Source organism: Physcomitrium patens, chromosome 2 (assembly GCF_059467195.1).
Source record: "Physcomitrium patens ecotype Gransden chromosome 2, ASM5946719v1, whole genome shotgun sequence".
Taxonomy (NCBI): domain Eukaryota; kingdom Viridiplantae; phylum Streptophyta; class Bryopsida; order Funariales; family Funariaceae; genus Physcomitrium; species Physcomitrium patens.
Genome location: NC_143411.1, coordinates 7,073,597 through 7,144,779, shown reverse-complemented (window position 1 = coordinate 7,144,779; position 71,183 = coordinate 7,073,597). Strand labels below are relative to the sequence as shown.

The window sequence follows — 71,183 nt, the reverse complement described above, 5'->3', positions numbered from 1 at the left end:
TTTTCTTTTTTTTTTTTCTTTTTCCTACAATTGAATGTATTTGAAGGTGAATATGTGATTGAATGCAAGGTGCGAGTTGTGAGAGAAGAAGGATAATAGGTGTGTTGCAATATAAGAATAAAATTTTATTCTAATTTATTCTAACATAATTATTTTTTAAATTCAAGCATATTATGTATTATAGATTCAATCAATTTATAGCAAGGATGGAGAATCAATATTTGTTGCTACATCATCTCCATTGTTGCAAACTTTGCAATTGGTAATGATATAACCTCATTATCAAATTACATTGACTTAGTTCTATAACAATGACACATGTTCATTTGGCAATGGAGTTATCAATGACATTATATTATTATAGCAATCAATAATACAAGTAATTTATAAAGCTCATTTTTTTTTGTAATTGAATGTAATTGAAGGTGAATGCATGATTGAATGTAAGTCATAAGTTGTGAGAGAGGAGGGACGATAGTGTTAAGGACATGAACTGAAAGATGATGCATAAACCAATGAAATTCATTTCAAAGAAAAAGTGACAAAATAGAAATAAGGAAGTATGTCTATTAAAAAGAAACTAGAATGGCTTATTGCCAAAAGACAAGAAAGCTTGAGACTCTTGAAATTGGACTAAAAGTAAGAAAAGAGTTGACAAGAATGAAGAGGGCTTCACTCTTGCCTCTATATATACTATTTAACTAGGAGCTACATGACGATGTTCTATAAGACCTCCAATATGTGTTGACTTTGCAAGATACATGCTTTAGCTTATAAGACAAGTTTTCTACGTGTAGGCCACATAATTAGCTTGTTCTTCAAGCTATCAACATGTGTGGCACATAGCCAACTTGTTGACTACGTTTCTAACCTAAAAAGTTAATTAAAGACACCTATAAAGTTAAAGCAATGTCTATGAAGCTTCTACAAAGCTTCTATAGAAGATATTATGGAATTGACCTACTTTTACGTATTATTATCTAAATCATAAAAATAATTATTGGTTTACATGTGTATGTCTGTGACATTACCTCCTCCTCCCCTTCTAAGAACGAGTTCTACAAAGAGCTGTCTTCATATGTTGAAGAAATCCAAGATGCAACAAATTATATTTATCACATATTCCAATCTTTGTTTTCTTCAAAGATAGTTGATAAGTCTTTTCAATCATTGATAGTATCCCATACCAAGGCGGAAAGACCACCCTATTATTTAATTATTGTTGAGGCCTTCATAACTTCCTTCAAATTAAATAATTGAAATACCATCATGAGTTATTTCTACCTTTAATAAAATTATCAAATATCGGGAGTCTCTTCCAAGGTTATGATACCAAACACATTGTATCTTGCCATTTATTTGAGGGAGAGCATGTCATTCTTGAGGATCTTCATCTTGATTGCGTCATCTTGAAGGTTGTAACAATAGCAATGTTTTGTTCGGCAGGTCTGCAAATGAAGGCTCTTTAGTCAAATCCATTAGTTGTTGATTTTCCATCTCTTTAACGTCACAACTACAAAGAAGCTACAAACAAGAATCGAAAGTAGAATGTTATCTTGCATAGATCTTGTTTTTTTTATAGAGAAGGTCTTTATCTTGATTTTGATGGATGTCGTCAATGAAAAGCCTCCACCTTCTTTGGTGCATTTACAAGATTCTTTATTGGCCTCCCATGTATGTTCACTAATATTATATCCATGCCAATGAACAAAATATTCCAACTTAATTTGGCACGGCCTTAAGTCTAAGACTTCTTCTACTTCAAATTCTTCATTATTGTCTACTTTTATAGGAGGAGGTGGTACTTATCTTCTTCTTAATATATCTACTGTCTTGTATGATTCAAGAAGAGACACGTTGTCATGATGTAATATGGATAACAAGTGAAAGGATGAAGAAAATATCATGTTTTGAGGATCTCACTTCAAAAATATTGTAGCAAATTATCTTGGAAAAATAGATATTAGTCAAAGGGTAGAAAAAATAAAGGTGCTAATGCTGCCTATTTGCAAATTATGCTTCTATTTACTTTGTAAGCCCATAAATAAGGCAAAACAAGGTAGATTAGAAAAATAAAGGATATAGGCATATGTAGGTAAGAGTTAGGAGTGCAAATTAGTAAAAATTACCTCAAGAAGATGAAAGTTGGTACCCGAAGAGGACCGGTTATGAACTTGGGTCAAAATCAGACCTCGAAGCACAAAACCACGCTCTGACAGCAATTCAAGGATTCTTTAGCAGATCGGAGAGTGGGGTTTGATAGAAGATTGGATAGGGTTTCTATAGGCATTAATTTTGGATGATTTGAAGTTGATATGACTTTGTAAGAGCTTTGCAAAGCCAAGGTTTGTTTCGGATGACTTGGGTTTTATGAAATAAAATAGGGTTTATGTTTTGGAAGATTTCAAGAGTTTTGTAGTAGATCTATGGGTGAAATTTTGTGGATTTATGGTTATAGTTGTGTTTAATATGATTCGTGAATTTGAGCTCGATCTAATAGTTAAATTGAGGGATATTGAGGTTTAAGTGGATTAAGGTCTCAGAAAGTAGAATTTTAGGTCTAGGGGGGTTTTTGAGATTTCTTGTAATATATTAGTTGGATTGGAGTGAAAATTACGTGAGAGGATATTAGACTTATTTTTCTATGCGTATGAGAATTTTGAAATCAATCGAAAGGTGAAAAAGAGAGATTTTGGCTCTAGAAGATTGGCATCAAGATTGGAGAAGGAGGCCGACCAATACCCGAGCACATTTTTGAAGATATCGTCAATTTGGTAACTTCGATTCTTATCAAATTTTTTGTGCTTGTTTTTAATTTATTTTTTTAGAAGTGTGAAAATTTTTGGTTAAGATCGACGGTTTATTCATTAGTTATTGAGATTTAAATCTATTATAGGAATTATTAGGATTTGGTTTAGGGTTTGGTTAGGATTTGGTTTGAGATTTAGGATTTGGATTAGGGTTTGATTTAGGGTTTAGGATTTGATTTAGGGTTTAGGATTTGGATTAGGATTTGGTTTAGAATTTAGGATTTAGATTAGGATTTGATTTAGGGTTTAGGATTTGGATAGCATTTGATTTAGGGTTTAGGGTTTGATTAGGGTTTGGTTTAGGGTTTAGGATTCGAATTAGAGTTTGTATTAGGATTTGATTAGGGTTTAATTTAGGATTTAGGATTTGGATTAAGATTTGGTTTAGAATTCGGTTAGGATTTGATTTAGAATTTAGGATTTGATTAGGGTTTGATTTAGGATTTAGGGTTTGGATTAGGATTTGGTTTAGGGTTTGGTTAGGGTTTGATTTAGGATTTAGGATTTTATTAGAATTTAAGATTCAATTAGTTTGGCTTAAAGTTTGAATGAAGTTCAATAGGATTTTAACTAGAATTAAATTAAGATTGAATTAAGGTGTATTTGAATGACATTTGTGTTCGTTCTAATGTTTCTTTAACAATTCCTATTGTTTGTTTGAAATTTCTTTGAGGTTTTTTTGAATCTGATTAAGCTTGATTAGCATTATTATAGTCTAATTAGATCATTGTTAGTATTCTATTAGAATTAGGATTTTGTTATTGCAATTTTTATTCTTCCTTCTACAGCCAAGTGCTCGGAGCATTCGTAAGCCAGACTGCACGTATTACAACAACGTGGAATATTGGATGGATTTTAATTGACTTTAGTAGGTATAAATGATATATAATTGGATTGATTTGTGCAGAAATAGGAAATGGTCCAAGCCTACAATAGTGCAATTTGTCACAAGAACGAGTAGTCTTGATATTGCGATGAAGTAACCAGACCTTGTCACTCATATGGAATGGTGGTTGTTCCTTTCAATAGACATTTCTATTGATTTTTTTTTGTTTTTAAGCTTCTTTTAACTATGCCTTTATTGTTGTATGTAGCTCTAATAAATAATTTGTCAAATCTTCCACTGTAGGATTATCAGCTTCTGAAAAGGCAAAAATATTAAGTTGTACATAATAACCATAATTGGCAAAGAAAGGTGTTTGTTTTTTAGAAGAATGTATTGTGTTATTATAAACAAACTTTGCTAATGGCAAAAAAGTTGTTTAATCATCTTGTTGGTAGTTGATGGTACATCTTAAATACTGCTCTAAAACTTCATTAACACGCTCTATTTGTCCATCAATTTGAGGATGGAATACCAAAGATAGTTTTACATCCACTTTTAGAATCTTAAAAAGAATCTACCAAAATCTTGATACAAATTGAGTTCTCCTATTTGATATAATATCTTTAGGTAATCCATGATAGTCATAAATGTTGTCAAGAAATAGTTTAGCTATTTCTTCACCTATGATATATTTTGTATATAGTAAAATATGTGCCATTTTGGAAAAATGATATACTATTTCTAATATAGAGTTATAAAAACGTGAGATTGGAAGATCAATGATCAAATCCATAGAAACAAAAGACCATGGTTGTTCTACAATGGATAAATTTTTAAGAAGTCTGTAAGATTGATGATGAAGAGTTTTTGATCTTGAACAAATGTTGCATGATTGAAAAAAGTCTTTCACACCCTTCTTCATTTGTGGCTACCAAAAATCTCTAGATATAAGCTCCAAAGTCTTGTTGTATTCAAAATGTCCTCTTGTTGGAAAGTCGTGACGTGCTTAAAGAAGACATAATTGTGCTTTTCCTTTTGAAACATATAATCGATCTTTGAAATAGAATAGGTTGTTTTTGAACTCAAAGTTAGAAGTATCTAGGGACTTAGAAGAAGGATTCTTGACATTGTGAACAAGAGAATGAAAAGACATACTTGATTGGATTTGTTTCAAAAGGGTGGAATCAACAATCAATGTTGATTTCATTACTCAAAAATGAAAATGCTTTGGTTTCAAGAAAATCAATCTTTGTTGATTAAAAGATGTATCTCCTTCTTTTGATGTAAGATAAGAATGTCTAGAAAGGACGTTTAACAAACCTTATTGTTTTTTGTGTCGATAATAGATCTTGAAATCAAATCTTGATAAAGACATGTTTTAATGGATTTGGCGACAATTCAAAATATGTGCTGATATAAAGTACTTGAGATTCTTATGGTCTGTATATATGGTGATTGGATTAGAAGCTCCTTCTAGATGATAATGCCATTCTTAAAATGAATCCATCATTGCAAGAAGCTCTTTGTTGTGGATTTCATAGTTAATCTCGGCTATTGAAATTTTTTTGGAATGAAAAGCTATTGGGTGAAGTTTATTATTTGTTCTCATTTGTGATAATATGGCATTGAAAGCAAAGTCTGATGTATTTGTTTCCATAAAAAAATGCCTTAGAAAAGTCGACGTGATAGAAGATTGGTGCAAAAATAAAAGTTGACTTCAAAGCTTCAAAAGATGCTTTAGCTTCTTTACTTCATTCAAGTTTTTCTTTGCAAATCAAACATATAAGTAGGGTTGCAACTCAAGAAAAGTCTTTGATGAAGATCCGATAATACTTGGCAAAGTCTAAAAAATATTGGATATCTCTTATCGTTTTTGAAATCTTCCAATTCATGATTGTTTGAACTTTTTTAGGATCCATCACAAGTCCATCATTTCAAATGATGTATACTAAGAAGTTGACTTGAGTAGTATAGAATACATACTTTTCTATCTTGGCATAGAGTCTCGCATCTCTTAATTTTTGTAAGACATGTTGAACATGAAGTTCATGTTGATTTATATTCTTAGAATAGATCAAGATGTTGTTCAAGTAATAGACAAAAAAATCATCCAAAAACTCTCAAAAAACATCATTAATTAATTGTTGAAAAGTTGCAAGTGCATTTGTAAGTCCAAAAGGCTTGATGTTGTATTCAAAATGTCCATATCTAGTTTGAAATGTAGTCTTCCACTCTTCTCCTTCTTTGATACGTACTAGATTGTATACTCCCTATAGATCTATTTTTATATAGATCTTAGCTTGATTTAGTTGATCAAGAAGTTTGGATATTAAAGGTAGAGGATACCTATTCTTGATAGTGATCTTGTTGAGTCCTTGATAATCAACACACATTCGCAATGATCCATCTTTCTTCTTCATAAATAAGATTAGAGCTCCTACTAGCAATTTGGAATGGCATATAAAATTCTTGGCCAGATTCTTTTTAATATATTTCTTAAGTTCAACCAATTTATTTTTTGATAAACTATAGATTGATCCAAATGGCAGTTATGTTTTTTCTTGAAGGACAATTGATCAATCATAGGGATGATGTTCTGGAAGAGTATTTACATTCTTCTTCTCAAATACATCTTGAAACTCTTGAAATTGGCTTGGAATGCCACTTGAAGTCTTTGCATCATTAAAAATATTTGTGGCATAAATGATACAAGGTGATCTTTTTTTTGCAACATGTAAGAAAGCTCTTACACTTACAAATATAGATTTTATTATTCTAGACTTATGACTTTCTATTACATTAATTTCATTCTTAGTTATAATTTTAGAAAAGTTAAGAGTATGAGAAATCAAATCTATGTAAGGATTATACTTTTCTAACTATGATAAACCTAAAATGACTGGACTAAAAAGAGATCTAATTATATTAAAGATTACGCAACTACTATGACCATTTATTGCTACATCTATAGGAAGTATTTCAAGGTTACATCTCCAAAAGTCAATGGACGACCATCTATGATTTCTACATGAATAGGTTTAGTTTTTTGTGCTAACAATATTTTATGACTTCTGACAAATTCTACATCTAAGAAACAAACTAAGGCTCTTGAATCTATCAAAGCACAGACTTTATAATTATTAGGTCTTAAACTCACATCTATTATAAAACAAGGAAAGGTGTCTGAAGAGAGGATAGGACCTTCATTGGAAATTGTATAAGATTCTAACCACATAGTCCCTATTAAAGCTAGACAAATTCATGTTTTGACACATTATCTTTTTTCACAACTGAGCTCTTCATTTTGTGGTTTCATCACTTCTTTGGATAATAATGAATAGTGTTTTTAGGTTCTCCAAAATATAAGTACAATCCTTTCTGATGGCAACGAGTCTTTTCTTGCTTGGTAAGAGATTTAAAATGTACTGCATTAATTTACATATTCTCTATTTCTGAATGTATGTGTTGATGAGATGTTGTTGTTACCATTGAATTATAATAACGTTGAGGCCCACTTGTGCAATTCTCATATTGAAATTCAAAAATTTAATTGTCGCACTTCAAAATAAAGTTAATTGCTTGACTCAATGTTTGAGGAACATGTAGGTTGAACATCAATTTCATTACTTCATATTATAATCTATAGAAAAACTAGCTACTAAGTACAGCATCATCCTACATGATATTAATTGAAGTTATCAAAATTGTGAAGCATATAATGTATAGATTGATTGCCTTATTGTAAAATACAGATCTTGTTGATTGCAATACGAGTTGCATCTTGTTTTCTATACATGGACCAAAATTTTGCCAAAAATACCTCCAGATTATCTAATATTGGATCTCGTTATTTAAGAAAAGATGAAAACCATGATAGAGCTAAACCTAAAAGAAATGTACCAATGAATCTAACTTGTTATCCTGGAGTTGGATAACTTTGTGCTTGAAGTTCAATCACAAGTTGTATTTGATTGATAAATCCTCAAAATTTGGATCTTATACCATCAAACTTCTCAAGCAGAGTAAATCTTGGTTCTTTAATACTTGAAAGATATTCCATTGTGGATGGAGGGATATAATTTAGTGCAAATGTTCAAGCAACTCTAATCATCTCTATATCCTCACATCTTGCCATTCTTATTGATTCTTGTAGTAGTAAGGTAAGTTGATGTATTATAAGCATGAACTCCCTGAATTTCTCTTGTATTTGTACCATTGCACTCTTCATTTCAACAAGCTCTGCCATAATAACACTCAATAAAATATCTAATAGTACTCAAGATAAGTAGAAGAAAGAATTTGAGGATAAAAAAAATACTAAGAATAATATTAGTTTAAAAGAGGGTAATCTGTAATTTTTAATAGGCTTATGTCTTATGATGAGAAAGAGATAATCTATTCTTAATTAAGATAAGACAAAGCTTTGATACTATAAATGTACTCTTGTCAATCTATCAAAGACATGAATTGAAAGATGATGTATAAATCAATGAAATTCGTATCAAAGAAAAAGTGACAAAATAGAAATAAAGAAGTATGTATATTAAAAAGAAACTAGAATAGCTTATTGCCAAAAGACAAGAAAGCTTGAGACTCTTGAAACTAGACTAGAAGTAAGAAAAGAGTTGACGAGAGTAAAGAAGACTTCATTTAGGCCTCTATATATACTATCTAACTATGAACTACGTGGCGATGTTCTATAGGACCTCCAATATGTGTTGACTTTGCAGGACATATGCTTTAGCTTATAAGGCAAGTTTTCTATGTGTAGGCCACATAGTTAGCTTTTCTTCAAGCTATCAATATGTGTAGCACATGGCCAACTTGTTGACCACGTGTCTAATCTAAAAAGTCAATTAAAGACACCTATAAAATCAAAGCAGTGTCTATAAAGCTTCTAGAGAGCTTCTATAGAAGATATTATGGAATTGACCTACTTTTACATATTATTATTTAAATCGTATAAATAATTATTGGTTTACATGTGTATGTTCATGACAGATTGGTATATTACATTATAAGAACAAATGGGCAATCAAATACTAGTGAAGTAAGGCACGAGCTGTGAAAGATGATGGCATTATGTATAGTGTATATTTGATCCTGATCAATATTGCGACATACAATATATAACACGCAACATGAGTAATGTAATTTAATATTTTTTTTTATAATTTCATAAGTAATTCTTTGAATAATTTTTTTTATTATTTTACATATTATTTATAATAATAGAATGGATTTATCTATCCTATTTTGTAGCTAAAAGCTTTATTTTATATTTTATTTCTTTTTATTTATATTATATTATATTTATATTTTTAAAAAATCTTTGGTTCAAAAAATGCTTCATTTAAGTCACACTTTTTGTGACAATGATACAAGTTCATCTAGTCTATATATTAAGATTGCTTAAGGAGACAAGTTGTGGCTCTCTTTTACCATATGCATCCTTCTTTGTTTTTATCAAAATGGTTCATATTTTGTAGAGTTCACAATATGTTTTACAGTTCACCATTGCGTTTCATGGTGTTTTATACTAATTTTTTCTTCTTTGGATTTATTCACTTCATATTGTAATCATATTGTAATCATATTGTAATCATATAGGCACTAGGAAGGCAAATACATTGAGGGAGGCTTAGTATGTATTTAAGTTTTGTGTTTTGGATAAGAACAATGTGTTTTGTATGTATCTTGATAATTTCTAATTTGCATCAAGCTTCTGCAAATACAATACATTGAGGAAGGCTCAATAAGTTGTTTGAATTTATATTATATACAAATTATTACAATCTTGTGGATAATACAAAAGTTTGTCATTTTTTTTTTTCTTTAAATACTAGTGTTTTATTGGATCTATGAGTTACAAATTATCATTGTGCTTTACATTCAAAATTTCAAAAAAAAATCATTGTAGATTATCTTGAAATGCTTTTGAAAGATTGTGATTGTGTACTAAAGTTTTTTTGTTATCTCACCAAGAGCTTACAATAAAGAAGTAGCAACAACGTGGGCTTATAATCTTGCTACTCAAAAATATTGGGGATCAAGAACTATAATCAACTTAAAGTTGCATGCATATTTTTCCTAGGAGGTTAGAATTCTAATTCTATCTAACAAACCAACAAATATTTTATGATACTAATGCTTGGATTTGTGATGGACTCAAAGAGCATTATATTAAGCATGAGATTTTATAATATCCTTGGAATCCATCCTAAAAATATTATCATATGATGTGGTGAGAATGTTGCTGAAATATTGCAATGAAATATTGTATTACAATATATTGCTAAGATATTGCTGAAATGCTGCAGTGATTAGGAAAAAATCTGGACCTGGTTTTTATAAGCACATTGTATATAATAACAAGTAAAATTGATATGTAGTCTAGTGATTGTAGTCCATTTTTTGAGCTTTATTGAAGCAAACAATTGAATCCAATTGAGAAAGCATGGTGCTCAAGCCACATTTGGAAAAAAATCCATATTTCTATAATATATTCTATATTAACATAATCTATCTATATATTATTGAATTTTATATGTGTGTGTGAAACTAGATTGTTTGTAGGATTTTGTTTTAAATGAACATGTATCATTGTCACAAAAGTTAATCACAACTTATTACTTTACTTAAATTTTATTTGATGATAAGGCTAATAGTTTAAAATTTAATCATTAATTAATTAGATAGTCAAGGATGTCAATCAAGACAATAAATCTCTTTAGCTTGCAATCAATTCTATAAGAATAATACAAAATTTAAAGTAAAATAATAATAATAATAATAATAATAATAATAATAAAATCAAGCTCTTGTCTTTAATTCTCAAGTTCTTTCTTCTTCAAGTATCAACCATTTTATAAGTTTTCAATAGTAAAATTTATTGTTATCACTTCTATACATGATGCCTTGAAATATCTCTAACCTTATACTTCTTGTATAAGTCAATTAATACAAAAAGATACACAACTTGAAGCTATTTTGAACACCTCAAATAAAAGATCTTAAATTAAAAATCAAATAATTTCCAAACTCATTACAATGCCAAAGTAATATATAATGTCAATGTAACTTTGAGTAATTAGCTTTCACTTGATTACTTATATGTTGTTTTTAAATTTAAAAAATTAACTACTAAAATAACAGGGCATACAATACTCAAATCATTTCACGTTAATACACTCACTTTGAAATTTCTAGAAATGCACTTACTCTACAATGCAAAGTACAATGAAATTTTTGTGTATTTCAAAAATTACATAGAAATACTTTTTGTATAATTTTTTTTATATTACTCTATAATATAAAAAATAATAAAAATTCTAAAATACAATGCAATGCAAATATATATAAATTTATGAATCTTTTGAAATATCTAGAAATACATTCATTCTGCAATACAAAGCTTAGTAACATGATTTAAAAAGAATGGAGACTATGGTTTTTGAAATCTTTGAAGTTTTGTCAAATTTTTCTCTCAGTTAAAATTATAAATTTATCCTTGTTTTGTACTTTCATTCATAAATTCTTCAACAATTTCTTCAACAATTTCTTCAACAAAAGCTCAAATACAATCATATTGCATGCATGCAATAAACAACACATTACAATACATGTCCATGTTCAATTAAATTCCAACATTTCATATTCAATTAAACTTCAACAATGATAGATCCATGTAATAAATGAAATTAATTATTTATTTCGGCTACTTATCTTGAATTTGCATCATATAGTGTTACTTGTATTATAAGCCTAAAGTCTGATACAATTGAGTGTTTGATAGATCTATTCTTTTTTAAACACCTTTTATTTGGATAGTATTTGAAAAGACAAAAATAATAGTTTTTATATTCAACTTCATGTGTATAAATATATACATATCTATTTGTATATATAAATAAAATAATAAATAATGATATATTTTTAATAAATAATTAAATATTTATTATTATATTTATTCATTTTGATTTATAAAATATAATATTTTAGAAAAATTGAGCCTTTTGTTATAAGAAGTTTTTGTAAAAATATACATAATTATAATGAATAGAGATGCATAGATATAGAATATTTTTGTTAAAACATTAAAGCATTACAATTTGACTAATTAAGTTACATGTGCTAATTTTTATTTTATAAGTACTATGTAATTATACTTGAGTAAGAAGGTTTTAACGGAATTTTATAGAGGTACAATTTAGACACGTACAAGCTCATGTCACGGCCATAATCATGTAAGCTAATAATTACATATAGAAATAGGTAGAAGTAAGTAAAAGTAGATAAAAGTAAGTTAATTCTATAATATTTAATATAGAAGCTTCCTAAAAACTTCCTAGACACTGCTTTGACTTCATAGGTGTCTTTAATTGACTTTTTGGATTAGAAACGTGGTCAACAAGTTGGCCATGTGCCACACATGTTGTTAGCTTGAAGATCAAGCTAACTATGTGGCCCATATGTAGAAAAACTTGCCTTGTAAGTCAAGGCATGTGTCCTACAAAGTCAACACATATTAGAGGTCCTATAGAACGTCGCCACGTAGCCCCTAGTTAGATAGTATATATAGAGACAAGAGTGAAGCCCTCTTCACTCTTGTCAACTCCTTTCTTGCTTCTAGTCCAGGTTCAAGAGTCTTAAGTTTCTTGTCTTGTGGCAATAGCCATTCCAGTTTCATTTTAATATACCTACTTGTTTATATTTTGACTTATTATATCAAGATAGCCTTTTTGTGTATATTTTCCCTCATCGAGTCTTTGTCCTTGACAGATTGACAAGAGTACATTTACAATATCAGAGCTTTGTTTTTTCTTGAGTAAGAGTGGATTACCCCTTTCTCTTGACAAGACATAAGCGTATTAGAAGTTTGCGGATTACCCACTTCTAAACTGATATTATTCTTAGTATCTTCTTTGTTATCAAGTCTTTCTTTTCTTTTGTCTTGAGCAATATCAAATAAATTTTTCTTCTTAGTGTCATTATGGCAGAGCTTGTTGAAATGAAGGGTGCAATGGCACAAATGCAAGAGCAAATGAGGGAGTTAATACTTGCGATGCATCAACTCAATTCACCAACACATGAAAGAACAAGAATAGCAGAAAGTGGAGATATAGAGATGATCGGAGCTGCTTCAACATCTACAACAAATCACGTTCCTTCTCCAATTATACAACATCCTATAAGCACTAGAGAACCAAGAATTGCCTTACCTGAGAAATTTGATGGTACGAGATCAAAGTTTCGAGGGTTCATCAATTAAGTACAATTGGCAATTGAACTTCAACCGCAAAGCTATCCAACTCCAGGATCACAAGTCAGGTTTATTGACACTCTACTTTCTGGTTCTGCATTATCATGGTTTTCGTCTTTTCTTGAACAACGAAATCCAATATTGGACAATTTGGAAGCTTTTTTGGCAGAGTTTCGATCTATGTATGGTGAACACGATGCAACTCGTGTTGTAACAAATAAGATCCGAATTTTGCGACAAGGAAATCGCTCAGTAACAGTATATGCTTCACAATTTTGACAACTTGCAATTGACATCAAGTGGGATGATGCTGCACTGATCAGTCAATTTCTTTATGGATTGCAATACGAAGTAAAGAAATTGATGCTCAACTTACCTGATCCTCAAACTTTGATTCAAGCAATTGATTTTGCGATAAAATGTGATAATCAACTTTTCAAATTTCGATCCAATAATCATTCACGGGAACCTCAACGTTATTACTCAATGGCAACATCAACATCTTTGTCAAACGTACATTCGGAAGTAGAAGACATGCAAATTGACGCGGTACATTTTAAACCCCTAACTGAGCAATAAAAGATTCGTCGTCGTCAAGAAGGATTATGTTTATATTACGGAGAACCTAAGCACACTGCTCAACATTGCCCAAAGAAACGACGCAACTATAAAATGAGGGGTACGACGGTCAAAGAAGACAACATGTCGAAAAACGGATTCGTCCAGCTACAATAGGGACCGTGCAGCTGGAACCTTGAACAATTCCTAATGAAGGTCCTATCCTCTCCTCAGAACCCTCTCTTTGTTTTATAATAGACTTATATTTAGGACCTAAGAATTACAAAGCCTCTGCTTTATTAGATTCGGAAGCCTCAGCATGTTTTTTAGATGAACAATTTGTTAAAAGTCGTAAAATACCCTTTGTACAGAAACCTAAACCAGTACATGTAGAAGTCATAGATGGTCGTCCCTTATCTTCTGGAGATGTCACTCATGCAACTCATCCTATAAAAGTAACAATAGACGGTCATGATAGCTACATAGCTTTTAACATAATTAAATCCCCGTCCAATCCAGTTATTTTAGGTTTATCCTGGCTAGAAAAATATAACCCTCGAATAGATTGGAATTTGCGTAAACTTGACTTTTCCCAGAGCGTTATTAATAGTTCTACCAACCAAGTAAAAAATTATAAGTCTAGTATAATAAAACCCGTACTGATAGGTACAAAAGCATTTATACACGCAGCAAAAAAAGGATCAACTTTTGCTATTTATGCTGCACCTATTTCTGAAAACGTAAAGACTTCGATTGGCATTCCAAGTCAATATCTGGAGTATCAAGACGTTTTTGAGAAAAAGAATGCAGATATTCTTCCTGAGCATCGCCTATATGATTGTTCAATCGACCTCAAGGAAGGAACTCAGCCACCATTTGGACCAATCTACAGTTTATCGCAAGATGAGATGGCTGAACTCAAGACATATATTGACGAGAATTTAGCGAAGAATTTCATACGCCATTCAAAATCTCCAGCAGGAGCTCCAATTCTATTCGTAAAGAAAAAAGATGGATCTTTACGAATGTGTGTTGATTATCGAGGACTCAACAAGATCACAATCAAGAACAGGTATCCATTACCTTTGATATCAGGACTCTTTGACCAGTTGAATCAAGCTAAGATCTATACAAAAATAGATCTAAGAAGAGCATATAATCTAGTACGGATCAAAGAAGGAGATGAATGGAAGACTGCGTTTCAAACCAGGTATGGACATTTCGAATATAATGTCATGCCCTTTGGACTCACGAATGCACCAGCTGCTTTTCAACATCTCATGAATGATGTATTTCGTGAATTCTTAGACAATTTTGTCGTCTGCTATCTAGACGATAACCTGATCTATTCGAAGAACGTCGAAGAACATGAAATACATGTTCGTCAAGTATTACAAAAACTTAGAGATGCAGGATTGTACGCCAAGATGGAAAAGTGTGTATTTCACACTACTCAAGTTGACTTTTTAGGATACATCATTTCAAATGATGGTCTCATGATGGATTCTAAGAAAGTCCAAACAATCATAGATTGGAAGATTCCAAGGACAGTAAGAGATGTCCAATGTTTCTTGGGATTTGCCAATTACTATCGGATCTTCATCAAAGATTTCTCACGAGTTGCAGCTCCACTTACACGCTTGACTAGTAAAGATAAATTCCAATGGAATCAAGAAGCGAAAGCAACATTTGAAGCCTTGAAGACATCGTTTGTCTCTGTACCAGTCTTATATCGTGTTGATTTTTCCAAGGCATTTTTTATGGAAACAGATGCATCAGATTTTGCCTTGGGTGCAGTTTTATCACAAATGGAAACAGATGACAAACTTCATCCGATAGCTTTTCATTCAAGAAAATTCTCAGCATTCGAGATCAATTATGAGATCCACGATAAAGAACTTCTTACGATCGTGGATTCCTTTCAAGAATGGCGTCATTATCTAGAAGGCGCTTCTAGTCCAGTCACTGTGTATACAGATCACAAGAACCTCGAGTATTTCATATCAGCACGCATGTTGAATCATCGTCAAGCTCGTTGGAGTATGTCTTTATCAAGATTCGAGTTCATTATCACTTATCGGCCAGGAAAACAACAAGGTTTATCCGATGCCCTATCTAGACGTTCTTATTTTGCACCAAAAGAAGGAGATGCAGCTTTTGAGCAACAAAGAACGGTCCTCTTGAAACCGGAGCAATTTCATCTCCGAGCAATGAAATCAACATTGACTGTTGATTCAACTTTTCTCAAGCAAATCCAATCCAGTATGTCCTCAGACCCTCTTGTTTATGATATCAAGAATAATTCTTCCAAGTCTCATGATCCTTCTAAGTTCGAGTTCAAGAATAATCTATTATATTTTGAAGGACGCCTATATGTTCCAGAAGGAGAAGCACGTTTACGTGTTCTTCAAGCACGTCATGACTTTCCAGCAGTAGGGCACTTTGGATATAATAAGACTTTAGAACTCATATCAAGAGATTTTTGGTGGCCACAAATGTGGAAGTCAGTCAAAGACTTTGTACAATCATGTGATATTTGTTCAAGATCAAAAATTCCTCGTCATCGACCTTACGGACTTCTTCAGCCATTACCTATACCAGAACAACCATGGTCTTCTGTTTCTATGGATTTCATCACAGATCTTCCAAGCTCAAGATCTTATGATTCTATATTTGTGATAGTAGATCGTTTCACCAAGATGGCACATTTTGTGCCATGTACAAAATCTATCACAGGTGAAGAAACAGCTAAGTTTTTCATTGATAATATCTATCGCTATCATGGATTACCTAAAGATATCATATCAGATAGGGGAATTCAATTTGTGTCAAGATTTTGGAGGACCCTTTTCAAGATTTTAAAAGTGGACATAAAGCTATCTTCGGCTTTCCATCCTCAAACTGATGGACAAACAGAGCGCATAAACCAAGTCTTGGAGCAATATTTAAGATGTACTATCAACTACCAACAAGATGATTAGACAACCCTTCTGCCATTGGCAGAGTTTGCTTATAATAATACGGTACATTCTTCCACGCAACAAACACCTTTCTTTGCCAATTATGGCTATCATCCACGACTTGATACTTTTGATTTTTCAAAAGTTGATAATCCTGCAGCAGAAGATATGGCAAATCGGTTGTCAGAGTTACATGCAATAATGAAGACGCAATTGAAGGAAGCTCAAGAACGACAAAAGATAAATGCAGATCTATATCGTAAGGAGCAACCACAAATCAACGTGGGTGATAAGGTATGGCTACTTCGTCGCAATATCAAGACTACTCGACCTTGTGACAAGTTGGACTATCTTAGGCTTGGCCCTTTTTCTGTTTCTGAACAGATCAACCCAGTTGCATATCGGTTACATCTACCGGAGTCAATGAAGATCCATCCTGTATTCCACGTGTCTCTTCTTGAACCATATAAGACAGTGGATATACAAGGAAGAAGACGAATGCCACCGCCTCCTATAGAAGTAGATAATAATGAAGAATTTGAGGTGGAAGAGATATTAGACTCAAGGCGGTGCCGAAATAAGCTGGAATATCTTGTTCATTGGCGCGGATATGATATTAGTGAACGCTTATGGGAGCCATCCAGGAATCTAGCAAATGCATCAGCTAAAGTCAAAGTTTTTCATCAACGACATCTATCAAAACCAAGATGAAAATCTCTCTTATAAAAGAGACAAGATTGAGGCAAGATAACATTCAATTTCCTATCCTTGTTTGTAACTTCTTTGCATTTGTGACGCTAATTAGATGGAGAGCCAACAACCAGTGGATTCAACTCAAGAACCTTCGTTTTCTGACCTGCCGGACGAGACATTACGATTGTCACAACCTTCAAGACGACGCAATCGAGATGAAGATCTTCAAGAACGACATGTTCTTTCTCGAACAGATGGTGAGATACAACGCGTTTGGTATCACGATTTGGGAAGGGACTCTCGATGTTTGGTGATTTTGCTAGAGGTAGGAACAACTCCTGATGGTGTTCCGAATATTCTATTCGAAGGAAGTTACGAAGGCCTCAACAATGATCAAATAACTGGGTGGTCTTCCCGCCCTGGTATGGGACACTACCGATGGTTGAGAGGCCCTATCAATCATCTTTGAAGAGAACAGAGATCAGAGTATGTGGCGAATACAATTCGTCGCATCATAGATTTCCTCAACATATGATGACCGCTCCTCGTGGAACTCGTCTCTAGAAGGGGGGATAATGTCACGGCCATAATCATGTAAGCCAATAATTACATATAGAAATAGGTAGAAGTAAGTAAAAGTAGATAAAAGTAAGTTAATTCTATAATATTTAATATAGAAGCTTCCTAGAAACTTCCTAGACACTGCTTTGACTTCATAGGTATCTTTAATTGACTTTTTGGATTAGAAACGTAGTCAACAAGTTGGCCATGTGCCACACATGTTGTTAGCTTGAAGATCAAGCTAACTATGTGGCCCATATGTAGAAAAACTTGCCTTGTAAGTCAAGGCATGTGTCCTACAAAGTCAACACATATTGGAGGTCCTATAGAATGTCGCCACGTAGCCCCTAGTTAGATAGTATATATAGAGACAAGAGTGAAGGCTTCTTCACTCTTGTCAACTCCTTTCTTGCTTCTAGTCCAGGTTCAAGAGTCTTTAGTTTCTTGTCTTGTGGCAATAGCCATTCCAGTTTCCTTTTAATATACCTACTTGTTTATATTTTGACTTATTATATCGAGATAGCCTTTTTGTGTATATTTTCCCTCATCGAGTCTTTGTCCTTGACAGCTCACTCCAATTATTTGGTAGAATCCATGCCATTGTAAATGGTCCAATTTTAATAATGAATTAAAGAATAATTGTTCAACAATAGTACAGGGAACATGAAAGAGCACAAAAAGAAGCTAAAATAGTTACAAGTACTAAAGCTATACATAATCTCGAGAAGATGAATTTTTTGTGTGATCATTGTAATATATTGCATTAATTTGATGAACATTTAGTCTAGTCACCAAAGGAGTTGCCATTATTTGGACAATGTTGTCATCAAGGAAAAGTTTCTCTACCATCTCTACTTCCTCTGCATATGCTTTTGAGATGCTTATTTAAAGACTAAGATGCAAGAACAAGGGAGTTTTGAAAAAATATCAATCAGTATAATGCTACATATGTGTTTATGTTCTTAGGTACAAATATTGATTGATCTATGCTTTAAAAAATACTCCATATAGTTTTAGAATAAATAGAGAGTTGCCTCATTTAGTAGGAGCATTATTACCAAAACAAGATATGGAGCCAATTTACATAAAATTTTATATCTACAATACATCATTTGGACAAAATAAAAGAATGAGACATAATTGTGGATTATTGAACCAAACTATGTAAAAAATTGGAGAATTTTTGAAAAAAAAAAATCCATTTATTGGATTTATAGGCTCATCTTACTTATTTGCTCATTTACTATATTCTCTTTTTTCTACAAAAACCCTTGGATGGCATCCTGATCCAAGGGTGCAAAATATAGTGATAGATATTATTGAAGACAAAGAAGGTGCTAGATAAGAAGATTAGAGATGCAATAACCTTACAAAAATGGATTATTTTGCTTATAGACTTTTTTTAAGATCCACCAAGTATTCCACGATTTTGTATGGATGAAAGTTATTACAAGAATTTATTTTTGATGGATGAATAATAATTAAATAATTATATTTGTAATATATATATATATATATATATATATATTATAATAAAAGAAATCTACTTATTGATTTATACTAAAGATTGGTAGATGCTATTATAATTCATTAAAGTATTGAGTATGAAAAAGGATGATATGAATCAAATAATTTAAAATGTAAGATCTTACTTCCATCATCATATATTGGAAATATAAGACATACAATAGAAATATTTCAAGATTTTATGGCAATTAGAAGGTTTTATCAGCATCTTGATATTTTTATGATAGCAATAGCAAATTATAGAATGCATAGTACATGATCTATGTTGAATGCAAAATCTTCAAGTGCCTTGCATAGAAGACGATTATGATACAAATTAGTATCCAAAGCTGTTTATAGAAGAAATAATAATGAATATCAATGGATATCTTCAATATTGACAAAAAAATGATAGAAGAACATTTGAAGTTCAAAGAAGGGTTCTTGACAACAAAGATGTTTTATTTTGTTCAAAACTTTTTCAAAAGTACAATTGTTATATTAATATTGAAATATGTGCATCTATTTGTACTATCAAGTATATCTACAAGTATATCTATAAGGGCCATGATTGCATTACAATGCAATTTGAAAACCAACAAGATAAAATTAAACAATATTTAGATACAAAATACATTAAAGCTTTGGAAGCTATTTGAAAACTTTTTGGCATAGAGATCCATGAAGAAATGCCAAGTATTGTTTGTTTGGTTGTTCACCTTTTAAGAATGCATCAAGTAGTATATGACCTAAATGGTGAGACAATTGCAATTTTAGAACATGTTGAAAAACTAAAGATAACATTAATTTTAGCTTTTTGAGATGCATGCAATAATTGCAGTAGCAAGAAAATATACATATTAATAATTTTGGCAATAACTTATTTGGCATAAAGACATGGATATTAATAAAATATTGATTTTTTATTGAAAGATTATATTTCACAAATCTTTCAATAGAAGAAAGATATTACTTGAGACTTCTATTAATCATTTAAGTACTTGAAGATTTTTAAAGGTCCACAATCATTTTAGCATTTAAAGATTATTCATGGAATTTTTTATCTAATATTTAGAAGTGCATGTGCAACTTTAAGATTACTTGAGATAATAGAGAATGATAATAATTTTTGGAAGAGATATTAAGAATACAAACTCGATTGTAATTTAGGGCATTATTTGTTATTTTTCTATTGTACAAAAATCCACTAAAACTTTTAAACTTATAGAAAAGATTTTGAAAAAGCAACTAGGATGATCTCAATGCCTATTTGCAAAGAGAATATGGATCAACAATCCAATAGAAGAAAAAATTAATGATTTTTGACTTTTTTTGTTGAAAAAGATTTTGTAAGTCTCTAACAAAATACTTAAACAGTTTCTTATAATACTATTACTAAGAAACAATTAAAATGCAACAATTAATGGAAATCAATTTATTTCTGAAGAAAGAGCCGAACATTCAATAATTAGAAGTAAATTTGAAGCACTATGTTCCACAATTGAATTTCAATAAAATAAGGCATTTGATGATATTGTGGCTTCTATAAAAGAAGGACATGGTTGCATGTTTTTTTTAAATGGACTTATGAAAATTGATAAGACATTTGTCTACAATATTTTGGTAACTAAAGTTTGATTGATGCAAAAAATTATCATATGTGTTGCATCATCAAATATTGTTATATTACTACTTGATGGACAAAGAAGTATCCATTCTATATTTAAGATTCTATTAGATTATAACAAAGACTTTTTTTGTTCAATTACTAAGAATTTTAACCATGCTAAGTTTATTTGCCAAATTTTGCTTATCATTTGGGATGAACTTCCAATGCAATATTGTTATTGTCTTGAGGCAATTGATTATTCCTTTAGAAACATTTGGTATATTGATTGCCCATTGAAGGAGCTACAATAGTTTTTGGTGGAGATTTTTGCTAATGATTGTAAAAAGAACTTGAGAAGAAATTGTAGCAGCATCTTTTTGAGGTTCAATACTTTGGCCTCAAGTAAAAATCCATATATCAAAAAAAAATATGAGGTTGAATACAAATTATTGCTTGATAATGTAATTATGCTTCTTGATCATATGATTGTTGATCAACATTTAATATCCTTAGGGGATGTTATTTATCAAAGGTTGGTAGAAGACGTTGTAGCAAATGATGCCTTCTTTAGAAATAGAATCATTTTATTCTCATCAAATGATGATATAGAGGATATTAATGAGAAGATTATGGCTATATTTCCTAGAGAAGAATAAGAATATCTAAGTGCTGATGAAGATGGTATCAACAATAATAATGTTTATTTAGTCAAATTCATTAAGTTGCGTAATCCATTTCAAATACTCGGATTAAGGCTTTGTTTTAAGATTGAAATTGTGGTGATGCTACTAAGAAATATTGCTCTTTGCCAAAGACTTTGTAATGGAAGCCGATTGATAATTACACGACTAATGGATCAAGTTCTTGAAGGAAGAATTCTTAGAGGAAAATTTGCAAGAAACTTGATGTTTATTTTGTAGATTATATTACCTTCTACAACAAAAGAACTTTCGTTTATTCTAAAGAAAAAATAATTTCCAATCTATCTTACATTTGCAATAACAATAAAAAAATCTCAAGGACAATCGATGAAGCATGTTAGTTTGGATCTATAACAATTTATTTTTTCCCATGGGCAACTTTACATAGCACTCTCTAATGTACTTCCTCCCATTCTATTAAGATTCTTCTTCCTAGAAATGACAATTTAAATTCCACATTGAATATTTTTTTTCCAAATGTTTTAATTAGATAAATATTAATAATTTATTTTTTGTAATTTGTATTTTAATTTATTTATTTATTAAATTTAGTACATCTTTGAATGTCTTAACATACTTTATGATTTTTAAGTGTAGTTTAATGTTTTTTTATATATTTTACCATATATTTTTTATACATATATTTTACCATCCCGCTTCACTATGGCTCCCACCGTGTAGGATGCAATTCTGCAAGTCTTCGAAGTCCACGTTGTGCTATCGAGAACTGATTTTCCACAGGAGAAGGCTCAACCTAGTCCGACAGTGGTCAGAAAACATAACTCGTGCTAAGGTGTTGCCCTGATGTATTACATAAAGTCAGTTTGTCACCACACATCATGTGCAGTAGATGGGGAGTATGGGATGTGAACGATATCGCAGAAGTTGTTTCGAGCTGCTTCTGTGCTCAGACGATTGTTATCACAGCATCAACACTTTGTAATGTTGATAATGAATCCACAATTTAGCCACTCCAGTTCACTAAAATAGCTTCAACGGAGCGGGAATGACACGTTTCTATTGAACTATCCCATTAAATAAAAGCAAGACATCTCAATGGGGGAGCGAAACACGCTGATTTTGACTCCACCATCGACCTTCACGAACATGGGAAGAGCTCTTCGGTCGTAGATGCGGTTTGTAAATAGAACAAGTTAATACGGCCGAACAGTTTGAGTGTAGTGGAGTATCGATCCCCATACCTCTCGCATGCTACCCGAGCGCTCTACCATCTGAGCTACATCCCCGGGCACGACATAACACAACACAATAATTAGACATCGAAAAACACCATGGATTTTAGATCTTACGTACACACTAATAATTTTTATAACTTATAAAACGATATCAAAAACGGTTTGAGTCCTGTACAAGTAAAAATATGTGATTTTTTTCTAAGATATTAAGTATGAATTTTAAAAATTCATGAGATTTTTTTTGTTTTTAATAAAAATACGTATCAATTATGATTATGTACAAATATATTTTCTTTCTTTTGTGCTTGCTTGTTATTTTTATTTGTATTTTTTCTCCCATATGTATATTTTTAACAAAGATCTTACACATGTACTGAATGCAGGACATCAAACAGGGTTACTGTTTCTTGTGTAAGATTTGTTTTCATTTCATTTATGTTGTATATGATAGTATTTTTGGCATACTCTTATTTTCTCAAAGATCTGCCGTGAGATACAAACCAGATACATGTAAAGACAATCACTGAAAATCTAACTTGTTGAGTAATGTAAGCATATCATAATTTTTTGTTGGCTTACTGTTGGAAATTTAATAACGTTTTAATGTTAAGAATATATGTATGAAAGAACAATTATACAGCTGTGATGCGTTCTATAATTAGAACATATTATGCAATATTTTGAAAGACACTTTCAAAACTTGAAATTAAAATCATAATGCCAGAAGTACTGAAATAGAGTTTAAAGTTGAAAAAGAAATACCAAAATCTAAAGACATACAAAAAATAAACATTTTATATATTTCCAACAAATTATAAATCCACTACAAAAACTATCATTAAAAATTTCTTAGTATTGGCATCCATCACTATCAACCATGCAATCAAAATAAATAAATAAATAAATAAATAAATAACTTCAAACATGAAAAAATAACAAATTTTATATACATATTTATTTATTTATTTACATTTGTAATGTTTGCATAAAAAATCAAAAAATCCGTTATTTAATCAATCATCACACTTTTGAACAATGTTTTCCCTTGACATCTGTAAATGTATATATATATATGTATATATATACATAAACACATACAAAGGTTTTGAATAGTTTTCAAACTATAGAACCAATGTCATGAAGTAACTATCCTGTAAACCCTTTTTGTTCCAAACCAATCTCTTGCATCCTCCAACCACAATTACAATCTCAGTTATTTGAGAATCAAAGCTTTGCACAAAGAATACTTTCATGAACACAGTGTATAATTGACTAGGATTACAATTCACAATTAAGGGGTTTGAATAGAATATAGAGGGGGGGGGAGCCCAAATGTCACATGGTAAAATAGAATGAAAAGCTGTTTGAGAAAGGGCAGAGTTATATTCCACACCTTCATAGATTTGTGTGACAATTTGGATATGCATTAAGCATGCATGCGTGCATGCCAGGTACAAGTTAACTACTGGTGCCCAACTGAAGCATGTTGACAGATTCTCCATTTTGCTATATTAATACAAGATGGATGTACACTTGGGTGCTTTGGATGCTTGACCCTGATGGATTTCATAATTGGAATTCAAACCAGGATCTGGATATATTTGGAGATGCTTTTGAATTGAGGCAGGCACCTGCGAATTCAGAGTCCCAAGAAGAAATTAACTAATATTATAAACCAGGGAATCAACAGTGGAAAAGTCTATTTTTATACCCACAGTATTTTCAGCACCCGACTGTGGCCACATTGTGGGGAAGCGATTGGCGTTGGATCTGTTAGTGAAGCTGAGCCTTGTTTACACTACAAGATCCGGACACGTGTCAGATACAGATTGGCATCCACTTATTGGTTCCAACTCAGCAGTGACGTCGGAATCCACTGGAAGGTTCAAGTCGTCGAGGAGGATGAGGCGCAAATCCTTTTCACACGGGAGAGGGGGAGGATTGCGCATCGAAGCATGTGCACGTGTAGAGTGCAATGAAAGGCAGAGATAGAAAAAAGTGCCTAAAAAGGCCTCGCAATCGCGCATGGCGATGGAGTGAGAGAGTATTTTAGTGTAGAAATTGGTGTCGCAGCTTGAGCGAGACTTGCGGTGTATTTTTACAATAGCTTCAGCACACGTGGAAGATTGGACTTCCAATGTCGTTTTTTCTGCCAGCTTGCGGTTGATCCGGATGGTAGTCAAGGAAGTCGCTCTTTGTGAATTTTCTGTGGCTGCGATTTGTAGTTGCTCTCGCTGAGTTTGTGCGGGACGCTGTACGTTCTTGGCAAAGCAGGGGCGAGGTGTTGTTAAGAAAGTCGAGGGAGAGAGAGAGTGTGTGTTTCGAGTGACGATTTTCGTTGCGGTAGTAGTCGAATCACGTTGTAGTTAGCTCGGAAAGTTCTTGGAAGGGAACGTGGGGAGATGAGATGAGATGAGACGAGACGAGGCTTTGGCGTATTCGAGGAGAAGATGCCGATCTTCGATGTCCTGTGGAGGATGACTTTTTCTGTGCGCGCATGCACACTGCGGTTTCTGTGGCAAGTTCGAAGCGAACTTAGTGAATGAGCGACTTCTTTTTGGAAGCTAGTGCACGAATGTTCATCACCGTTGTGTAGTCGTTAGAGCTTAGTTTTCCTTTTTTGCTTCAGTTAGCGGTGGTTGATAGAAAGTTCAACTGCAGCGTGGTTTCCATAGATTTGGAGCATCTATGTAGTTTGTGCTCATTGTTGGATCTTCAAACGCTGAATTAGATTGAGAAGGTCTGCTGTTTTTTTTTTATATTTGTCTTGACGGAACTTGAGAGTGCGAGAAAGAACGCGATATTCTACTCTGTGCACGAATTAGATCTTAGGTTAATTTCGTCGATTTCATCCACTTGGAGCTCTTTGCGAGAGACTTCGAGTTTCAGTTAAGATCCTTCCACTAGCTCCCAATCTGTGCTCTCTCTTCCTAGGGAGATTCTTTTGCTTTTCGTTCGATTCTCGATGACCGTTATCAAAGATTTCAGTCCATAGTTATTATAGAGGAGACTCCGGTGAAATTCAGTACTGCTCTGAACCAGAGCACTACCGTGAAGTCCCTGTCCATGTGTGATCAGCAGTGTCAGACGAGAGATCGATGCATACCCTCTGTACTAAAGTTTGAAATGGTGAATTGAAGAGTAGGGAGCCAAATGGAGCATGCAGTCATTGCCATCGGGATTGCGCACCATCTCTTTGAATTGGACTGCACATTGAAATGATCATTTCAGAAAATTGATTCGTCGATTGGAGCCTCATCCTTATACTTCGTTTTCGAAATGACAAACTGATTTTTCTTCCAACATCAACTCAGGCCCTCACTGCAGAATTAGTCAAATCACTGAAAAAAAATGATGACTTGAAGAAAAAAATCGGTCATTGATCTGTGGCAATCTTTTGCTGCACCTCTAGTTCTGGCTACTGACAATTATGCCTTTTTTCAGACCGCTTCCCAAGGCATCCCCAGAACCAGGTGGCAAAGTTAACCGATCAGCCAAAAGGGCGTTTGGTCGGGACGTGATGAGGAAAAAATTCCTCAGAAGGAATACACTTCCCGAAATTCAAGAGGAAGGTTTGTTAACTCCTCTACACCGCCCACCATCCTATTCCGAATGCGGTTTCTACCCTCCAAATTCAAAGAGGGTGCGTGATATAGAAGCAGGACCAGACCCTCATTATCACCCATTACATTCAAATGTCGAGATGGCAGCAGCATTGGTTGATCAGGTAATTAATCCTACTGCATGCCGATATCAAATATTATTCAACTTGACAGGATTAGTTTATCTCCGTTTAGGAGACAAATTGTCTGAATTCTCTATCTTTTAGTTTTCTCTTTTGGAAATTTTCACTTGAAATATTGCATCACCTCCCCTGCACTTGATTGTGCTTCTCAATTTGCGAAAGCTGCTGAGAATCGTTCACATTTATCTGTTTCGCTTTCATTCAATAATATTTTAAGCTTTATCAAAACTCAGCTCCTCTGAAGTTTTGGCGAGAAAATACAATTCGAGGAGGGTTCCTTTTCTCTGCATGCACTAGTAGTCTTATGTTAAACTGCGGTCAGAGGCGTTGGACCATCTGGCGCGGTTTTCACACATGGGATTTTTGTCTTGATTAAATAAATAGAAACTTTCAAAACAGAATTCCCCGAAGACAGCGTTTTCAACCCCACAAGCATTTTATCTTCTCTTGTTGTCACACAAAAATATTTCGAATGTATATAGCACTTGCGGCAATGCGTAAGAGTTGCTGCTAAACTGCCATCTAATAGGTACTCTCTATCTTACCAATATAGTGTTGAATGTGAATTGCTAGCCTGAAAACACACTTTCAAAACTGCAGGCAATGCAGGGAAGATTCCTACCACTGGCTGTGGTTTATCACAGAGATTACGACGGTGCAAAGCGTGGCTTCATTCTTTACCACCGGCTTTTCCACGCCAGGGCTCTAGTTTACGTAATTCTAATGTTCTTGCCTTTCTTTGAGGTACGTTATATAAATTCGAACCGATCTTTATCAAGAAGGGTGAAAGAGAGGTATTCATTCAATTAGAGTGCATGATAATGAATTGGTTCCCTCCATGCCGAATCTTTATTTTTTCAGAGCTATAATATCTTAGTATGAAGCGATTATCATTTATGGGGATGGCTTTGTTTGTTTAGATTCCGGCTTGGTGCAATGGAAAATTACCAAATCCTTGTGGTGAACCAAAAAAATATCTTCTCAGCGGTTTGCCCTACATCCATCCACATGTATCTTTAGTGATCGAGGTATCATTTGCTTACTGATGCTCCCTTCAACGAATTACCTGAGCACAAGTTTAAAAGCCCCCACAATTAGTAGCAAGAATTTCTTGTTAATTTTTAAGGGTTACCTCTAGCATCAAATGTATCAATCACGCTCTATCGTTTGTTTACGGTTTCAAAATCAGAAAAACATGATATTTAATTGGGTGTGTACTTTTATGAGCAAGAGAATCCTACTGGTTTTGATGGTCATCTGACTGCAGACATGCTGCGTGCTAGTTCTGGCGTGGTCTGTCGCATTGCAACGATACTTCTTGGGTTCTAAATTTTGGCAGAACCAACATTCTGTATATAAGGTAAATATTATTCCCGCTTGTTATTTTTTCAGCATACTTGTCTTTGTGAGATAATGCATGGTAGTTGAAGAAACATCCAGAAGGTTAACGATTCAGAAAGGTTCAAAATGTTTGCCAATTGTGATTTTAGTTTTTCTCTCTCAAGTGTAAAGTAAGCTGGAATATTCTTCGGAAAATTACCTGTCCTGGTGTTTTAATCGGATTCACTTGTAAAGCAGATGGCTTTACTTCTGGCGATGTGTATTTCTATCTCTGCATCGAGTTTAGGAATAGCAGAATATCAAGACATTAAAATATCGATGTATTTGAGGATTCTTATCCCGATAACGTTCAGCAGGTTCGTCGAACACTCTAAATTGGTTGCTGCCGACATCTGAGGAAAGGGTGATTTTACTCTCTTGACGTCTCTTCAGTCTCTTGGGTATCCACATTGTTCTCACAAACCTCAGCTCTAAATTCTTGGTGCATGCACGTCTTAAATACTTCTGGGCTTATTTGTTCTTATGTGACAGGGCTATACGTGGTTGCTTTCGCAGGACAGTGCTCATTGTGCACACGTTCATGGATATTACGGTATGGTTCAATCCTATTATCTAGGTTAGTGGGAAACATCATTCTAATTCTTCATCTCTCCATGATGCTCAAACTTCTAGATCCACTTTTTAGCTAGAATATGCTGGATTCAAAAAATGTCTCAATTCTTCTGTGTAGGGTCGAAATCTTTATCTAGAAGGTGGTATTGCTGTTTTATGTACAAATCTGACCAATTTTTTGGGTTACACAGGGCTTGGTGGTGATTTTTGTAATGCTCTCTGCATGGCTTGCTACGACTTTCTTCTCAGAATCCACACTTGAATTCAAGGATTATGGCACTTCCTTGTTAAACCTCTTTGTGCTGCTGACTACTGCAAACAATCCTAGTGTTTGGTCTACAGCTTATCGAACAAATCGATTAGCGTTTTTCTTTTTCTCCACATACTTACTTGTTGGATTCTTCTTCTTGATGAACTTGGCCTTTTCTGTAATTTACAGCAACTACAAAGCTCAGGTATTGCTAATTCCGTATGGAAATTCTAAAAAGCATATGCGTAATTTTTGTGTGAACTGGGTTGAAGTTTAGTCAGTTTATCAAAAATCCCCTATAATCAGGAAACAGTAATGTTAGAAATTTTGCACCTTACGTCATTATTTTATGACTGTGAATTGGTTTTTTTTTTTTTTTTTTTTTTTTTAACACTTGTTTCGCCGCTTTCTGGTTCGTGACTATATAAAGCTTTCTTCAGTGATAATGAGATGTGAAAGCACTAGTTTTGATTATATTGATACGGATTCGTCATGGACTCAGATTGAAGGCGGAGCTATCTTACTATATTTATTTATTTATGCCTTGACATTGCAGATGGCTGTGGAAGTAGCTAAACGAACTACTGCAAGGCAAGGAAATTTAAAGGCAGCGTTCAGTCTTCTGGATGTTCGCCATCAGGAGTGGATTGACGGTGCTACTATGATAGCTCTGTTCCTTGCAATCGGTCGGTACAGGTGTGCAACTCCTTTAAACACCGTACAGGCAAATCTGATCTATAAGTTTCAGTTCACAATCATGAGGTTCTGAAGTCATTAGTTTTACATGCTAGGAGCAAAGGAAATATGCTAAGTCTGAAGTGGAGCATTGTTTATAACTTGTAATTCTGAAAGAAAACACGTTCTCTAAATCATGAATTCAAGCAGGCACATATCTGATATTCGAGCACGGACTAGTCACCTGTTCTTAGCTCTCAACAGACGGGGAGATTTTAAGATCTGGTCTGATGAGTTTGAGGAGCTCTGCGATGTTATAGCAAAAGAGGTTGAAAGCCCACCGGACTTATTCCAATCACGGCGACGAATGAGTAAAAATGAGATGCAGTTTGTGACTCACCCTGTCTATACATATGTAACATGGGCACTAACGCTTGGTTCTTTGGCCGCGGCTATCACACAGTTGAATGTAAGCCTTTCAATTCATTACGCCTTGATTGATTTCGCATGAAACTTGAAAATAACCCGTTTCTCATAGTAGTGATATTTACAATGAAGTTACATGTTCTGCACAGAGATTTTGGCGATCACTGAGTATACCAGTTATAATTTGACTTTGGTATCTTAGTAGTAACTCAAAAGCTGCCTCTCACGTTCATCGTCCTCTCAAGTCGTTTACAGCCACATTGTCCAGGAAGGAAATGATTCGTGATCATTGATGTGTTTTGTGTCATGAACGAAAAAATAGGAATGTTTACTGTCTTATCTTAAGATAGTAGACGACGAGATAATAGAAATGGAAAAAATGAAGGAAGGAAGTGTACCCGACATCTTTCCTTGCTACTGAACAAGTTGCAAGGGATGCGAAACTTTTAATGCTTGGATCGAACAAGCTTTTCATTTTATTAGAGGCGGAATTTAATTAGTCATAATGGCTTTTTCGATAACAGAAACAAAATAAGATAATTTGAAATCTAGTTTTGATTCTTGTTGCTTACATTGCAATTGCAGGTTGGCGGCAGTGCACAGGTCCTGCTTCTCAGCATCGAGTTTCTGTTTGGTACGCACTTTCAGCAGTGCTGGTCCTTGTGCATCCTTCAACGTCATGTTCTTGGGCATTTTAATAGAACCTTTATTAATTATCCTACTTGGACTGTCAAGAATATTTCCAGTCAAGTGTTGATTATGTTTCTGTCCTTCAGTAGACACAATGTTAAAAATTAGGTTAAAGCAGTTAATATCACTAAGTCATGCTATGAATTGGCCACAAATGAGAATCCAGAGATATACTTGCCGAAGACTCTATTTATGGGGTGAATCTTGCCGCCTCGTGTTGTTCACAAATGCGACATCAGTTCTAGTACTGTCCTCGCGTTCCAGTAGCAAGGACCTAGGTCTGAGAAGAGTAAATGTTCATTTATTGATCAACTGAAACTCATTGAGAAATGTGTTGCAGGTTGGGTGTTTGCAATGGATGCGTTACTTAAGGTCTATCTGCAAGGTTGGAAATCTTATTGGAGCAGCACATTGAACGCATTCGACTTTGTGGTCACCCTACTGATTCTAGCACTTCACTTCATCTCATTCTTTAATGAGAATGCCCGTCCCTGGTACATCATCCTTCAACTCCTCGTCATTGCTTCTCATTTGATGCTGAGAGACTGTTCGCGTAGGTCTCAAGTTGGTCTGAGAATTTAGTGAAACATAAAAAGTATGATGGCCCTTTCGAGTTTCAACTACGTAATTTGAATGAAGTCACCAAAACTGAACATTGACGAAATTCTTAGTTGAGGAACTCATACGGCTGAACCTTTTCCTTGGTTAAACAGGGTGACATATCTACTCTTAGTGCGGGGACTCAGAACTTTCGCTCTTGTGTCTTTGATTACACGCTGGCGTCTGATGGTCCAAACGTTGATAATTGTAATCCCCGCTACAGCCCCGATTTTAGCTCTCCAGTTTCTGGTCTGCTCCATGTTCTCTGTCCTGGGGATGCATTTATTTGGGGGGCTCGTTTATGAAGGTAATTATGCGCTCGCAGGCACCGAATATCTGACCCTGGGGTTTGAAGCATTCAATTACAACGACTATGCATCAGCTATGGCTACCTCGTTTAATTTATGTGTGGTCAACAAATGGTATGTGATAATGGACGGCTATGCAGCTGCCACAAATAGTAGATGGTCGCGGATTTATTTCATGACATTTTGGGCAATAGCTGTTGTCTTTACATTAAATGTGGTGGTCGCCTTCTTCACCGAAGCTCTCACTTGTCAAATGGAGAAGGCTGAGCGGATAAGAGCTCGAGAAATGAGGCGCAATCAGGAAGAAACATCTGCGCCAGTGAGGAGAAGATCTGGATTGAACCTGCCCTTTCGTGTCACGAGGTCTTTATCCTATTATGACCTCTACGAAGATATCGTGAAGAAAACTTGATTTGATCGCTTATTCGCAGCTAAGATCCCTTAAATTTCTAGCCTCTCAAAAACTGGATTGGTGAGGAGACTTCTTTTGTTGTGAGCCAAAATTGTCTATCCGGATGGGTTATGGCAGGATTCTGATGATGAAGAGATGGTTCGAGTTGGAAAATGTGCGTGACATTCAGCTTAGTGGACCTGTCTCTCGAGCAGGGACACTTCCCAGCATCTGACTTTGCTTTAAAAGTTTTATTGAACGTGTGAACTTTGTTAAGGTCACTTGGCACTAAGAAAGGTCAATTGGAATCCACTAGCAACAAGAACAGCTTTCTTCAAATGACCTATTTCGTCGCTTGTTACAACCTAGAGTCGCTTCTGCGAAGAGCAGTGCATTTGGCTTGAGATACGACAGGTGAATTTCACATACAACGTGTCATTTCTCAGGTTGCATGCACAGTACATGAATACAAAGTTTCAATTTGTCACGAATGGTTGCGTCTCATTGTAATCTTGTGACTTGTGTCTGGGATTTTTTAGAAACCGAGTGCATCATCTTTTATGAAAATTGGTTTTAATGTGCTTTTTATCTGTACATGTTCGTTGGTCGAGAACCAGTACGAATTGTTAGGTGAAGCGATTTGTGCCGATCCCAATTTTTTTTCACTTTTCTCAAACTGTCCATCTTATATGTAGTCGTTTGTTTTTATCCATATTGTGATTATACCATTTCTACTTAGTCGCCATGAGTGGTGATTGTGAGATCAATTCTGTTGCATCTTCAACTTTGATCGGATCATCAATGTTGCTCAGATTTCACTTACCATCCTGTTGTCACTGTATCCACCTTGATTAATCATATCATCATTGCTGGGCTGTGATTGCTATTCTTGTGAGGAAATTATTTGGAATGACGGATTTCATTGCAATGCATTGGTATTGAGCTTGGCACTACTAATGGTAGTTTGGATTATGGATAAGGTAAACTCAACCAGAGACTATTCAAATGGTTGATTATGTTGGCCTGCACGTACCTTCAAGTATCTTGAGTTAAAGTTCGCTAGGCTTTTTCAGAAACATTTACTTGCAGATAACCCGATGTTATAGTAAAATGATATCCAATGCTTTGTAAAACTTGGACAAAAACAATACCGGATTTCATTGATTTTACTGCCACCTACTTCAGATGTTACTCTAAATAGAGATTACACTAGAAACATGCTTAACACTGCAGACTGCAATGCTCTTTGAGAAGTTTGACGTACTAACTTTTGACCCGTTCTGTGCCAAAAACATCTGCAATCGAAAGCCGGGAGTCGAGATAATAAACCATCACAATTGAGCCCCAACCCCCCCAAACGAAGGTTTAGCATACGATTTAGGCAAAGCAGGCATCTTTGACACTTTATGCGCACAAGATGCAAAAATTAATACACAAGGATCCATAATGCCGAGAGTGTAGGCGTGGATGGATCACAAACTGCCAGTCCCATTACTTAATACCAGCAATGTGATGATTAGAAGGTGCTCGTTCCACCTTTTGAAGATTCCAACCCAGGTTGACTTTAGGTTGCTGATGAAACTCAACCTAATATTGTCCAGTTTTGTCTCTACGCTTACAGCTGTATGTCCTCACATTCAAACCTAACTCTGTTGCCTGGAGACGTTGATTCGTCTTATACTATTCCATGAGAGATGTTGAGGTTTTTAAAAATGAACTCACCAGAAACTCGGCCCTTACTGTTATACAAGCATTAACTGATTCTCACCCTGCTACGCTTTTCTTTTTCTTCTTTTTCTCAGGGTTGGGTAGTGCTCCATAAGCTTCTATCCTAGAGGGAGTCAAAAATGAAAGAGGACCTGACTTTGTCTTCTTCCTCTTCCTCTTCTTGCTCTTCTTCTCACCCTCCGGCTCGGTAGCCACCGTGGTGTCACCATTGGGTTCACTTTCCTTCACAACTTTCGAAGCTGCTTCTGGAGCAGACTCCTTCTGCGTGGCTGCAGAATTTTTCTTCCACTCTTTCTTTCTCTCATCAGGTCTCTTATTTAAATATTTTCGTGCAGGTTTGCTTGAACCATCCTGCAGTGCTTGCTTCTTCCTTGCCTTCTGACTCAGTGTGCTATACTTAGGAGCCTCCCACTCTTCCCCACGGTATGGAGCCAATTTCTTGATAGAAACATGCTGGTTAAGCTCTTTGTCTTCCGCAGTTAAAATATCCACCACATCGAGTCCATAAGTATTTGGTTTCACTTCACGATACTTGAACCTGGTTGGTAAATCGCCGATCATATCCTCGTAGTCCAGCTTATAGTACTCATCCAAGTTCTTATCAACTGCTATCTTATCTTTAAATGACACCTTTTGAGCTTTATGAACAGCAGCAAATCCGCCCTTCTTGCCCCAATCTTTCGGTAGTCCAAGATCTTCATCCTCTTCATCGAAGTTGGGTTTCTCAATGATACCTTCATCCTCTTCCAGTTCATTTCCGATTTCTGCGTCTTCCTCCTGGTAGTAAGAATCGCCAAAGGCTTCCTGCATCTTGCGGTCGTATTCATTTGGATCGAAGTCCTCCTCTATGTCGTCCTCTCCTATTGATGTCAAAAGAGTATTTGCCCCTGCAACTGTCCTGATCTTCTCCAGCTTTTCAATAATCTCTTTTTTCTTCAAGTTTTTGAGTCGCTTGAGCTCTTCTTCTCTAGCTTTCCTCTCCTCTGCTAACCGCTCAGCCTTCTTTTGCCTTTGTGTTTTTCGCACTTCTCCTTTCTTCCTGACGGAGCCTTCCACAATCCTCGGATTGCCCATGACTTGAGCTCCAGCATTCTCTTGGAACCTGAAATTGTATTCCTTCTCGAAATCATCTTGCTCCTCCACGTGCTCTTCATCCTCATCCAAGCCAACAACTTCTCTGTAGGAAGGAACACGATTTCTATCTTTATCTATCCAACCTTCATTTAAAAAGAACTCCTTCAAAAACTTCTCATTCTCGTCTAGTTCATCGTCCTTCTTTCCGAAGTAATCCTCAAGCTTCTTCGATATATCCTGGTCTTTCTTCCTCCGCTCTGCTTCCTCAACTGCTACCGCTGTCTCTTCTGCATCTTTGGCGAGTTCCTCTTTCGTCCTATGCCTCACTCTCAAAAGTTCATCTGACAGATGCAGTACAGTTTCAGAAACCAGCTGGTTTGAAAAAAATGCGTTCACGCGCAACACGCATTGAAATTTGGCTAATATGAATCTTCGAAGCTAAAAAGCGACACTGAGGAGCGCACCTAGCGTGCACCCCAATAATTAGGGCGAAAAAGTAAATAAGCAACAGATATGGCACCACTTACAGACAGGGTTGCAAAACCCTAAACCTCTAACAACACGGCCACAGTTTTAATACTATTACTAACATCTGTTGAAATTATCATAGAAGCGACAATTGAAAGGCAACGAGGAGGTACAGAAAGCATTGGAGAAACAAGCACACACCTTCCTCATCACCCTCCGCCTGTGCCACGCTCCGCAGAAAAGCGTGCTTCAGCTCTTCCTGTTCGTCTGCATACGTAACGACTTTAGGCGGTTTCTTAATCGGCACGTCCTTGTCGTTGTCATCATCTCCATCGAGCAATTGCCGTGCTTGCACATCCTTCAAATAAAGCGGCTTTTTCTTCTTCTCAACAGTTCCAACATTGCCATCCTCCCCTTCATCATCTACGTCGTCGTAAAACTTGACGTCAGGTTTGTAAATAATCGGATCTTTCTTCTTGATCTTTGCCAACGTCTCAAAAATCTGGATGTCCGTTTTCTGGGGCAACAGCCCGTCTTCGTCTTCATCCTCCGACTCAGAATCATCAGAATCCGACCCTGCCCAGCCCTTCTTTTTAAGCTCCTGCAACCTGTGCAAATCCTCTCTCTGCTTGTTGTGCGTGAACCGCTTCGCAAAATTCTCGTTCACTTTCCACTCCGCGTTAACATCAACCTCCGCATTATCCTCCTCACCATCGTCAAGCAGCGTTTTCTTCTTCGACTTTCTGCAGTTCATATAATCATAGGGAGGGAGCACCACACTTTCGCAATCAATTCGCAGTTCACACAGCGAACGGAGAACAAACTATTGTACCAGCCAACCACCAAACCCTAACGCTACGTCATGTGCGCCGAACTTGCGCAAACGGGTATATTTTCAAACAAACAAAAAGAATAGAATCACAAATCACAGACAAAGGTTAACAGAATCCTCATCCTCATACATTAAGAAGCAGAGCAACCAGGTCATCGTCGAAACAGAAGGAGTTGCTCACCTCGGCATGGTGTCAGCTCCAGCAAAACAAACAAAGAGGAGCCGCTCACAAATCACCCTACTTATTCCAACAACAGTTCGTTTGTAGTTCGAAAGCAGCTTTGCTTTCTCTCTCTCGCGCTCTCGCTAAAAAGACAACACACACACACACACAAGGATTCTCCTGGTGTTGTAGGAAAGAGAGCTGCTGCTGCAACTACGATAATGCGGAAGACCTAATTGCGATCGGGAGGGCTTGATTTTCCATTTGAGCTGAGCGGAGGCACGGGCCTCGCCGACGGCGCCTCGCTCACACACACTCACTCACCGTCTCCAGAAGCCTCGTCGACCCCTGAAGACTTTGAAAGAAAGAGACGAAAAAGAATAGACAAAGACAAAGAAAAAGAGGGCTTTGTCACAAGCTTCTTCATTCATCCATCGTCTCTTTAATCCTTTCTCTCGTTCATCCGCTCCTTCATTCATTCAAAATTTTATTCATCCACATCTGTGTTCATCCATTCCGAGATTAATAGGCGTTAAATCCCCCCCCAGTAATTAATCACGGAAAATTAATAATTTCTAATAATTAATCCGAATTTCGGGAACCAACTCCAGTTAGAATCTAAATAAACATCTAGTGGGTTTTTTTTTTCCATAATTAATAATCTCTGATAAGGATTTTTTTATTTTTTTCCTTCTATGAAATCATCCAAATTTAACATGTGGTGCTGTTGTTGGTATTCAAATCCTTAGTACAAAGCATCACATTCAAAGAGGTGCAATAAGATACGGACACATTAGTATTGGTAAAATTCTAGTTTGTAGTCAATTATTCATAGCTTGATATTTTTATATTAATTACATTAAAGAAAAATGCTACTCAAAAGATATAAGTTTTGCAAGAAGCATATCTTTGAAAGAACCTATGTTCTAAGCTAAAAATATTAGATTTTTTATATTCTAAATTTGATTTAAAGATAGGTTTTGCATTTAATTTATTTTCTAAAGAGAAAGTTTTTATGCCTAGAGGTTCTCTTTTAAAAGCCATGGTATAAAAGTCTTACCAAGGTTGCTTGCTTAGTGAAGAATCATTATTTGTTAGAAGCCTTAGCCTTTGGATAAAGTATAAAATAAGGAGATGTTCATGAAATAGAACAAAATCATACTTTTATTTGAAGTCAAAGTATGTTAGTTTATATCTTGATTCTAACCATTATAAGTACAAAAGTTTATTTTATATTATTTTAATAGATTCATTTAGCAATTACTCACACAACTTTTCAAATATTTTTAATAACCATCTCTTGATATTTTAAATATATTGGAATGCATTGCTATTAGAACACTTTAATAGTTGAAAAGTAAGATTTTTAATAAAAGTATATTGTCAAAAGTAAAGAGTTATTATATTAAAAATATTAATTTTAATGATTTTTTTAATACTAATATTCAAGAAGACATAAGTAAAATTGTCAAATTAGAACTTTACATATACTTTAAATTTTAAAGAATTCATGCAAAACTCTAAAAAATAAAATTTTGAGTTCTTTTACTAAAATTTTAAAAAAATAAAATATATATAATAAATTTTTATAATTTTTTTCCCTTTTTTTCTTTGTTGAATCTTGTGAATTTTAATAATAATTAAATATTAATAGAACAAATATCCTTGTATTGAATTTGACTTGGTGGTGGTGTAGTATTAGTTTAATTGTCAAAAATGTAGAAAGTCTTAGGTAAGCGTTGTAAAACACAATTAAAGCTCTTACAAGGAGCATTAAATTTTTTTAAATTATTATAATAATTAAATTATTATTTATTAGAAAGAAATCAAATATTATTTTTGTATAATCAGTTCTTATACAATTTGTTTTATGGCTAATAAAACATTAAAAAAGTAATGTCTTATTTAAAGTGTTAGATTTTGTAGACTTTTGTACACATTCACCATCGAAACTTACTGCTCCCTTAAATTAACTAGCCTCTGCATATAAAATAAAATGGTGAAATTAGTAATCTAATAATAAAAAAATTGGAAAAAAATAAATTAAACACAATTTCAAGCTAACTATTTTCTTTGGAACAATAAAATAAAATAGAGGCGTTTTTAAAAACAAAGTGGATCACTACTAGGCTCAATAACTAGGCTAAAAAGCTTTGGTTAAGAATACACCAACATCATCCTTAATATACACATGGATAGTCAACTATAGAATTTTTTGAATAAATTCTCATGCAAACTATATCCATATGTGTCATTCAAGATCATTCATACAAAAATGTGGGTAGTAAATGTTCCACCCTCTCTTTTATTTGTTTTTCATCCACTTCATGTCTTGTTTTGAATAAAAAAATGTGGGTGATATTATAGTACAATCAAGCTACTTTCTCTCAACATTCAAATGGTGTGGAAAACAAAGTTTTGCACAGAAGAAGAAGAAGAAAGCCTGGAACCAATCTGCACACGGACACTTGTTGTTGATGTTGTTCTTTTCTATTCGTTTACGCATTTATCAGAAGTTGACCTTCACATCCATGGTGACCGTGTCGAAGCTCATGGTCGACTTCACCTGCGTAGGGGATAAGCAAAAGTGGAAACAATTGGGTGCTTTTAGAGAGTGAAAGCATTGGCAAAGGACGCTTTGACGCAGTCCCAGAGAGTGACATCCCCAAGGCTCACCTCCGTGGACTCATTTAATACCATGCAATGAAGTGCGATGCGGCAACCCTTCACACCAATTGCTGCCTCAAGACCCTTTTGTTGTGAGGGCACTGCTGAGTTGGTGTGCACAAGAAAAGAAAAGAAAAGAAAAGAAAAACCCTTTGATGTAAATGCGTCGCAGGTTGGGCCTATTGAGAATGAGCTCATTCTCATAGGAGGACAAAAACATCCAAGGTTTGTTTCGTTACAATGTTTTCCAGGAATGCGGTTTAAGAGAGCGTTGTGTGGTTCGTGTCTAGATGGCATTCACGCTCTTGATAACCGCTTGTGTAACAACGATGTTTAGACGGCAACAGTGACAACAGTCATCAGCGGTGGGGCTTGAAAGCGAGGCAAAGACAGACCTGGCTAGTATGATTGACTGGTTGTGGAATTCCTCGCTCTCGTGAAAACACATAAGCCAATAGTAATGACACGGCTTTCCTACTTTTGGGAGAGGCCCGCCCTCCCCCTCAGAAAATGACCACCCAACGTAAAGTATCATGACAACGAAAACATTCTGCCTGCTGATCCAGAATCTAGACCTTTGCATCGGTTGCCGTGTTGTTTTTGGATATGGGGAATAAGGTACATTGTTGGTGAGGATTCATGAACCGCGAACGTTTGCTTGAAGTTTGATTTGGGACATGTTGAGAGTGCAGTGAAAAGTGGGCGACGGTGTAATGAAGATGTCTTGCTGCTTTAGTTGGGTCCCATGGAGACTATTAGCTGTAGCTTTTGACTGTAGAGAAGAATCGCGTCGTATACTGGAAACCAGTATCCGAGGACACCACATCCTCATTTCCGTGACTGTTGATTTTATTCCGGAGAGGAGGGAGTGTGTGGGTCGTTATTGTTGTATAAGAGGTGGGGATGTGAATGTGGGTATTACTTCACCGTCGCCAACATATCGCCACTATTGCTACTTTTGCAAAGTTTCTTCCCTGCTGTGTCGAAATTGCTTGAGAGGTTCCTGATAAATCTAAGTGTTGCGCAGGGAGAAGGCTAAATGGCAATGAAGATTGTGAACACCCCGTCAATCGTTGTGATCGTGTTCCTCATGTGCTTTGTGCTGGTGGCAAGCGCAGCCACTCCAGTCGCAGGGGGACCGGTGAGTGTGGCGACTACATGGTGAAATTTCCTTCAGTGTGTACACAAATTCAAGGAGTTTCCTCTGCTGTATGTCAGTGCATGTCACTTTGGTTGAAGTTGGAGTCTTCAACGCATTTGAATTTTTCAGCTGGTTCATTATGAGTTGTGCTTGCTGTAAGAACAACTACATATTACTGCTCAGAAAACTGAAATTGGTTGAAAATTCTCACATTGCAGCCCCATTATCCATTTCACTGGATCAAGGTTCATGGCTGGCTCATGTGTCTATCGATGGGACTGCTCATGCCAGTCGCAATTATTCTGATCCGTTTCTCAAGAGGTTACAGGGAGAGTGGTGACTTGAAAAATGTTAGAACCTTGGTCTACGTCCATACCATCATTCAGGTGTGTCTTATTATCCAATACAAGTCTTCCTTCCCACATGTCTGCATATCGCATTGTCTGTATGTTCTAGCACAAAAACTCAGTGTAGTTTATAATCAAGTTCCTTATCGTGCTTCCAGGTTGTTGCGGTGCTAACGGTTATTTGTAGCGCTGCCGTCGCAGTGACGAAATTCGACAACAGTTTTACATACACTCATGAGCGGCTCGGTCTGGCGTTGTGGATCTTGGTGTGGCTTCCTCCGCTTGTAGGCCTCATTCGTCCCAACCAGTAAGTGTTAGTCCTTCAATTTTCATGACTTCATATATATCTGTCTAAGGTTTTCTTTCTCTGTTCAATACTACCATTATTACGTCAAAAGACGTAGAACTGTTTCAAATGCAACGATCGTTACATACGCAGTGGAGTAACAACGCGACCGATTTGGTATGCTCTGCACTGGCTAGTGGGAACTGGTGCAGTGATACTAGGATGGTACAACATTTACACCGGGCTGCATGCATACGAAGTCGGAAGAGTCTGCGAACATTCCAGATTCTGTTCTCGATTCAACTGAGAGTTTGTGCGCTCATCTACCTCGCTCAGGACAGGTTGCAGTACTTGGTGGCGCAAGGAAAATTTACGTGCATAAGTTCAGCGTCGAATGGAACGAAACAGCCAGTGGGTGGCGCGGAATTGTAAATATGCTGGTTTTACTCATGTGGGAAGAAGTCATTGTTCGAATACTGTTCATTGCTTGGAATTATTCCGAACAAATGAATTTGGATGTACTATTATTTGTCACTTTGTCCATTTTAATTGTAATCATTGCTGACTACACAAGTATAGTTTTTGTACTGCATACGTGGATGATTACGTTGTTTATTTATTATATCATGGATATAGGATGCTTTGATAATTATACAATTATTCTACTCCACACTACCATCGTGAACAGTTAAGGATGTCATTAGTTGTGAAGGGTGCATTTTAATTTAATTGTGTTCGTTCCGATTCAACGAGAGCTTTGGGAATTTTTTCAGTCATCTGCGCTTCACAAATTCTCAGAATAGTTGCATACCAACTGCGATGACGCAGTTAATAACAGGTTAAGTTAGACTCCTGAGAAACGTAATGGTATTTGAACTGGCTACATCCAGTTGGCTTGCACTATACCAAATTGTAAGGTCAACTCTCCAGTATGTAAACCGGAATTGTACTCAAGAAGAGATAAATACGCAAGAGATATGTTGGCGTTGATGAAACACCGAAGAGTTAACCCGCAGAGGGCACGTGTGATGAACAATGCAAACAATCGATTGCAAGACGTCCAATCTTGACACATTGCCCGAAGAAAAAGCTCACTCCATTCCTAACCTATAGGAACATAACATGTACATAACAATTCTAAGTTTATACAAATATACAGATGCACCAGGGGTTTGTAGAACTTACCTGATCCTGTTCAGGCATGTCAGGGCACTCCCAACCTCCTTGGTTCGCTTTTGAGACGTTTGCTTCGTCTCAGGGGTTCCAAACACCTGCCAAAACCTTAAGGTTTCATCTCCAGCTGCAGAGGCCACTGTGTATCCGTCAGGGCTCTGAGCCAAATGGAGGACTCTGGAAGTGTGACCCGTGAATTCCGCCATTTTGACCATAGAGGGATATTTCCACAAGCAAAGCTGGTTTTGGCTGAACCCGTGGGAGCTCAGAATCTCCTTCTCGTGCTTGCTCCACTGCAACGCACACACTTGGGATTGAGTATCGATGCTGTTGACACACACACCAGTGTGCGTGTTCCAGAATTTGATGCAGCGGTCAGCAGTTCCACCACCGGAAGCGAGCAAGTTACTCTGGAAGGGGCACCAGGCCAGGGCTTTGACGGCAGCTTGGTGGTCATCGAGGCGGTGGAGGTAGGAAGATGAGTTTGAGGCGGCGGCAGAGTCCCAAATGTGAAGCAAGTTGTCATTGCCGCCACTAGCGAGCTGTTGCCCCGAGGGTGACCATTTCAGGCCGCAAACCTCTTGCTCGTGGCCAGTCAACTTCCCAATCACGTGGTTTCGGATTCTCACATCGTGGTTAAGAATTGTACTGTCACGGCCTCCTGTAGCGAGAGTGGGACCATTCCATGCCAAGGCACCCACACGCGCCGAGTGGCCCCTCAATGTCCTCAGCTGCACCATGAAATCCACGACTAAGATAAGCTGACCTAAGAAATCACACTGAGGATTCAGAGTAACAAGATAAGGAAGACCTCGTGCTGGTAGGATTGCGTACCTGCCGAAGGGATGTCGAATCCCAGAGCTGCACGGTGCTATTGTTCAACCCAACGGCGATATATTGTCCATCTGGTGCCCAAGATACGCTAGTGATGGGGCCTTCTTCGTCCACTGTCATCAGCTCTTCAATGGAACTAGTGGTGGCGTCCCAGAGGTAGACAGTCATGCCGAGAGCGATGGCTAGGACATTGTTGGAACTCCAGTCCAACAGGTTAAGATAGTAATCGTCAAGAAGATCAGGCGCATCGAGAGTCCTCTCGGGCGCTTGTGGAATGTACCGGAACGTTTTCCTGGGCTTCTGGTCACCAGCACCAACGTTCTGAGAGTACAGAGTCGTCCGCGCGTTCTGGAAACCTTCAGAAGGAGGAGGAGGCTTGCTCTTGAAGGCAAGAATGCGACTTTGCTTCTGGCAGTTGTCATTCAGTAAGTTCTCTGCCAAATGCTTCCTGTAAGCCATCTTCATTGGAGATGTGGCTTCGGATGATGAGTTCTCCTTGGAGAGCAAGTAGTTGGCAACCTCGAAATCCATCGCACTGCGGTCAGTGATGAAACGGTCCGTCTGGAATAAAATCAAGACAGACTTCAATATCCACGACAAAGAAAATTTCCAGTTTCTTGGTGAGCTCCATAAGTTGGAGTAGGAAATTCACGCACACTCGCAGATCAAACCCCAAAATACAGGAGGAGCTACACGACACCCAGTAACACAAACTAGCTACATCATTACGCATTCAAAGGGGATATACCGATCGGCCGGGAGTCTTGGTCTTGGGAGTCTTCTTAGTCACAACGGGCTCAGGGCTCATGCGCTCCCGCAGAGGATCCCGGTCCCATCGTGCACTCGCACTCTTGGTCGGGGTCTGAAACGCCTTGGCCATGGTAGCCATTCCCTGTCACTGTTAGAGCCTAGATCCCTTACCGAGGAGACAAACACAGCAGATCCTCCTCGACAGCTTGAACACCACAACTACGGATACAATCAACATACAAACAACTATAGCAAGTATCAAACAACAGAAGAGGAAAAATAAAATCAAATAAAAGCCTGAATGGCAAAGGTCAGTATCGATATCAGCTCATTTGCCAATAAATGTGATGGTCAGTTTGTAGCGAGCGTTGAAGAGAGCGCAGTCCCAGAGAAGGGACAGAAGAAGAAGAAGAAGAGGGAGGAGGAGAATGCGATGGTGAACAAAGTACAAACTTGTGCGATGAGAAGGAGAGAGCGGAAGGCATGCTTTATGAAGAAGTGGGTTACCTCGGAGGAGGGAAGAGAACAACAACGGTCGGGGATGGTGCCCCCGCTCCCCGTAACGGCTATGTCTCCGGGGTTCATTAAGTGATGGATCTTCTTCTTCTTCATCATCTTTCTTCATCTTTCTTCATTCGGCGTCGTCGCGGTGGAGCTTTCGTTCACGAGACATAGCCCGGCAGTTGGAAAACACACACGCACACGCACATGACGACGATGACGACGACGAGGTTGCGAGAAGTGGCATTCATCATCCGTTTCGACGCCATCGCTGCAACAGTGGACGATGTGTGTGTGCACGAGGCTTAGTTTGCGGTGTCGATGCGTCCGATTTTAGGGTTTGGGGTTTCGCTTTCGAGTCTGTGTCAACGAATGGTCTCCAGACTGGCTTCCTAATGTTGGGGCATACACACAATTTTCTGTTATAATATTGAGACTTATATTGTGTGTGTATATAGATAGATAGATAGGTAAACGTATATATATATATATATATACATGACTTGGAGAATTGTAAAGGACAACATTTAAAACTAATGTTCTTGGTAATATGTCTATTTAAATTTATAAATGTTTTTTCAACATTATGTTTTTTGGGGGATTTTTTTTGTTGGTGTATGGATGATTCTATTTAGAGCGTTCGTTTCAAAAGTATTGAACGTGGAACCTCAAAAAATTCAAATTTTAATAATAATGTAAATTTTTAAATTAGAATCTAGGATATATGTGATTTTTGAATTTTATTTTCTATTTTCTATTGACGAATATTGATTTTGATATTCTACTGTTGAAAGTATTGGGACTATTGGATTTTTTGCACTTCTTACACTCCTTCTTACTTGTACGAAAATAATTTGATTTGAAGATGGAATCACAGATAATGTTTTGTACAATACTATATAATTTTTATCTTCTCAAGTCTATTGGTGTGATTTTAAAGTGTAATGGAGTTTAGGATTGACATGTCTGTAATAATATACTTTACTTGTTTTGCATTTTTTTTCCAGGATGACGTCAATCAAGGTTATTTTAGCTTCCAAGTCATTGCTATTCTAGCAAACTCTTGCACATGAAGTAACAAATGCCAAGTCACTTGTATACTTATGCTAATTACCTACAAATGTATGGCCATTGCTTCTAAATAAAAAATAATTTTATAATTGATCATGATAGATATTAAAAATATTTAGATTTTCAATTTATAATTCAAAACATAAAGAGATATAAATTAACAAAACTATCAAGATATCAAATGACAAATAGATGTGTATGTATGTACATATATGTATAAACAAAAATTTAAAATATTACATGTTTTAGTAAAAAAAAATTGTAATAATTTCATTAAAAATAATGTAGTTTGATTTTTTCAATTTTATAGTATTAATAAATATAAAACTATAGTAATTTTTTGAAAAATAACTTAAATTTTGTAATATTAACACTTAAAAGTTAATAAATTTTACAAAAGTGTATTATTCAATAAATTTAAATTCAAATTAAAAAATCATCATATATATATATATATATATATATATATATATATATATATATACACATAAAATATTGCTAATTAAAGTCTTAAATTAAAAAATCACTTGATTTTTTTAACTATAATGTTAAACATTAAAATGATCAATTAATTAATATAGGTCTAAAGTCAAGGTATTTTAAAAGTATAATAACTCTTACAGTACTATGATTTTTTTAATTTGATATTTAAAATAGGATTTTAATTCTCTATATTTAGAAATATATTTCAAATAAATTGAAACAAAAAATTAATAAGTTTCTTTATCAAATATACAAAACGAAATTCAAAATTGTAGTGAGTATATTGTATGAATCCCATATATTTAATAGATGCTTTTAAAGTTAATTACCTACAACACTACTACATCTATTTTATATTCATATTTATATTTTTAAATCAAAATTATAATAAAAAAGGTTACAAAAAATTAGAAAAGAAAAAATATTTATTAGATAATTTTTAGGCTACAATAAACACTATATTGTGTGAATTTAATACTTATGTATTAATCTATGTTGTATTTGGAATATTTATTTTTTATTTGATATTGGTACATTGACTTACAATTTTTTAAACCAAAAAAAATTAAATAAAAAACTTAAAGTAGTTGAAAAAACTATTAGAACTCATTAAGCAAATGTTGTTATTAAATCAAATTTGCATGTTAGTCTTTATTATGAATTGCAAAGTATATTCAATGCTCTTGTTTCTTTAAGCCAAGTAGACTAATTTTTCAATTCTTCTATAATGAAAGAATCAGTGTCAATGTTACATACAATTTCAATACTCTTATTATAAAAAAAAATAGGTATAATTATATAGACTTATAAAATAAATCATTCATAAATAACAATGATTTTGGTATTTAAATAATATATATATTAAAATAAAAACATAATAGTTTTATGATATATATATATATATATATATATGTGTGTGTGTGAGTGTGTATGTTTGTGTGTTAAATATTAATTGAGTATTTTACATTAGTATGATGTATTGTAGAAGTACATATACATATATATACAATTTTATATAATTAAATTTTTATTAAAATTTGTAGGTATTTACTGAATAAATTAAATGTTTTATTCTAAATAATTTTATTCTATTTAGAAAAAATCATAATAAAAAATTTATATAAAAAATTATTACTCATATTTTATTATATTAAAATGTCTTATATTTTAAAATTATATTAAGTTTAAAACATTTTTTCATAAAGAAACATAAATATAATGTAATACATAATATAATTTTTACACTTTTTTAATGTGTAAAATGTATAAAATAAAATAATTTTAAAGTTTTAATATGTATATATATATATATATATATATATGATATTGCTAATATATCATACTTTTTCCTGCTAGATAATGTGCATTGTGGTATGCAATACAAATTTAGGGCAACTAGTAGGGGCATTAGGAACACCTTCTATATATATATATATATATATATTTTATATGTATATTAAATGGAAAATAATATAGAACATTTAAAAAAATATCTATTTTGATATTGTGATTTATTACATAAATTTTTATTTTATTTTATTTTTCAAATTAAAACGAGTTATGTAAAACAACTTGTTGTAATAATATTTATATTTCTTTAAATTGAAATTTGTAAGTTTTTTATTTTTTATTTGTATAATAATCTCCACATAATCTTCTGTCTTTTTATAGACATGCTTGGAATATCTATTGTAGGCCTAAAAATCACATCAAAGTTAATAAATTTACTTATTTTTTAAATATCTATGTTACTAAGATAATCCTGAAATTCCACAGTGAAAAAATAACTTTATTACATCATAGATGTTTCTAATTTATATTAAATAACTTCAATTTTTAAGAATAATTTTAATACAATAAAATACTTTTTTCTGATAAATCTTTAACATACATGTTTTTTGTATCTTTTTGTTCTTAACTTTAAATTTTTCAGTGTTAACATAATGTTTACTGATGCATTTTTGTGATGAGTATAAAACTATTACATTGGGGCTTTTTTATTTTCTTAAATATTTGAATTTATATACCTTTGAGAACAAAAATAAGGTCTTCTCAAAAATATTTCAGACCATAGAGACAATAGTTCCATTATATGATTGTAAAATAATAATGACACAAAAATAAAATATAACATATGTATGTATAAGTATACAAAGAACTGTTTTTAGAAAATTAAAAACCTCGTGATTCAGTACACACACACAAAAGAAAAAAATAATAATAATAATAATAATAAATCAAAATCAAAACAAAACAAAAACATAAAACATAAAATTTAATGCAAAAAACATAATAAAACTTATGGAGATAGTGATGTAACATTATCATTTATCATTTTTAAAACCAAAGTTGAAAAAGTTGCAAAACAACATTGTGTGTGGGTGGGTGTGTTTTTATTTTTATTTTTATTTTTTTAATCTGACCTCGGAGTTGATGTGCATCTTAAGTTCAAATTAATTTATTCGACTAAATTAGCATGTGCAAGCTTACCAAGAAATTACAATTTGTTGCAAGAATACAGTAGAAAGGAATAGTAGATTGAAAAACTAGCGTGAGGATTTTGCAGCAAATAGGATTGATTCATGAGGTTGAAGAGCAGTGAAAATAAAGATGGGGAGTAGAGACACACTAGCTGTGGGACTGGGAGCAGCAACCAAGAGTGAGGGACGAGCTCCATGACTTACTACAAAAAAGCTGACAGAAGTCTGGACTTGCAGACCAGGACTTGGAATTATGAACACATATATATATATATATATGTATACACACACACATATATATATATATGTATACACACACATATATATATATATATGTATACACACACATATATATATATATATATATATATATACACACACACATATATATATATATATACACACACACACACATATATATATATATATATATATACACACACACACATATATATATATATAAATAAATAAAGAGAGGAGAAAGTGATTATTGGGAGAAGGAGGAGAAAGTGTTCTTTTTTACTTCCACCCCTCTACCTCAAAATAGTGGCCCCAGCTGCCCCCCCCCCCTTTCACTTATTAATACTCACTTATCAACTCATATATATTTGTGGTGTACGGTATGGTAGTGTCGTCTTGGTCACTACTATTGTGTGACATCCCCCTAAAAACACAACCACATCAAATGTTCTCTCAAACTGATTTACATCCATCAACACATCTTATTTATTTATAAGAATTACAAGAATCGCATGTGTGTGTATATATGAGTGTATATATATATATATATATATATATATACATACATATAAGAAGATAATTTTAAAAAAGTACTAAAAAAAAATTACATCACAGTGATTGCCTCGTCTGTATAACTTATGGAAAAAAAAAGATGCATAATTTCAGCACAATCAATTCCACCGACACCCAGTTGAAGAACCTCGTTGCAAACTCGACATGTGAGGTCTACAAGCACCGCCGAGATTGGAACTAACTCTGGAGAAAGAGCGATGGGGGGAGAAACAGAAAAGGAATTTGGGCATCATCGCCCAAACGCAGCATACGGCGAGTATTTTACAAAATCTAACTCACTATTTCCCACGAGCGGCAATCGCTCCAGTGGTCGTCTTGGAGCCGTAATTTTATTTTTATTTTTTGTTTGTTTGTTTTGTTTTGTTTTTGTTAATTCGGTTTCGAAAGCGTAGGATCGAACACCCTCAAGGGATGCTGTTGTACTGCGATCGCTTGCTGCAATTCCACCAGTACAACATAAACTCTTTCGGCGATCAGAACCTCAGAGATTTGCCTGTTGCCGATGGACGTCGTGCTTTTGAGATGCATTAGGAAAATCCTGAAGTGGTAATCTAGTTGTGAAAAGAGCAAGTGGGTTAATTTTTACACCGTGCAGGTCGTCGGAGCTGTGGCGTGTGGGGCTGTTGCGAGAGACACTATGCTGACACTATTTTTGAGCTATGGTAGGATTGGCACTCTTCGCCCACACCCACCAACTTCAACCCCCCCCCCCCCCCCCCCCCCCCCCCCCGACTCCGAGACTAGCATGGAATTATGAGTGACCATGAGTAACGCGCGGTGGGTTCGGGTTCAGCTCACAGATTGGGATGCTTGTAATGTTTTGGCAATCTCTTGGAAGCATTGGGTGTGACAGAGTGTGCGAGTCTGGATCGCGGAATGGAATCCCTTGCGCTCGGTGTTTAGGTTATGGTGTTGGAGTGAGGGGAGTAAGACGAGCATTGTCGCGGGAGTTTTTCCTTAGCAGTGCCGGAGAGCATTGCGGGCGGAGGATCTTGCGAGAATACTGGATCATAGCCCGAAGAGGAAGAGGGTTCCAAGTTCTGGCTCGAGCTGTGGGAGGTTTGCCTAAAGTGAGGGTTCAGGAAGGCTACAATCGCAAGTAGAAGCTGTGTCGATGTGAACGGATATCGTTACGTTTGTGTATTGTGGAGATGAAGATGTTGAAGTGTAGTGACCCGACTTAGTTGGTGTTTTTGATGTTAGATCGTGATACATTTCCAGGAAAGAAAATTCAGAAGTGGGGTAAAGATGTTTTCTCCGACATTGGAAGGGTCAGAGTGGATGTGTTCAAGTTTCCTTCTAGTGAGGTAATTTGTGTTTGAGTAGTGGCTAGTGCATTGGCTGCTTGACTCACTTGCAACTTGATTTCGACTGCCCATCTGAGTTATTCTAAAGCTAGTTCGACGATAACGATGAGTTTGGGAGGAGATAAACGACCTATTGGTAAGGATGCTTCGAAAGATGGCATGCCGGAAAAGAAACGTCCTCGATCCCAACTCGCGAGGTTTGGACGTCTTTGTACGACTACTATTTGTTTTGCTTATAACCATCTGCGGCAGTATCAAATTGGGGTCAGTGTGAATTTTTATATGTAATGTGCTATATTGAGCTCCTTTTTTTAAAAGAAAGATTCTGTTTGCTGTAATGTAGGGTCATAGTGGAGGCTGTGAAAATGGATATGCTGCAGAAACTATGCTCAAGTTTGGAGCCTATGCTTCGACGTGTGGTAAGAACCTATCGATACTGTTCCCAATTTTGAGAGGGAAACTCGGTAGCAGGAACCGTGATTTTATCATTGCTTTAGAGTACAGAATTTTTAGAGGAGCAGAACTCTACGCTATCGGATCGTGTTTTGAATTATCTGTCAACCACATGGGATGTATTTTGAGTGATTTTTTAATTCTGAAATGTTGAGCTTACGGTTCCAATTGCCTTGGAACTGGCTACTGTGGTGGTCATTTAACCTGCAGTGAATGAAGGAAGCGACCAGGTTTGTATATTACTCACAAAGGGTTGATTTCATGAAGCAATGCAGGTTGCAGAGGAGGTTGAGCGTGCGCTTGCTAAGCTCGCTCCTCCAAAACTGGGGATCCGGTATGCTATTAGGAACTAGATTCAATTTTATGTATCCATTTTCATTGTTTTCTGTCGGGCTCTCACTCGACAGGTCTATTTACTCAATGTTTCAATGTCAACGCAACGCAAATTAGTTTCTGGTTTTGAACCTTTTTCTCTTAAATCAATGTTCGCAGGTCGTCACCAAAGAGGGTGCAAGGCCCAGACCAACAGGGTTTGCGCTTGGAATTCAGGAATAAGCTAGCTTTTCCTCTCTTCACCGGAAGCAAAGTCGAGGGAGAGCAAGGTTCAGCAATTCACCTTGTTCTACAGCATGCCGTCACGGGTCAAGTTGTTACCACTGGTCCAGAAGCCTCCGCTAAGCTGGACATTGTAGTTTTAGAAGGTGATTTCACAGCAGAGGAAGAGGGCAATTGGACCCAGGAAGAGTTTGAAAATTTTGAGGTTAGGGAGAGGGATGGAAAAAGGCCTCTCCTCACTGGAGACCTTACTGTCACATTGAAGGATGGGGTGGGGACTTTGGGAGAGTTGACATTTACAGATAATTCCAGTTGGATTCGCAGTCGCAAGTTTCGATTAGGCGTGAAAACTTCATCTGGATTTTGTGAGGGCTTGCGAATTCGAGAAGCCAAGACCGAGGCCTTTACTGTGAAGGATCATCGTGGAGAGCGTATGTTTCTTACCTCACCTCTATCTAGATTGTAATGTTCCTTACGCCGCAGTATTCGGTTATATGGCTTCTCGTTTTTGGGATTTAGAAGTTCGGACCTTCAATATGCTCTAGAATTGGTGAATGACCAGTGTACATTCCTACTGCCTGCCTTTTTACGGTCCCTGGAAGAAGTACGAAGGATCAGTGGAAATATTAGGAATGGATACGTTTCTGTTTCTAAGAATCGTTGTCGGTCACATTCTGCAGTTTACAAGAAGCACTACCCGCCTTCCTTGAATGATGAGGTCTGGCGATTGGACAAAATTGGCAAGGACGGTGCTTTTCACAAGCGTCTCAATCAGTCTCGCATTATGACAGTCGAGGATTTTTTGCGACTGGTTGTGATGGATCCTCAAAGGCTGCGTAACGTAAGTGTCCCATGCTAAACTTATGCAATGCAATATCATCTAAGGTATTTGAATCGCGGAAATCTAGACTCAACTCTGTCCACTGCCTACGCATTCTACAATTTCATCATCGCCCAGTGTTGTGCTCAAAACTTGACATCATTTGATTTGTGCAGATTTTGGGAACTGGAATGTCGAACAAGATTTGGGAGGGTACAGTGGAGCACGCGAAGACTTGTGTTTTGAGTGGAAAGTTGCAAGTATACTATGCTGACGAGAAGCAGAACATTGGCGTTATTTTCAACGACATTTTCCAGCTGATGGGGCTTACCGCTGATGGTTCATACATGTCAGTGGATTCCCTCTCTGACAGCGAGAAGGTACTGTAACAAGTATCTCTAATGTTGGCGTAACTTTTTTCTATACTTGCATATGCGTCGGCCCATGTCCCGTTGTTGCATGTCATTTTCCTCAATGTTTCCTAGTTTCTTTTTCTTCATCAAGCACATCAATTTCTGAATGTGCTGTGTGAATTGATGCACAGGTTTATGTAGACAAGCTCGTAAAAGTGGCTTACGAGAACTGGATGAACGTAATAGAGTATGATGGGGAGGCGTTGATCGGTGTGAAGACGTTACATCAAGCAAAAGAGTTTGATACTCACACTGCGGACCGGTTTGGTGGAGGCAAAGTATCCAGTATGTCCAATACTCCCAATACCCATTCGCAAGGTCCGAGTCTGAACCATCAGCAAAGCCTACAGACATGCACATTATTTATAGAGGATGTCATTGCATGAGTTTACTAGCCCAGGGTTTGAATGGTGGGCGAGTAAGGAGCGGTCTTTGGGTTCAAGTTCCTGAGGGTTAGCATGAAGTGGCGTCAGCATGACCCACTGGAAGTTCTATCGAGAGCTTTCAGGTGTAACCTGAAAAATGTGCATTTATCTGCCAGGGTACTGCAGTCTGCAACTTTGAAGGCCAAGTGTGTAACATAGTTGAGTGTGCGCTTGAGCTGGACTAATCAGGGGATTACTTCTTTCAACCAATACAGTAGAAGAGTCCGTCTTGAGCGCAAGCCTTAGGAGATTGATTGGGCAGGCTTCTTTCTTTTTCTTTTTTTCTTTTCTTTCAATACCTTGTATCCTGGAGATCTGTGCTTACAAAGTTGACCATCCAATTGCGTCGAGATCTTTCGTAAGCAAAATAGTCTGATTGTAGCCTAATACGCAGTGTAGAGCATTTTGACCAATTTCCAGTAACCTCATTTTCAACTGCGGAAAGGTATTTTTATTACGTTTGCCTACTTCAGTGTGCGTTCAGATGGTTTTCCTGGTGCTACCTCGGGCCACTGAAAGCATACTTCACCTTCTATTCAGCTTGAACGTGTATTAGGACGTTTCTACAGTTGATTCGTTACGTGTCTATACAACTATGCAGGTGGTGGTGAAGGTGAATCAAGATCAGGGTCCCTGTCGTATGGACCGGAACCGATAAAAATTACTCCACTGTCATTTCCTGGTTCTATTAGTCAGCTACCAGACAATCAAAGTATCACAGAACCCATTCTGCAGATGAACAGCAACATTGAGACTCATAATCAACCTGTTTTGTCCAAGCCTCCTGAGAGTCTACTGCTTACAGATCACAATGGGTTGACTGGCTTAGCTCTAGGTCATTCACAAAGCAGCACAGCGGTATCAAGTTCTGGTGTTACTCCCTTCGTTCCTGCTGTGATGAATGGTTCCACGTCAGGCACTAGTGATTGGCGGCAGCAGCTGCAGCAGCAGCAGGAGGAGCAGCAGCAATCCCGACGAAATTTTCAACGACAGGAGAGTTTTGGCAGGATGTTAATGTCTGATGTTACTGAGGACGAAATTCGGGCCCGAAGTATGGAGCTTTTAGAGAACGAGGACATGCACACACAAATTCAGCAGCTGCTTCGCATGTACAACGGACAGTTAGGCGATATTTCGTTTAGCGCAGATTGTCCTACCCCTGGAGATGATACGTTTCCATTTTTAGATCCACCGGGTACAGGTGAAGAGACTGTGGACGAGCACAAGCCTCGACCAAACGGTAGGGCGTATGTAAGTTGGTTGAAGTTGAAAGCAGCACTTCATTGGGGCATCTTCATTCGTAAACGTGCAGCTGCAAAGAGGGCTCAACTTGAAGAAGCTGATGATCCTGATTCATAACCACGGCCTTCTAAAGTATTTGGTAGGACTGATTCTTTCGAAGCGTAAGGTTCCGTCTCGTGATTAGTAGCTCTGGTAATGATTCTTCCCTCCCAGGTTCAGGTCTTATCAAGTCACTTCGAAGGTGATGTGTTGTTAGTGGTGAACAGAAACTTATGGCTCTGAAGTCATTTGTTGAACATGGTGATGGAGAAGGGCCGCGCTCTTGATTATCTAGTTTCTTTAAGATTTTATTGGTTCTGTGGGAAGTGGAATCCGCCTTTCGATACAGCAGCTCTGCAGCTTGTGTGGTTCTCTTGGGTAATAGCTATGTATTCTGCTATCAAGCCGCTGATGTATGTTTTAGATAGAATAGTATGACTTGGGATCTCTATATTTGTGCTAAATACATTCACTCTTTTCCTCCCTCGTGTACTGGGTTGGAATCTGTCTCAAGCGAAGAACGGAAGGCGATTGTGGACGTTGGAGTGATCTATATATATATATATATATATATAGATATAGATAGATTAAGATTATTATGTGGCTATTAACTGAGCTGACGGTTGTGGAAGGCCATTGATTTTTCGTGAAGTTCATGCTCTTAGTTTTAGTCCCAAGACGTAGTAATATTTATGTTGTGATTCATTCTGGAAAGCACAGGAACATGATTCCCTATCTTCTTTACTAATTTCCAGTTTATCTTCGCACTGCAACTAGTTTCCTCTTTGTTGATTCAATTCAGTGTTTCTATTTTCTTTTGTATCTATGAGACGATTTCTCTTGTAAATGGACAAGAATAATTGTGATAAAGCCCTTAAAGGCTAAAACGGTCTTTCAATGCCAAACAGTGTAGTCGTGGTCAACTGAGACCACACAAAATGCAGCACTAATTCAACTCATTTTTCTTCTTTAGCGACAATATTTTGAAGCCTTGTGCTCAGGAATAATGACTTTGCTTTGCTTTTTCTGTTATGCTCATATTATTGTCCATGTTTTATTATTTTTACTTAGTCTGGTATGTCGTATTTTGTGTGTCCATTATCACATTGTTTTCATTCATGTTCTAAAGGATGATTGTATACTCATTCTGCAGTATATAGGAACAAGAGCTTTAAATATTAAAAAAAAACTGAATTTTGAGAATGACTTGAAACCCTGTCATTCTCTTTGAATATCATATTTTTTAAGAAAATTGAAACTTGAAAGAAAAAAACAAAAAAAAAGAAGAAGAAGAAGAAGAAGAAAAGGTAAGAGCATGATATATTACTTACAACTAACGAAAAAAACTTTCATACAATCGAATTGCATCTCCACAGAATGAAATGTATCTGGGCAAGTATGTTCCTCTTGTTTTCCTCTGAAAAAAAACAACTCTATACTACACTGGTTTGGCTTAATTTAATCTACATGATTGCAAACCCCCTGAAATGAAACTCTTCCTTCAAAAATATAAGTATGAAGAAAAAATTTGAGTTGGATCTTTGAAACTATCCATGAGCAAAATGCCTTTCACTATTTTAGGGTACTGCAATAGAATCATCTTGGAAAGAAAGATTGGAAAATTGCAGGAGAATCTTTGTTTATATTTACACTTACCGAACTTGGTTTTTATATGATTTGTTGATTAGAGGCACAACAATTAGCTGCTCTCTGAACACCCCAACTATTAATCAACTTAAAATTGTCATAAGCTTAGGAATGTTTTGAAACCATTTCTGTGATGATAATTATAAAGATCACATTGGGTTTTTAACACGTGAAAGGTGAATGAAGATTCAAAGTTGCAACTATTTGGCTGCTGCCAAATGCCTACCAAAACAACTATAAAATATCAAAAATAAAATATTAGACCGATATTCAAATAGTTGTGCTCGTTTTACTTACATTTAAAAATAAATAAATAAAATAAATAAAAAATTGTATGCAGGTATGAATATAAATAGATAATAAAAGATAGATGATAATTTCGTTGTGGATTGAAGTGCTATCACTCAAGCTTATTATTAACATTCCATTAATCAAAGAAAGAGATTTTGGTTTGAATACTATTTTGTTCAAACTTCCCATACAAACTTAATGTATGTATTTTGATTATAGTTTATTGACACCAACCACATTTTGTGTAGGGATTTAGCTATTGATCATTCGATACAACTAAATGGAATATTATTATGCTTTTTAAATTCAAAAGTAATGAAGTACAATATTTCTTAGTAATATTTGTATTGCATGGCATGTTAAAACATCTTTGGGACTCATTAAGAGAACAGAAATTTTTTTTAGTAAAAACATTAAGAATTTGGATACTGCAATGATATTGGCCTGCTAAGAGTTGTTAATATGTATTAATAACTACATGAATAAAATTACTTAGATCTAGGTTTGCCTAGCTGACTCATACTTTTAGAATTGGTGCAATACAATTTCTTTTGTTCTTTTTATTTGTATTGGACATCTCAAGTTTGTAGATGCATCAATTTTCTCTTATCATACAAAAGCAATAATTACTTTATTTTAGATCAACCACAATTCTCTCAAATATCTTTTAATTTTTTTTCTTATTAAATAGAATTGCCTATTATAATTAAAAAGAATTTAAGTTACAAAATTTTCAATTTGCCTGATTATGTAAAATTTGGTTGGATCACAGTTAAATTGGTTAATATGCCTTTAACACTATTAGATGACTTTCTTGTCATATTTATATACAATAATAACTACTTTAAACATTATTATTCAAAATTATATTTTTTTTAAAATAAAATAGCATAGAATAAGATTTTTAAATTATTGATTGAGTTGTAAATACTTGATCATTCTTTGGAATAGAAACTATGTAAATTTTAATGTTTGAATAAGAAAAACGTTATCTTATTGGCTACAACTACTCACTAGAAGATGTCACTAACTTCAAAATTACCAATTTATTATTTTAACCATATTTATTTGATTATCTTAAAAAAATAACCAACATATTCTTTCAATTGCTATTTTCTTTTCTTTGGCACATTGAGACCTTGTATTATGTTATGACAAGTTGGGCAGATTTTATTTATTTATTTTTAAATAGCTATTTCTAAGGTCTCACACATACTACAGGGGTAATAAGCTACATTTATGATTTTTTAAAAAAATACGATTCTAATAAAATTGTGAATAAAATAAAAATAAAAATATGAAAATGAAAACATAAGAGACTTAAATATTTGAACTTCTTAAAAAACATTGGTAGTACATGCTGTAAATTAGAAAATATTTTACTATAAACTAATATATTTTTTACTCATATTTTATTTATTATTTTATGTTACCTATACCCTAAAATCTTCAATTAGTAAAATATTTAAAGTTTAAGGCATATATGGCTTTGATTTGTTGTCAGCACAAGAATAGGTTCTAGTATGGTATTTGGCCAAGATTACATGATTTTGTAGCCTAGATTTTTATCAAAAGTAATTAAGATTTCAATTATATTAATTACATTTTTTTTTTTCTCTTGATGATATTAAATGAGTAGCATTTTGTGTCTTGATTGACAGTATGAACCTATCCAAAAATAGTGAGGTATGATAAGCATTTTTTATACCAAATATAATTATAATAAAATGAAACAATTTCTAAAATTAAAACGACTTTTATAAAAGATTATTAATCATTTCTCAATCACATAATTTTTAATTATTAAACAAAATCTTAATATAATTGTGTTTCTATTCATGGAAAAGGTGTCAACATCATAAAATATGAAACGCATTCTCTTGTGTTGACCAGGCATCTTGTTGATTGTTCTATCTTCATGAGAGAATAAAGATAAAAGAAACATTAAATGTTTTGTCCACGTCAGCCATTCTACATTGTTTACTGCTTCCTATTGGCTGTTAAACTTATCTTAGTATTTTTCTTTCTCATGTATCATTTGCATATTGTGTCGTGATTTCCTTTCTTAAGTTCCTTCATAATTTGATGCCACTGTGTGGCCAAATTCTACTTCTTCCTGCACCAAGTTGTTCAGTGTGTCTCCTTTCTTTTAATAATAATAATGATAATCATAATCAAGCAAGCAAGCACCCAAAAAAAATAGAATGTCTATATATATACATATACATATATCAAATCTACACAGAGTAATTCAGAAGATCTCAGGAGCAATGCACGGATACAGCTTTTTACTTTATTATACTTTATTAACCTTTTTTTGTGTGCTGGGCAGCAGGAACAGAGACATGAAGAATACGTTCCATGTCCCCTGGAAGGCACTACAATTAGGCTTTTCAATTACTTTTATGATTAGCTGTTGCCCCACTTTGTTTTTTTTCCTAAACTCTGGATCCTCGTGAACCCAAAAGATTCTTGGGATAATTACTTTTTATTGCCCATGGGAATATAATATAAAAATATAAAACTAATAATATATTGTCTTCTAGCAAAGGGCAGCGCCATACGAGCAGGGACCAAATATGGGCAGAACGTCAATTTTTATTTTCATTATTTTTTATACATAAATGTAGGGATTGTATGAACGTAGTTCTAATTAGTTATTACTTTCCCCTAAGGATTCGGCATTTTCCTGATTGGGTGAAATGGGACCATGCATCTGACACCAGATTTCTCCGCCATCTTGGAGAGTAAAAACGGGCAGCCTCCAAAATCAATGTTACGGGCAGCTCTCTCCAGGGTGTCAGAAGGTGTGAGATCATGGGATCGAACCCCAGTGGAGACTGTCCTTCAGTGCCTATTCATGTCCATGGCAGACCACTATAATTAGTCTCTGTCGTTCTGCTTCTTCATTAGTTATATATATTTATATATTTATTCTATTTTATTTTATTTTTTCCTTTTTTCTTTTTATGATAATTAGACCAAGCTTCTGATAAGGAGTGGGATGGATTTGGGCATGATGGCATCAGCACTGAGCAAATTCCACCCTCTATTTGTGCAATAGCAAATAATTGGGTAGAGAGGTGGGGGGCAATTCTCAGGCAAGAGACAAATCTCTCTAAGTTTAAGCAAATCCAATGGTATGCAGAAAATCCAGACTGAGGAATGGGGGGTGCACCCATAGATATGATCAAAGAACTGTCCATGGCCATGAGTTTGCTTTGCTGGTTGATTTATAAAGGGGAGGGTGCAAGACAAGAATCAGTGGAACATGGATGGGGGTGTTAATATGGCTGGCATTGCCTGCTCAATTTGACAACTTCAGCAGCAAAAGGAGGAACTGTTCTTATTATTCTATGTCATGGGAAGCAAGGCCAGCAGGCTCCCAAGCCTTTGTCCCTCTCAGTCTCTCTTGTACTCTTACTCTTACTCTTACTTCTTTCAGGTGGGGTCAATATATGCTGCTTCTGTAGCTGATGCTGGCAACACATCATCCCCATATCATCATCCAACACAGGATAGTGGTGGTGGTGGTGTACTGTGTATGAGGATAAGGCAAATCTCAATGACTCCTCAAAGTGTGCCCATGCTCTCTCTCTCTCTCCCCCTCTATTCACCACCACCACCATCACCACTTCATAGTCCACAGACCCCACCAGGACCCAGACTGGTTATTCAATGGACCCACCCACCCACTCACTCTCATTCTCTCTCTCTCTCTCTCTCTCTCTCTCACATATACATTCACACTTACACACACATATTACTGATTCTAAGAAGGGGGGGGGAGGGGGTTCATAAAACTCTTGGGTTTGAGCCTCTTGTTTTTGCTGTCTGTCTGTCTGTCTGTCCACTGCCCACTTGGAGTGGTTGGAAATGGAAGAGGATGGGAGACTACTGAATATTCATTCATCCATCAATATGGGGGGGGGGTGTGGATGCCACAGTATCAAAAACTGTTGGTGATGCTACATGTGACTACCAGTATTATCTCACCCTCATGAAAGACACTTTCCCTTCAAAGACAAATTATTAAAAAAAAGAAAAAGGGTGAAAGAAGGGTGATTGTGAGGTAGAAAAAAACAAAACAAAAAACAGAAAAGGGGGGAGAGATAGAGAGATAGAGAGAGATCCTAGGGAAGTGGGGAATTGAGTTTATTGCAGAATCAGTGGCCTCCTGTTTGTTGTTGTTGCTGCTGCTTCATTCTGACCCATTCCTCTCTCTCTGCACCTTGTCCTCCAGTGTTTGTGTGCCTTGTTGACACAGTCATTTCCTTTCAATGTAAGCCAAAAAATTTGAAAAAGGCTCATTCTTCTGCTGTCCCCTCAAATCATTTTTTCTCTCATTCCTCAACACTTTTTGTTTCATCCTCCTTGGAATCAAACAACAACAACAACTCTCAGTGGATGAGAGAGTAGGTCAAACATGCACATTACACAATGTGTTGCCACCTCAGTATCAATTAGCATAGGGTGCCCTTCTCCTCCTCAATGAAATTGAAGCCCATCTTTCATAATAAGCACCATATTTCTTATTCTTACAATTGGTTTTATAGCCCCCTGTTGATGGAAAGGAGGCTTGTTCAATAATTGGGAAAAGAGGAGGTGACACCCACAAGTATCCTGGTGGGGGCAAGGGGGGGGGGGTCTCTTTCTCAATCTCTTTAGAAACCACAAGAATTGTGTATAGTATAGTATAGTAGCTTTGGTTAGACTTGCATGGACTTGGAATGCATCAATCTCTGCATCTCAGGCTCACTAAGAACTTGCTTTGGGACCCTGTTGACTGAAGACCCCCCCCCCCATAGGAAAGCTCCATTGGGGGAAGAGACTTATTCTGCAAGCTCAGCAGCATGCCTTTTCTGCACAGATTCCACCCCTGGAATCAGTTCTGGTCCCACCCTGGAATAGGCCTGGCCTGGTGCCTGGGACTTTTCTGGCACCTGTTTTGTGCACATTGGAAGCCAAAAAAGTAATACACAACAAAAGAGGGTCCAAAGAGGGCCTACTCTATTCACATTGGGAGTGGAGGCCAATGATTTCATGTGTGCTTTTTTAAAATTGAAAGTCATCAAGACACAGGTTTAGAATTTTTAGTTATAAATTTAAAGTCCATGACTTTTGTAATATTCAACTTTTTGAATGTTTTCAAATATTCGGTCTGATGTGACTTCAGGATTTTATAGCTTACTTATATTCTAATATTGAACAATTCAATGCCAGTTTAGTATTTACATATTTTTTTTAAATCATATTTTTTACAAAATTTTGACATCAAATTCCCCATATTCTACAGTTTTTTTTTTTTTTTTTTTTTTATTTTTATTGATTAGTCTATTTTATCTATAATGGCCGCATTATTTTGTAAATAAACATATAAATCTATAAATAACCATGTGTATGTAATTGAACATCTATTATAATTTTGTAATACTTAATTACTCAATTAATTTTAAAAAAAACAAAAAAATGTATGACTGTTGCTTACTAAATTATGCTCGTTTTTATTTATTTACTTACCAATTTACCTGTGTTGCTTTTTTGAATTCGAGCATCACACATAATATTTTAAATGGCATTTCACTTTGTCTAATTCATTTTTAAGTGACAAACTCTACAGTAAGTCTATATTTGCACTCCAAGATTTCATTGGAATATTGAAAAAAATTAAATCAAACATTGATAAAACATTTGATAAGGATGCTTTTGGTCGTCATCCTTTTACCTTTACATTTCAATATTGATTTTTCGAAATGAATTATTAAATATATTGTCTTACTAACTTGGGTTCAACAATTTTAAAGCAATCATTAAAAGTTTTACAATACACAAATAGTAACGCAATACTCACAACGGCTACATATACAACGAAAACTTCATTGACTTTATAAAGGTAAATGTTTTAGGAAATGAATGCTGTTTTTTTTATTATTATTATTCTCATTTGTTTCTTTTAAAAGGGTTGAGTTTGGAATTTCCAAAAAAATAGAGTACATTTTTCAGTTTCATTGCTTTGTTTAGCCTTGCTTCAAATATGATTTCCTACGTTTTTAAGACTATTTTTGTCTTCTGCCATTTGTATTTCTCTGAATACAACACAAGTGATAGCCTCTATTCTGGTACACACATGTTAATATTAGCGCACTAGTTCCCCTTATATTACCGTAATTTCCTCCCCAAATCTATTCCACTTTTTTTAAGCACTAATCCATTTCATGCATGCACTTTGATCATCTACCCAGCTTCCCTGGCTGAGCCATTCAAACACTACCTTCTTTTGAATGCCTCCTCCAACACCCCCCAGACTCAACAATATCCTACACCTTAACAAAACCATTCTAACAAATAACGAGAATGAACCCATTGCATCACAGTGCCATTTCCAATGGTTCCATCCACATGTGTGTGTGTGTATATATATATATATATATATATATATACATATATGTATAGAGTATTGCTATTGTCACCACAATCTGCCATCCATCCCAAGTCATCAATTTTTTTTCAAATTATATAAAAACAAATACTTAATTTTAATAGAATATAATTTTAAAAATTAATAAGAATAAGTTGTGGTGGAAGTAACAAAACTGTGGTGGCATTAGCAACAGTATATATATATATATATATGTTTTTTTTGTGTGTGTGCACATATTCATAGAAAGTGAAACCCAGAGCTGGCTTCGCTTGTGCTTTCGCACAAAGCACACTAATCGATGAGCCAGCGATGGTGGATGATCGAGGGAGCCCAACACAAATACAACAACAACAACAACAAAGAGAATCATGCATGCCACGGGAATAAAGAACATTGCAATGCAACTGGGGCACACCACACACACACACACACCCAGTTTTCTCAACCCAATTCACTTCACCGCACCCAATTGTGCAATCGGTGTTGTTACGATTCCCTTTCTTTCCCTTTTGCGATCCCTCCAGCCTGGAATGACATGGCAGGGATAGAGATGAGCTCGGACCCCAAGTGGTGGTGGTGTTGCTGCTGCTCTGCCGCGGAGAGGAATATTCTACCACCAGAACAATGCAGGCGACGTCTCCCGCAATCTCTTCATGTAGTCATTCCCACTGCGCACGGACACCGCGAAGTGAAGATTGAAGAAGAAGAACTTCGTGTGAAAATGGGGGGGAATAAGGGGGACACTTTCCGAGAAACTCGCGAATTCAGGAGTTGGGGATGAGGGAGCTTGCGCGCAGGCGTCGTGAAAAGGGTGGATGACTGAGAGGTGTGGTGGTGCAATGGTTGCTGAATGCGGCGTCCACTTAGTTCCGAACGTTCTCACATTTAATGCAGCACTAAGCTGTGTCTTCTGTCTCTCTCGCACGCTCGGTCTTGTTTGGTCTCGGAGTGCCAAAATTGGGTGCCCTGCAGCATATTTGGGGGGGAATTGGATTGTTTCCATCCCAGTCGGAGTGGCGAAAGGGCGGACGTGCACAAGCAAGCTTCGGTTCATGCGGTGGGGGGAGGGGGGGGGGGTAGCGGGAAACTTGAAATTTTATTTCTTGACGTCATGCCGAACTCAAAGGTTAACAGCGTCGGAGGGTTCCCCTTCGACGAGTTCACTATATCCAGGTGTCCTTTTTCACTCATGGGCCAACGTGGTGGCCTGGCATTTATTCACTAACCTCCAAGGGGAAACCGCAGCAAACTTGGCGTCGGGCTAAAATTATTGGCTTCCGGCAAACCGTCGGAGCCTGCTCAGAAGGGGACAAGCAGAATTTATATCAATACCGCTATACTGAGTTCCTCCAATTTTAGCGATGGCAACGTTGCCAGCCCGTGCTCTTGGATGGTCTGCCTCCCTTTGCTTTTCAAATCCTGCAATTTAGTAGTAACGCCCTGTGGCACGCTCTGCAACTCCTGATTTCATAACCTGGAAATATTTTGGCAAATTCGCGAGCTTAATTTGTTGATAGCACAAGGCCCACGATCTAATGCTAAATCTGCACATTTACTCGTGTTGGGCCATATGACAAAATTTGTAACTCGATGTGGAACGCAAGCATTCTTGATGGTGTTGGTCTAACCCTGTGTGGATACCGATAGTTTGGCCTACTTGACTGCGCTGGTGTTGGATTGGATGTCTGCAGCCTGGAAATAAAATAATTTTTAAGGTACCTCAATTATGTAAGTTCGAGTCAAACTACAGGTTGATGGCGTGTAAACTCCTTGTTCTCGTGGTGGTTTTGAACGGTTCCAACTAGGCATTCTCGTGTTATAGAAAGACGAATGTTCACAATGATTAGGACCGGTAACTACAGTCAGGTATCTCGCTGGATTTTTGTATGGGAGAAACAATCAGTGCGCGGAGGATAATTCTACTGGCTGCAGGAGAGAGTTACATCCAACTGGTCCCACTTTTTAAGTGTTTTGTGCAGAACAGTTACCAGAGTCAATTACACAAAGGCGAGAATTGTTCATCTTCTCTCAAGGAAATCCGTGTTTGATTGGCAATCGCACACGCAGATACTTTTCCACCTGTATGCATTTGGCTACTAGGTTCCTCTGGAGGTGATAGGAAAGGGACCACTGTTCCGGTGAATAAGTTGGGATGATTACCGGTTTTTAGCGTTCTGGGAGGCTACGACGAATCTGTAAACACAGATATTCTACAGATTCTCTCGTCAACAATTGAACCCTTTTTTCTTTTCAATCTTTCTCTTTTTCTTTTTAAAATATAAATGTTTATATTTATATTTAGAATAATCACATCCCAAAAGAATTCAAGATGCTACTTATCATTTTCGTAAGGAAGTCAAAAGTCACTAACGCAAAGAATATGGTGAAAGATTTACCTACTGTGAGATGGATTCGGATCGTGTACAAAAGGTTAGTTTACTTCATAATATGCCAAGGGTGGTCAAGTTTTGTAGTGAATGCCATGGTCTACTGCATGCACTCAGAGACTTTGTTGGTAGTGGCCAATCACCAATACAGGAGTCCTTCCTTTCACCAATAACTTGCTGTTAATTGTATCACACCAAACAACTTTACCACTCTTGCATGCAGTTAATATAGAAGTTACAAGATGCCACCCCCCCCCCTTTGCGCGTACTACTGGTGTAGAGCAAAAGCATCGTTAAAAACGGCATCTGGAGGGTTGAAACAACTTGGAATTGAATAATATTACTTGGGGCTGATGATATGATGCGCTTGGGAAAGAGAGAAAGAGAGAGAAAGAGAGAGCATTTCTGTGGGCAGGAAGGGTCCTGCTTGCTGCAGGAACTGTTAATGGCAGGGTGGCATGGTTGCATAAAACGAGACCGTCCGGTTGACTGGGAGCACAATCCTATTCTACTGACGAGCTCACCCCGGCGACCTCCTCCGCGTGCCCGAACACCCAACCACCCCCATTACCATCCCATATATCATCATCCCAGCCCCATAGATGTGGTCCGAATGGGGAAGAAGATGATCGGAGGGGTGAGTAATCTTTAGCTTCGACAGATTCGGGTTAAGTCTGTGAAAAAGGGCGGTGACGCACCCGAGGAAGGCTTATTTTGGGTAGGTGATCGATCGGGGGTGTGTAGAGGAAGCCTTACTAGCCTTGCTTGGGGTTTAGAGTCGGCCATTGGGATTGTATGAATCTGGTGCTCCTGGCTCAGTCGAGTATTTGCATCATTTGCTCCGCAAGGTTGAGAGTTGCAGGGTGGGGAGATAGATAATCAGGTGGCGCGGTCGCCCAGATATCCCCCCGGGAGCGATTTAGCAACTGCAGTTGATCAGTAGTGATCGACATGGGTATCATAGTGCGTGAGAGAGCAGCTCACGAGGCTGCTTTGATGGACCACACGCTAGAAGGAACTGAGATGATCTTCTGGGGGGATATGCAGCAGCAGCAGCCGGAGTCCCAGCTTCCTTGCGGTTGGGAGAAGTGCCTTGACTTGAAGGTGTGGGATTGAAAACCCCGTTTATCATTGAATCGGTTTGATGGCGGTTGTTCTGTTGAATTTTGTGACGAAGGACAGATTGGAACTGGTCGCAGGAGATAAATTCAAGGGAGCATCGAAATAAAAATAAAAACTTTTCAGATCCGATTCTTGAGGACTTTCACTCTCGTAACATAGGCTTCACTCCGTTTCTGATTTGGTGTTATGGCTCTTTGAATGCAGACTGGTCTCGTTTACTTCAAGGATTGGAGCTCCGGCAGTTTGTCTTACAAAGATCCTCGCCAATCGGTTACGCTAGCTCTTGCTACGAAGCATGACAGCCTCCTACCCATCTCTTTGTGTTCATCTGAGAAAAACACCACAGTTTTCAAATCATCTAGGAATTCTAGTGATGATGGGACGAGCCTTAAGAAGCTCAAGCGGGAACCGTCAACCTTGTCGGACGATCACCGGGTTGGCAGCAGCACCGTGAGGCTTTTGTGGGGATTTCCTTCAGCTCAACACTCGTCAGCAAACGAGGGCGATTCGACTTCAGAGTCGATCCGGAAGACTAGCAATTCTATGAGTATGGATGACGACCAGTCTTTGGAATTGACTCTTAACCTCCCAGGCACCGTCAGGTCTAAGCCCAGACCCAGCTCCAATCAAATAGAGAGTGTGTGCACGATTGACAAGGTTCGCAGTGCGCTCGACAGGTTTCAGTGTTTGAACACTGTGTCTCCCCAGTTGTCTAAGAAGAGGAGCTTTGAACAAATTCTTGAACCTGGACTCAATCTCAACACTAGCGATCTCAAAACGCAGCCAGCGCTATCATCCTCAAGAGTCTCCACTTCGACTGGCCAGCTACAATCTGATTCATACTCAAAAACCTCGACTTCATCACAGACCACGTCGCAGTGGAGTGCCTGTTCAGAGTCTCGTTTTACGTCGCCCTCCGTCATGAGCTATCAAGGTACTCACACTAGCCGGGGTCCACCGTGTTCAACCCTCCCGATTTGTTGCTCGGTGCCGGAGTTGTCGTCTTCCAGATTAGAAAGATCCACGAATGCAGTAAGTCTTACAAATTGTGTGCGATGTTTCAGGTGACGACGAAGAGGTGCAACAACCCAGTGCATGCAGAGCGTCAGGCGCGAAGAGTTCTCAGCTTAATTTATTGGACGGAAAGCCCAACTCAATGGCTGAGGATGGATCACCGGAAGCGATGGTGATAGTGGGATGCAGGCGCTGTTTCATGTACGTGATGCTTTCGGATTCCCATCCCTGCTGCCCGAAATGCGGAAACACTGACCAGTCACTACTTGCGCGTCCAGTTCCCCTGCCTAAGAAGCAACGAACGGCAGCGCTCGGCAGTAGTAGTTGTAAGTGAAGCTAGTGGTGTCGTCGCTTTAAAACCTCCTCGATCTACCTCACGGAAAATTCTTACGTCACTTGTGTCAGCATCTGATCGACCGCATTGCCTAATCCCGGTTCCAGCGGAATTCTTTCCATCAAAACACCAGATGCATAGACATGGAAGTGGTGCCGAGTCTATGATATAGATTCCTCCTCCTGTTGATGAACCGTGAATGATCGACCCTTTGCGGATGCTGGTAGAGCCTTTGCAGATTGGGACTCTCCACACTTGTCGTAGCCTTGACAAGTACTCAGCGTTGAGCCCGCTTACGGATTGTTGCATGCTAGTCATCTCATGTCAAAGGATGCCACTAGTGTGCTGCTTTCAGTAGGTAAGTTTTTAAAACAGTGTTGATGATCAGCGATTTATCATACTCATTGAACCATGGTATGTGGTTCTTAAAGAAGCAGAGCCCTGTTGAAAGTGTGACTTTAGGAAGTAGGACTGACACTGTAAACTTTTCCAGAAAAATTATCGCGGGGACATTCTTTGACTGGACTTCTGATGAAGCCAGGATTATACAATTGATCACTTCATTACCGACTTCTGATGCCGGTTTTGATCTAGGATTTACTATTTCAAATATTTTGGGCATGGTACTTTCTGGAAGACTCAAGCATTTGGGTCACATCATGTGGAAGAGGTATATTGTTTATAGGCTTGCATATATATATATATATATATATATATATATATATATATATATATATAGTTTTTTAATCTTGTGAAGTCAACCCTCTGGCAACTTTCCAGAGGACTTGCTAAAGATTTGCATCTAATTCATGGTGACACTTCGTTGCATTTCACAACAGTTGGTACATCAGAGACCTGTTTCAACTCCCAGACGAAGAGGATTCATTTCCACACCGTTCTTTCCTTTGTTCATTTATGGCTCATTCACGGCTGTGAGCCCTCCAGCGGATTATCCTTTCCATCGTTGCTAGGAAATTTTTTCAACTTTCTTTCTCTGTGCACTGCAACTTGCAATATGTTGGCACCTGTAAGTATTGAACAGTGTAACGGAGCAAATACATACCTTATTTTCTAGTCCACCATCACTGTTGGTTTACACATTTGATGGCAGTGCTTTCTAAAAATGGACCCATAAGTTGATATCGTAGGATTTCCGAAATCAATACCATTTGCATTTTGGACATCACTCTCCTGCTTGCCAAGGTTTGTTCTAATCGTAACATGAAGCTGTTTCTTCCTTGCAATCAATTGAATACTTAGCAAAGACTAGTAAAACTAAAGAAATTGAAATTGATTTATGGTGATGTAATCTGTCTCAGAATCGGAAGAACTCGATCCATTTTGTTCATATTTGAGTCAGCTTTTTCGGATGACTCAGCTTGTTTGGAAAGTAAGAGGGAACACAACCAGCAATTCAACGAGCTGTGCCTACCAATTCACGGTAAGAGCATGACACGATTTTATCATTACCCTGCTTGTAGAATCTTGCCATGCAAATGTACTAGAATAACTTGTGGATGCTCCTGCCACCGTCCCACTAATACGAATAACCTAAAGTTTAATTAGCTTCTCAATCGCCTTCATCCTCGGTCTGAAATGACAGTGCCTGACCTTGACGTCTACAAAACGTCACAACTAAGCCACTGTCTTGGACATATTAGTTTGCAAGAGTCATAGCTCCAACACCGGAAATGGCAGCAAAACGACCGGTGCCCAAAGTTCCTAAATGAACGCCAATAAGCGACGCTTAGAGGCCGTGCAGTGTGGTGCAACATTTGCCGTGTGTGCTAGAGAACTCCATTGTGCATCAATATTAATGTCACCCTCACTCATTGCATGCTTGATGGCTTGCACTTTTCAACACACACAGAACCAGGGGGAAGTGTTGTTTGAGCAATCACTCCAGCATATTATGGTATTTGAGGCTGGAGTGTTTTAAATGTCTGGTCATCATTCATCACGTTTATTCCTCCCAGAAACCAGCGCTGAAATAATTGGAACACGATATCTAACCGGACGGTGATGTGCAAGTCGTTCTCCGGCCGCGAAGCTGTGCGTTGGTTAGAGTTAAGCTGAGAGGTCCCATCAGGAGATGGACAGTTCTGTGGGCTTTGGAGTGCCGTGCACGAGTCAAGGGAATGACTAGATTTTTATTTCACAGATCGGTGGACACCACACCGATGCTAACACCCACCACATTGAAACTAGCACTAGGAAACGGAAACTCATCGCCAACTCGTTAAACAGGTTATTTTTTTTCCAACTTCTGAGACTAAACCTGGTCATTCCGCTAATACACGCATGCTAATGAACACTGATTTACTCACTCATTGCACCCACAACGTGGTGTGCAAAAAGTTGATCTACGGTTTCTGAGGAGAACTTCCAACCAAACCCAGAGTTGTTTAATTGATGTTCTCGTAACAGGGCGTGCTACCAGTGGGCACTTTCTCAAAGCCGTCAATTGATATTCTCTTAAACAAAACGTGTTTTGTTACATTCCAAACACAGTTACCTCGTTGTGAAGTCCAGGCAAACTTGGCTACTCTTCGTTCAGAACTCGGAAGAAATTCTTTGAACAATTGGGGGCTGTAAAAAAGACTAGGTCAATCTGAGAAGCGAAGTCCCTCAAATTGTTTGCTCATTTTATGACCTATGATCAGATGTTCCTTTTCGGTCGATTCTCTTCTCCATCTCTCTTCTCACCATTACTTCCACTATCTTCGCATGTGCACGCAAAATACATCGAAATGCTGCTCGAAATCCATATCATCTGTGTCTTCGACATCATCGTGTTGTGCTTGCAGAAAAACAAGGAACGCAACTTTTTCTCACCAGTAGACACAACCATCAGAGCTTGCAAACCAACACTGGTGAAGTAGTTGTGGACATGGATAATTGTGAATGCCACTACCATCTCAACATCACTATTATTGTGTATTAGCAAGTGTTGATTGTGAGTATTTGAGCATTGGTGCACTGAAATTTGTTAGGGGAAACATGTATTGCTCAGTATGAACTTTTGAAGTGAGTTTTGTTGTGTGGTATGTGTCTAAAATGTTGTGTGTTTAAGTTCTTCTTTAAAAAACAAATCGGTGGTATGATGCATTTTGCAACTACTATTTTTAAATTAATGTTTTTGTTCTGAATTTAACTTGGCATGGAGTTCAGCTGCCCATGGTTAGTGTGTTTGAATCGTTCTGCTTATTTATGTATATTTTTTGATCCAATAAAATCCAAAGTTTTAATTTTTTTAATTTTAAAAATGGTTTGTAGGAAATAAATATAGTATTTTTATATTTAGCACTCAAAACTGGTAGTTTAATTGGAAAGTTGAATAGCTCTCATTTTTGTTGATTTTCACATTCCAAACATTAATTTTTCTATTGACAAATGTAAGCAAAACCATATGTATCATCAACATAAGAAATGATACAAGATAGTAAAATAGCCAAATATTCAAAACCTATATGATTTTTACAAATCTAAGGTTTAAAACCAAAGAGTCTAAGTTTCTTAATTTATTGACAAATTAAATTACTATAAAACATTCAATCTTTTCATTTAAAAATTACATCAATAAGAGTGTAGTCTGATTATCTTTAAAAATTCCGAAATATTTTGGATAATTTTTGTAAAAATAAAGAAGATATAATAAAATAGAAAAAACGTTAAATCAAATAAGAAATACGTTAGAAATTTAAAATTTTAACCTCTATTTTAACAAATGTTATTATAAAAGGAAAAATTGTGATGCCACCTGTAGATATGAGATACATGTCGAGGGTGGTATTAAATTTTCCTGCAAGTTAATAATAAAATTATTAAAATTTGAAAATCTATTTTTTTATAAAAAAATTAGAATATTTTTTAAAATATAAAGATTAAAATAGAAAATGTTAGATTATCTAATTCTATTAAGCTTTTAGTTCTTTTATTCTCAGACATTAAGGTAGTTTATACTAATTACATGAAACCTTACTATTATCTAACATGGTAAATACCTACAAGAGATTTTAGAAGAGTTTTACATATTGACATGCAAAGATTTAGTAATACATCATAACATGCTATTAATTATTTATTATAAGGCTTTTAAAATCATAATTATAAAATATGAAAAATACATTAGAAAGACAAGATATTTTTTAAATAATTTAAAAATTAAACACGAAAAAATCT

At 36.3% G+C, this 71,183-nt stretch overlaps 5 protein-coding genes and 1 pseudogene across 13 annotated transcripts; 4 read left to right on the top strand and 2 right to left on the bottom strand.

The window, feature by feature from the left end:
• Positions 1–24,726: 24,726 nt before the first annotated feature.
• On the top strand, positions 24,727–32,211 carry LOC112274683 (two pore calcium channel protein 1). 3 transcript variants are annotated; one of them, XM_024504372.3, is made up of 13 exons: positions 24,727–25,570; positions 25,828–26,409; positions 27,028–27,171; positions 27,348–27,455; positions 27,695–27,787; positions 28,006–28,124; positions 28,324–28,360; positions 28,572–28,835; positions 29,187–29,326; positions 29,516–29,774; positions 30,317–30,365; positions 30,762–30,915; positions 31,135–32,211. In XM_024504372.3, the coding sequence occupies exons 2-13, from the start codon at positions 26,113–26,115 to the stop codon at positions 31,739–31,741; spliced, it is 2,271 nt and encodes a 756-aa protein (XP_024360140.1). In that variant the 5' UTR covers positions 24,727–25,570; positions 25,828–26,112; the 3' UTR covers positions 31,742–32,211. The 3 variants fall into 3 exon arrangements, with proteins under 3 accessions (XP_024360140.1, XP_024360131.1, XP_090101048.1); XM_024504363.3 differs by having other exon boundaries at positions 28,300–28,360; XM_090244922.1 differs by having other exon boundaries at positions 24,731–25,570; positions 25,823–26,409; positions 28,300–28,360.
• Positions 32,212–33,096: 885 nt separating this feature from the next.
• On the bottom strand, positions 33,097–36,344 carry LOC112274699 (protein kri1). The gene is made up of 3 exons (XM_024504383.3): positions 36,004–36,344; positions 35,192–35,733; positions 33,097–34,863 (listed from the first exon to the last, which is right to left on the bottom strand). Exons 1-3 carry the CDS (start codon positions 36,009–36,011, stop codon positions 33,485–33,487), a joined length of 1,929 nt encoding a protein of 642 aa, XP_024360151.1. The 5' UTR covers positions 36,012–36,344; the 3' UTR covers positions 33,097–33,484.
• A 3,143-nt stretch (positions 36,345–39,487) lies between these two features.
• LOC112277573 (cytochrome b561 domain-containing protein At2g30890-like) lies at positions 39,488–41,005 on the top strand (annotated as a pseudogene). The gene is made up of 5 exons (XR_016498759.1): positions 39,488–39,549; positions 39,680–39,793; positions 40,012–40,179; positions 40,299–40,447; positions 40,580–41,005. The product of XR_016498759.1 is annotated as a cytochrome b561 domain-containing protein At2g30890-like (transcript).
• A 331-nt stretch (positions 41,006–41,336) lies between these two features.
• Positions 41,337–43,949, bottom strand: LOC112277568 (cell division cycle 20.2, cofactor of APC complex). Of its 2 annotated transcripts, none has more exons than XM_090244919.1 (4): positions 43,691–43,949; positions 43,182–43,304; positions 42,434–42,994; positions 41,337–42,330 (listed from the first exon to the last, which is right to left on the bottom strand). In XM_090244919.1, the coding sequence occupies exons 1-4, from the start codon at positions 43,796–43,798 to the stop codon at positions 41,608–41,610; spliced, it is 1,515 nt and encodes a 504-aa protein (XP_090101045.1). In that variant the 5' UTR covers positions 43,799–43,949; the 3' UTR covers positions 41,337–41,607. The 2 variants fall into 2 exon arrangements, with proteins under 2 accessions (XP_090101045.1, XP_024365834.1); XM_024510066.3 differs by having other exon boundaries at positions 43,182–43,295.
• A 5,040-nt stretch (positions 43,950–48,989) lies between these two features.
• LOC112277555 (calmodulin-binding protein 60 D) lies at positions 48,990–54,533 on the top strand. 5 transcript variants are annotated; one of them, XM_024510032.3, is made up of 8 exons: positions 48,990–50,035; positions 50,182–50,257; positions 50,567–50,625; positions 50,784–51,277; positions 51,527–51,687; positions 51,843–52,046; positions 52,211–52,397; positions 53,106–54,533. In XM_024510032.3, exons 1-8 carry the CDS (start codon positions 49,944–49,946, stop codon positions 53,861–53,863), a joined length of 2,031 nt encoding a protein of 676 aa, XP_024365800.1. In that variant the 5' UTR covers positions 48,990–49,943; the 3' UTR covers positions 53,864–54,533. The 5 variants fall into 5 exon arrangements, with proteins under 5 accessions (XP_024365800.1, XP_090101040.1, XP_090101044.1 ...); XM_090244914.1 differs by having other exon boundaries at positions 49,027–49,193; positions 50,559–50,625; XM_090244918.1 differs by having other exon boundaries at positions 49,073–49,193.
• A 10,506-nt stretch (positions 54,534–65,039) lies between these two features.
• Positions 65,040–67,613, top strand: LOC112295979 (uncharacterized). Its single transcript, XM_024548044.3, has 3 exons — positions 65,040–65,635; positions 65,858–66,587; positions 66,718–67,613. The coding sequence occupies exons 1-3, from the start codon at positions 65,483–65,485 to the stop codon at positions 66,999–67,001; spliced, it is 1,167 nt and encodes a 388-aa protein (XP_024403812.1). The 5' UTR covers positions 65,040–65,482; the 3' UTR covers positions 67,002–67,613.
• The last annotated feature ends 3,570 nt before the right edge of the window (positions 67,614–71,183 follow it).

What these genes read in the sequence shown, in the direction of transcription:
- LOC112274683 (XM_024504363.3), top strand. Translation starts at nt 26,113, where the DNA reads ATGCCTTTTTTCAGACCGCTTCCCAAGGCATCCCCAGAACCAGGTGGC. An exon ending in TGTTCTTGCCTTTCTTTGAG is followed by an intron (nt 27,172 to 27,347) that starts GTACGTTATATA and finishes TTGTTTGTTTAG; the next exon opens with ATTCCGGCTTGGTGCAATGG. An exon ending in CGGCTATCACACAGTTGAAT is followed by an intron (nt 29,775 to 30,316) that starts GTAAGCCTTTCA and finishes TTGCAATTGCAG; the next exon opens with GTTGGCGGCAGTGCACAGGT.
- LOC112274699 (XM_024504383.3), bottom strand. An exon ending in GGCGGAGGGTGATGAGGAAG is followed by an intron (nt 34,864 to 35,191) that starts GTGTGTGCTTGT and finishes TGCATCTGTCAG; the next exon opens with ATGAACTTTTGAGAGTGAGG.
- LOC112277568 (XM_090244919.1), bottom strand. Translation starts at nt 43,798, where the DNA reads ATGATGAAGAAGAAGAAGATCCATCACTTAATGAACCCCGGAGACATA. An exon ending in GTTCTCTTCCCTCCTCCGAG is followed by an intron (nt 43,305 to 43,690) that starts GTAACCCACTTC and finishes ACCATGGCCAAG; the next exon opens with GCGTTTCAGACCCCGACCAA. An exon ending in ATTCGACATCCCTTCGGCAG is followed by an intron (nt 42,331 to 42,433) that starts GTACGCAATCCT and finishes TTCATGGTGCAG; the next exon opens with CTGAGGACATTGAGGGGCCA.
- LOC112277555 (XM_024510032.3), top strand. Translation starts at nt 49,944, where the DNA reads ATGAGTTTGGGAGGAGATAAACGACCTATTGGTAAGGATGCTTCGAAA. An exon ending in CCTCGATCCCAACTCGCGAG is followed by an intron (nt 50,036 to 50,181) that starts GTTTGGACGTCT and finishes GCTGTAATGTAG; the next exon opens with GGTCATAGTGGAGGCTGTGA. An exon ending in GAAGGATCATCGTGGAGAGC is followed by an intron (nt 51,278 to 51,526) that starts GTATGTTTCTTA and finishes CACATTCTGCAG; the next exon opens with TTTACAAGAAGCACTACCCG.
- LOC112295979 (XM_024548044.3), top strand. Translation starts at nt 65,483, where the DNA reads ATGGGTATCATAGTGCGTGAGAGAGCAGCTCACGAGGCTGCTTTGATG. An exon ending in AGAAGTGCCTTGACTTGAAG is followed by an intron (nt 65,636 to 65,857) that starts GTGTGGGATTGA and finishes CTTTGAATGCAG; the next exon opens with ACTGGTCTCGTTTACTTCAA. An exon ending in CTCCGTCATGAGCTATCAAG is followed by an intron (nt 66,588 to 66,717) that starts GTACTCACACTA and finishes GCGATGTTTCAG; the next exon opens with GTGACGACGAAGAGGTGCAA.